The 71,117-nt window shown below is 46.3% G+C and overlaps 2 protein-coding genes and 1 pseudogene across 3 annotated transcripts; 2 read left to right on the plus strand and 1 right to left on the minus strand.

The window, feature by feature from the left end:
• The first annotated feature begins 11,321 nt into the window (after positions 1-11,321).
• Positions 11,322-24,197, plus strand: Prss54 (serine protease 54). 2 transcript variants are annotated; one of them, XM_057754419.1, is made up of 5 exons: positions 11,322-11,382; positions 13,209-13,384; positions 20,075-20,329; positions 21,082-21,210; positions 23,667-24,197. In XM_057754419.1, exons 1-5 carry the CDS (start codon positions 11,322-11,324, stop codon positions 24,195-24,197), a joined length of 1,152 nt encoding a protein of 383 aa, XP_057610402.1. The 2 variants fall into 2 exon arrangements, with proteins under 2 accessions (XP_057610402.1, XP_057610401.1); XM_057754418.1 differs by having other exon boundaries at positions 13,209-13,380; positions 20,071-20,329.
• A 418-nt stretch (positions 24,198-24,615) lies between these two features.
• Ccdc113 (coiled-coil domain containing 113) lies at positions 24,616-48,525 on the minus strand. Its single transcript, XM_057754098.1, has 9 exons — positions 48,380-48,525; positions 45,833-45,959; positions 44,330-44,491; positions 41,301-41,456; positions 39,356-39,436; positions 36,586-36,741; positions 32,186-32,293; positions 26,120-26,275; positions 24,616-24,746 (listed from the first exon to the last, which is right to left on the minus strand). Exons 1-9 carry the CDS (start codon positions 48,478-48,480, stop codon positions 24,660-24,662), a joined length of 1,134 nt encoding a protein of 377 aa, XP_057610081.1. The 5' UTR covers positions 48,481-48,525; the 3' UTR covers positions 24,616-24,659.
• Positions 30,975-31,089, plus strand: LOC130864242 (U6atac minor spliceosomal RNA; annotated as a pseudogene).
• Positions 48,526-71,117: the final 22,592 nt, after the last annotated feature.

Consider the following 71,117-nt stretch of genomic DNA (forward strand, 5'->3'; position numbering starts at 1 on the left):
TACAGCCGAGGCATGCATGCCACTGCTGCACCCTTAGGGTTATCATGCCATGCTGGTTGTTATATGGTTCATAGATGTCATATTTGAATATGACTACTGTTACTTCCTTCCTTTGGAAGCTTGCACAGCACCTTCTAAACAAAACATGTCAGAATCAGAAAGACAGACACCACATGGTTCACTAGTTGTGTGTGTGTGTGTGTGTCTGTCTGTCTGTCAGTCTGTCAGTTACAAAAGTAGAAATGAGTGGGGAGGAAGAGGTCTTTAGGAAGGTGGAAAACAAAGAAGATAATGGAAAATATGCCATAGAAGAGCAGAAACAGGGACTGGCTGGGAAAAGAATGGAAGTGGGAGAATTGGGGGTACAAGAAGGGGAGAATAAATGAGAACAAAATATGACACACATGAATGAGCCATGCTGTAACTATTACTGTGTATGCTAGCCTAAACATTTAATATATTCAATGATATCATCCAAGATCTTAAGTGAAGCACACACACACCCATGCACACACACATGCGCACACACCTAGCATGAGTGTGTTGTGGTGAAGATCCAGTCCAGGAGCCAGGATGAAGCTAAAGTCATTATCTAGTTATCTAGGAAGTTCTTAGAGCCATGATCCAATGTGTATGAAACCCTGCTTTTGTTCTCAACACTTCACAATCCAGACGTGGTAGCACAGCACACACCTGTAATCTCAACACTTGGGAAGTAGAGGCAGAAGGATCAAAGTTCAAGGTCAACCTCAGGTACCTACCAGCAGGCCAGGTTTGGTGTCACAAGGTGAGACAAAAGAAAACAGAATCAGGACAGCTCTGTCTTTGGTATCCTTGGGTCCTTTCTCTTCTGTTTTTCTTTTAGATATATTTCAAAGCCAATTACATCTCCATAAATCCCCCTTTGATAAGTCCCACTTTGACCTCTGCAGTCCGAACTTCTGCCATCATCTGTATTGCTCCAGAGGTTAAGTGATCAGTTTGGGACTGTTCACACAGCTGCTCGCCCTGGCTCACCACGATCTGAAATAGCATGCATGGAGTCCGTTCCTGGTTGGACTTTTCCTTCCTAGCACTTTTCATGGATGCAACCTGTATGTGTGTGGGGTCTCGTTTTTGCTGCACTGGGTACTGAACCTAAGGCCTTGTACTTCCTAGGCAGGTGCTCTCTCATTGAACTGTGTCATCAGCCTCCTATTTATCTTCTATTTATGCAAATGTATGGAACCAAACTGGGTTGTCTTTGAAAAGCAGAAAGCACTCTTAACCATGGAGCCTTCTCTCCAGAACTCTCCTTTTTTAACTTTTAAAAACACTTTTCGTTATTATTAAAAGGGTTTGTTACGTATATGCGTGTTTTGGCTGCATGTCCCACAGACATGAAGTTCCCACAGATGCCAGAAGAGAGTATTGGATCCTCTGGAGCAGGAATTGCAGACCGGTGTTAGTTGCCTGCTGTGAGTACTGGAAACCAGACCCAGGTCCTCCACTAGAGCAACAGGTGCTTTTAATGACTGAGCCATCTCTGCAGCTCCCAAATGGTGTTTTGTGTACATTCATGTGTCTGCTTGAGTTTACACGTACCCTGTATGTACAGAGCCCACCCAAGAGGCTATGTGATCCCTGGAACTGGAGCCACAGGAGGTTGTGAGCCACCATGTAGGTGCTGGCGATGAAACTCCGATCCTCTGCAAGAGCAACAAGTACTCTTAGCCACTGAGCCATCTCTCCAGCCCCAGCTCCAGAGTGACTGGAACTGCAGTACGTCCCCAGGTATAGCACTATTTTCTGAAACTTAAACTAATCTTTGTGACTAATTATACTAGAATCTTCTTAAAATGATCTGAGCTACGTTGGACACCACAGAGAGGCTGGCAGGATGACAACTTGTTGTCCTGTAAATGTCTCTTGCTCTAAAAAAGCCACACAATCTTATTAAAGGAAAAGTACAAAACTGAATAAAGCCAAAAATAAAAGAGCCCTTTCTCCTTCCCACCACCCCCACATCCCTAACTCCCTGCCATGGGAGGTGAGGTGTGGCTATGTATAGCCCGTCAGACATTCTCTGAAGTGATGATCTTTTCATAGTGTGTTTAGAGGGGGAAAAAAATCAGTTCTACTTTCTGTTTCTTAGCTTGCTTGTCTCCACACTGGATGGCCTTTTAGAGGTACAGGCATTGAACTGCACCCTGTTCTATGGGCAGATTTCTTATGCAGTGAGGCTCCTACAGGAACTGTGGTCTTCAGCCCTACTACTTTGAATACAAAAAGCTTAGCCATAAAACCATCCATTTAATTTGCAAAGGATTAATCCGTTATCATCATGGCAGGAAGCATGGCAATAGGCAAGCAGACACAGTGCTGGAGCAGTAGCTGAGAGCTCACACCTGATCCACAAATTGCAAGGAGAGAGAGAGAGAGAGAGAGAGAGAGAGAGAGAGAGAGAGAGAGAGAATATGAAAGTGGGCCTGGTGTGGGCTTTTGAAACCTGAAAGCTCACCTCCTCCAACAAGGCCACACCTCCTAATCCTTCCCAAACAGTTCCACTAACTGGGGACCAAGCACCGAAACAGATGAGCTTCTGGGGGGCCATTCTCACTCAAACTACCACAGTGTGTGCGGTGTCTGTGTGTGTGCAGGTGTGCTCATCTGTGCATGCATCTGTGGAAATCAGAGGTCAACATTGGGTGTCTTCTGCTGTTGCTCTGAACCTTACTATTTGAGACAGCATCTGTCATGGAACCTGAGATCACTGCTTAGCCTAGACTGGTTGGCCAGTGAGCCTCTAGGCTCCCCAGTCTCCACCCTTCGGTACTGGGTTTACAGACACACACTCGAGTCCAGCTTTTTCATGGGTGCTATGCTCTGAACTCAGGTCCTCATGTCTGCCAGCTCAACAGGATATTTTGTTATACATATCTGCTGTAAAACAATGGTCACAAACAAGTTAGTTACCATGTCCATAACTCTACATTGTTATCCTTTATTTTACCTGCTAGAAGACTGCAGATCTGTTCTCATAGCAACGTTCAAGTGCAGGACTCACCGTTGTTAATGACAGCCACCATGTTGTACAATGGGTCTCAGAACTCACTCGTACTGCCCAGCTGAAGCTTTGGTGCCCATGTGCCCCATCCTTTTTCCCCAGCCCCTGGCACCCAACATTCTGTTTCTTTCTTCTTTGGTTTTTCAGGTTTCATACATAAATGTTATAAAAACACTGTCTTTATTCCTCTGAGACAGTGTCCTACAGATTCATGTACAGTCACAAGGGGCAGGATTTCCTTCTTTGAGGCTGAATAGTATTCCAGGGTGCATAAATACCGTGTTCTTATTACCCATCTGGAAATGGGTCCAGGTGGGTTCCACTTTGTAGCTACTCTAGATAACTGTAGGAAGAAGGGGAAGCATTTATCTCTTTGATAGTCAGATTTCATTCTTTTTGGCACAGTTCTATTTTTAAGTCTTTCTTGAGGGACCTACATACTATTTTCCAAAATAGCACCATCATTTTAAACCCTTCCATCTCTGCACATGGGTTTCTGTCTCTTCAATGTTTGTCTTCGATCTCACCAACGCTTGTCTTCTGTCTTTTTGAAACCAGCTGTCCTAACAGATGTTCGGTAATGCTAAGTGTGATTTTTATATACCTGCCAACCACTTGAGTGTCTTCTTTTGAGAAATATCTACCCAGTTCTTTTGAACATTTCAAAAAATTTAAAACTGCAATTATCCCTTTTAAGACAGGGTCTTTCAATATAGCCCAGGCTGAGATCAAGCTTGCAGTCCTGCGTCTGCCTCCTGAGTGCTCGGTGGCATTACAGGCACACATTGTGACCCCAACTCTCAGTCCATTTGTTTTGAATCATGTGATTTTTTTTTTTTTTTTTTTTTTTTTTTGGCTATTGAGTTGACTTCCTTAGGAGTCCTGGATGTTAGCTCCTTGCCAGATACACACCTGCAAACACACGCTCCCATGCTAGAGGCCATTCTTTGTGCTGTTTTCTTCCTTTGCAAGTGTTTTTAGCTTGCTTGCTTTCTGCATAGGCCGGTACTGTACAAAACTCGTGGCCCGTTGATCTAGTTTGGTTTTTGTTGTTTGCTTTGGAGCTGTGTCACAAAAGTCCTAAAATGTCAACTTTCCCCCGTGTTTTCCTCTACGAACTACGGTCTACAGCTTCAGGCTTTTAATCTATTTTGAGCTCCTTTTGAATAGAGTGTGAGAAAAAGGTCTGATTTCTTTCTTCTGCAGGTGGATATCCAGCTTCCCTCACAGTGTCCTGAAGGGACTGTTTCGTCGTTGTGTTCCCTTGGCAGCTCTGCTAAGATCAACTGTCCACAAATACAGGTGGACTCTGTTCTATTCTACTGGCCTGAATACCCAGTCCAATTCCAGCACCACACTGCTTTGATTATCGGAGCTCTGTGGCACACTTAGAAATCAAATAGAGAGAGACCTCTAGCTTTTTTATTTGGGAGCAAAGAAATTTTGCCTTATATAGGATTTCTGTGGTTCCATTTGAATGTTAGGATTTTTTTTGTTTGTTTGTTTCTATGAAAGAATGGTACTGATTTTTTTTTTTTCCTGAGACAGGGTCTCATTCTAAAAACAAGACCAACCTCAAACACAAGAGGTTCATCTGCCTCTGCCTCTGCCTCACAAGTGTTGGGATTAAAGGTGTGTGTTGCCACACCTGCGGCCATTAAATTTTTGATAGGGGTTGCATACAATCTATAGATTGAGAGTTATGAAGATTTTAGCATTTAGTAACATTAATTCTTTTTTGAAGATTTGTTTGATTGTTTGTTTGTCTATTATGTATACAGTGTTCTGTCTGCATGCATCTCCGCCTGCCAGAAGAAAGCACCAGATTTCATCATAGATAGTTGTCAGCCACCATATGGTTGTTGGGAACTAAGCTCAGGACCTCTGCAAGTGCAGTCAGTGCTCTTAACCTCTGAGCCATCTCTCCAGCCCCACAACATTAATTCTTTCAGCCCCAAAACAGAGAACATTTCTCCAGTCATTTGTGTCTTCTTTCATTAGTGCTTTATTGCTTTTAGTTGACAAATGTTTACCCTCTTGATTAAACTTATCCCTGAGTATTTCTGTGCTACAGTTCTGGAATTGTTTTCTTGATTTCCTTGTTCAGTTGTTTGTTGTTACTATATAGAAATGTTGCCAATTCTGTCTCTGTGTGTATGTATGTATTCATGTGAATCAACGTGTGTAGATACATGTGCACGTGTGTGTGTGTGTGTGTGTGTGTGTGTGCATGTGGAGGCCAGAGGTTGGAGGCAGGTATATTCTTCTAATGATCCTCACCTTAAATTTTGGGACAGGGTCTCTCATAGAACCCAGAGCTTACTGATCTGGCTAGGCTGACTAAGCAAGCCCAGGGGATCTTCTTGTCTCTGTCTCCCCAGTGCTGGGATGACAGGCGTGCACCAGTGTACTCAGGTCTTATGTGGTTGTTCAGTATCCACACTCAGGCACCCATGCTTGCATAGCAAGCACTTTACCTACCAAGTCATATCTGCAACCAAAAGTTTTGTATGTTGGGTTTATAGTCTCGCAACTTAACTGAAGTGGCTTATCAGCTTTTGAATCTTAAAAAATTATTATTTATATTTATAATAATTGTGTGTGTGTGTGAATGTGCCAGAGAGCTGGGGGTGTAGCTCTGTTGATAGGTTTCCTGACTAGTGAACACCAACTCCTGTGTCCAACCCCTAGCATAAATATGGTAAGGAGCAGCACTTGGGAGGTGGAAGCAGTGGAATCAAGTGTTCAAGGTCATCCACCACCACATAGCAACCTTCAGGTCATCCTGGGATTTTGAGCTCTGCCCCAAAAGCAAGTTGACAAATAAGATGTAACTGAGTACGTGTCTAAGAAAATTAAATTCCAGAATTTGGAGAGTTACCTACCAGCGTCAAAGGATGGACACGCCCTATTCATCACCCAAGGACGAGCAGATACAAGGTGATGTTTGAAAAGGAGTGGGGCCTCTAGGCTGATGGGTCAGTGAATAAAGCGCAAACTTGAGGTCCAAACCCCACATAATGCCTGTGGCTGTGGTGACCCACATAGAATCCCAAGTCTCAGGAGGCCGAGACTGGAGATCCCTGGAACAAGCTGACTGGATACTAGCCTCATTGGTAGACACTAGATTTGACTGAGAAACTCTGCCTCATAAACACTGGAGAATGACTGAGGGAGACTCCTGATGTCAACTTCAGCTGCCCCACCCGACCAAATACATAAAGAATGGAATTCTGATACATGTCACACACAACTGGACAGTAAAGACAGTGTGTTAAATGAAATGTCAGACACAAAGGGACAAACACTGGGTGGATCTACTATGTGCGGGGTCACAAGTAACCAGAATTTTAAAACAAAATTTCATTTAGTACTTTAAAGTTATTTATTTTTATTTTTATGTGCATTGGATTTTACCTGCATGTATGTCTGTGTGAGGGTGTCAGGTCCCCTAGAACTGGAGCTACAGATAGTAAACCATGATGTGGGTGCTGAGAATTGAACCCAGGTCCTCTGCAAAAGCAATCAGAACTCTTAAAAAACAGAAAACAGAATGGTGCCTGTGGAAAAAGGGGACGGAGGTTACAGTTTGAGAGGTGAAGTTCCATTTAAAAAGATGAAAGACCTCTGGAACCAGGTGTGGTGGTGCACACTTGTAATTTTGGCATATCAGGGACGGGGGCGGGAGGATCACCACAAGTTCGAGGCCAGTCTGGTCAACGTAAGCTCCAGGCCGGCTCTCTGGGACTACTACATAGGGTGCATACATATATCCTGCTTCAGAAAAAGAATGCTCTGGAGAAGAGCCGTGTTGATGGCTGCCCAACACTAATATATTAACACCACTGCATTGCTGTTGAAAAGGTTTAGGTGATGAAGGAGCGTCTATGTGTATTTTATCACCACATAAATGAATGAATGAATAAGGAGAACTCGTAAAAAATGGCAGTGTAAGGAACTTCAGAGTAAGTCTGTCCACACATAGAATGCATTTTAAAAAATTTTAAAGTCTGTCCTTTCATAAAAACCAATGGAAAAATCTAGTAAAAATCATTAGAATTAAGTTTTTCAGAACTCTGGAAACCAAGGTTTTAAAGGAACAAAAAGAATGCCTAGGAAAAAAAAACCAGCCAGCCCACAGGAAGGTTAGTATCACGGCCCCCGCGTCCAGCAAGGAAGATGCGCAACACCGGAGCTCTTCTTGCTAAGCAGTTTATTTCAGGATTTTATTCACAGCAATCTTTTCCCTTCTCTTTCTCTCCCCCTCTCTCCGGGCAAACCTCTCCCAGCACTTAAGTAGGCCTGGGCCGCCAACCCCAGATTGCCAGGTGGCCATTGCCCATAGGTCCACGCATATGCAAGCAGCTGACAATCATTGCGTGATAATAGCATAAGTCAGGCTTTAGCCATAGGAGTTGATTATCACAGAGAGCACTCGCTTTCGGGATCGCGGAGGGCGGGAGCCAGCACCGTCAGGTGTGACTCCACACAGCTCTCTACATTGCCTTCAGGTGTGGCTTCACGCAGCTCGCTACAGGTTAGCTCTGTGGTGTCTTAACTGATCCAAGTGCTCCCCTACTTTCAAAGAATTACGGGAACCAAGAAAGGACAATCTGCACACAGGGGACCTACATGCGGCGCTAGGGATGAACCCAGGCTCAGCCACTGGGCCACACTCCCCAGACCAACTATCTATTTCCAGAATAGTCAAAGAACTAGATATAGAAAAAGAAATGATGGGAACAGTGAGAGAACAGACAGGCAATGTTAATAGTTAAAGAGCTGGAATAGAAAAATGGACCCAGATAGGAATTGGGAGCTGAAAAGCAGAGTCACCATCCTCCCAAAAGATTCCAGAAAACATTTCACAAGCCGGCTAGAAGAGAGGGAACGACTGTTAACCTAAATCAATCAAGATTAGCAGGCCTGAGAAACAAAGACAAATAAACAGGGACTCCAAGAGCACATCAACATACATGTAATGCAGACAGAGAGATAAAGGGGCAGAAATACGGTAACAATGGCCAGAAAAGCCCCAGATATGATGAAAATGTGACTCCATGCGGACAAGGGCCCAAGAAACTTAAGTCAGATAAATATGAATAGTTCCATTATTCCCAGGAGCCCAGAGTAGAAATGTCCTCTTGTAAGAGGAGGTTGAACGGTGGCAATATTACATGCATGTCCATACATGTGTGTCCATACATGTACTATTAGCCAGAGTTATAAAGAAACGAAGCACTGATACACATAGTAACTTGGGCAGCATTGAAATCACCATTCCATATAAAAGACATCAGACACCAAAGGCTGCCAAGCCCACACTCTGGTTCAGATGAGGGTTCAACGGAGAGAAATGCAGAGATGCAGGGTAGCTTGGAGGTTGCCATGTCAGAGAAGTAGTGGGAATGGCATTGCAAATAGCCAGAAGAACCTTGAAATATTTCTGGAAAAAAATTCAAACTGTTGAATTCCAAAGTCAAACTAACAAACTACTACAAACTTGATATTAGTTCAAGTATCCGTGTATTCTCTAATTAATCCAAAAACATAACCATGATTTTTTTCACTTTCTTTGCAAATCATTTACAATGTTTAGTTTGGAAATTGATATTTTTTAAAAGATTTTATTTGTTTATTTATTGTGCATACAACATTCTGCCTTCATGTCTGCTCACATGCCAGAAGAGGGCGCCAGATCTCATTACAGATGGTTGTGAGCCACCATGTTGTTGCTGGGAATTGAACTCACGACCTCTGGAAGAGCAGTCAGTGCTCTTAACTACTAAGCCATCTCTCCAGCCCTAGAAATTGATATTTTGAGTTAGTTGAACTAGTAGGCTGTATATTCTTGTTTTCAGTGCTGGAAGCTGCTGAATAAATCTCTTCTGTGAAGGAGAAAGTGAGTCTTTGATTTTTCTTGTGAAATGACTGATTGATTGGTAATGACTGCCTATTCTGAGAAGTATTCTACAGAGGGAGTTCAGGTTGGGAGAAGGGTGCAGTGTTAGATTAGTCATGTCTGCTGTGAGTATTCTATGGAGGGAGTTCAGGTTGGGGTAGGGGGGCAGTGTTAGATTGGTGATGTCTTCTATGAGTATGGCACTGAAGAGCTGATTATTTGCTAGGTGAGGCAATTATTATTTTCTTTTATCAGACATAGTGGAGAGTAAAGGAAATAACAGACTCCATTTCCCAAGTTCCTCATCTTTGGGGTGATCAGTGGCCTCTTGGCTTCAGAAACATAATCAAAGAGGAATCAATGAGATTTCCCTCAAAAGTATCGGACTTTTCCAAAAAAAGTTCTGCTTTTGATTAAAATTCATGGTTTGACAAGTAACTGCTCTACTCTCCTCCTTTGAGTAACCCCCAAACTCGCTGGCTCACCAGGCTAGAGTTGGATGAAAATCCTTTCTTCTGTCTGCTGCTATGCTCTCTGTTTGGGATGAATAGAAACAGACTCCTCAAAAAAAGGTCACTTACCAGTCGCTGCCCCCTTGAGAGTCCCATTTCCTGTCTCTGCTCCTGCCCCTGATAGAAGCAGTCATAGCCTGGCAGGGAAACTCACGGAGTTGGCTTACCACCTCTGGGCTGGGAGCGTCTGGGTTCACTCTTCCCCTGCCAACCCCCAGGTGGATGACTGGGGAAGTGACCAATCTGGGCCATCGTGTCCTTCTCTGGGGAGCATTTCCTTTGTTCTTCCAGGGAAATGAGAAAATGCCCAGGAAATGTCCCGAGATCTTTCAGCAGCAAACTACGGACAGATCAGTCCTCATGTGCAAACCCACTCCCCAGAGGACATCAGGGACGAGTGGGAGACAGCCACCACTTTCTTAGGATTCCCGTTCCATTCCCCCAAACCTCTCTATGGCCACTGTTGCCCACCAAGCGAATCTCTCCTGAGCCCCCATGCTGGCAGGCCGCCAGCACTCTCTGTTTCTATCTTACCATGACGTTGTCGATTCTCATCCAGGCCTAGCAGTTGTAGGAAACCAAGGCTTCTCTCAGCAACTGGAGAGCAGAACCCACCAGGCTGTGTGGTTTCCTAGGTTTCCAGTAGTTTATCTTGGACCTACAAGCTGAGATCATGGAGGAAGAAAACTAGGCTCCATCTCCAAGAAACCAACCTGGCAGTACGAGGGACTGGAGACACGCTCGGTCTGTAAGGCAACTTGTCTAAGTGGAGGCAGGTGATGGGCGGGAGGTAGCCTGTGGCTACAATCAAGGACCTCGTCATCTTGCACAGGGGAGGCTTTGTAGCCATACCCAGAAGACATCTTCCAGAATAACCTCATCGAGGCCAGGTTTCACCCTGTTTCTCTTAAATCCAAATGTTTGCTGAGAGATGCCGTGGTAACCATGATGCCACAATGGAACATTCTCCCCAAGGCGCAGAAGAAACTCCGTTGCAGAGCTCTCCTGCATAAGGCCACAGTGAGTTCATTTCTTCGTTAGTGGGAACAATTCAGAGAAGGACTCGCAGCACCATGCTAAGAGGAAAAGGAACATGGTGACTTAGAACTGTGCACATGGTTTTCTTAGGTCATGATGCACGGTTTGAGGCCAGGATGTGACGTGAAGCCGCCACTGGCTTAGAGGCTCAGAGAGTTTTGAGCTCACCTTCCAGGTTCACTGCTTAGTTGTTGTGTGACTTTGGACCTGTTCCTCGGAGTCTCTGAGTGTCAGTTTCTGAGTCTGTAAAACGGGGATTATGAGAGTGCCTGTGTTTAGGGTGGCTATATGAACGGACTGAGCTAAATGCTGAGACTGTCACTAGTGAAGACATCCCAGCAAGACTTGGTGTGAGTTCTAATAGGGAGGGTGAGACCCCTGTAAGACACCAGTCCCTAGTGGAGCGCCCAACAAAACCCTGTCTTTTTTTTTTTTTCTAGCAGTGTTTTCTGGCTATACAGTTAAAGCAGGGGTTGAATTCCACAAATCAAAAGCCAACCCTCTTTAGAGAACCAAGTCTCTAGCACAGCCAGACCCCAGACCCCAGGCTGCTCTGCAGAGGAAACTGGAGAAAGCAGACTACCCTTTCTCCTTGGGCCAGCTCACAAACCGCAAGCCAAGCATTGGAGCCAGACAGCCGCTTCCTGCCTTTGTCTGCAGAGAACCCAGAGCTGGGGATGTGACAGGTCAGTCTGCCTCATCTGGGGACCTTTGGTGGCTTCTTCAATGGGAACCGCCCCCTCCGGGTGTGGGAAGGTGATGGAGTCATGAGTCTTCTGTCTTCCCTAGCTGCCCATGGTGCTCGCTGCGTTTCTCTCTGGGGATGGCAGAGATGAGAGGGTTGGTGCTGGTCCTGCTGTACATGGCCCACTCTTCATCTGCCAGTGAGTGTGCAGCTCCCTTCCCAGGGCATTCCGTGGGGTGGGTGGGGTGGGGCGGGGGCACCATCCCGGAAAATGGAGTGGCCCTTGCTTCCTTCCCAAGGCATTCCGCGGGGTGGGTGGGGCGGGGTGGGGGCACCATCCCGGAAAATGGAGTGGCCCTTTATGTCCAGAAAGGGACTCACTTGGCAAGGAAGCCAATTCCCAGAATTTTGTCCTGGGTGGCATGTGTGAATGACAGGATCTAGGTAATACAGGGTCCCAGGGCATGTGTGTACGTCTGATTCTAAGGGTGTGAGACAGGAAAATCAGTTCTAGGGCACAGAATGGCCTATGGGGCAGAGGGGTCAGTATGAGAACTACCTCCCACATTCAGCTCAACCCTGCCCACCCCTGGAGTACAGTGGGCTCTGTAAACTGTGATCCTGATGAGGACCAGCTAGTACCACAGCAGCAGGGTCTCTCGGGCTCTCGGGCAGCAGAAGTGGCTGCTATGGTCCCCTCCTCCCTGACCGGTAGGCTGCTCAGGACTGATACGCCCAGATTGGAAAAAGGCAGGTGAACAGGGGACAGATGACTCAAGTAGGCTCTGTCTACCTTTGGTACCTTTGGTTTGATCGGTGAGCACACACACACACACACACACTATGCAAAGACCCCACACCTTCCTCAGCCTACTCTTACCTGCCAAGGAGACCAAGAGATGCTCAGAAACACAGACATGACATCTCTCCTACTAAGCCATAGCTGAGACCCAGACCAAACACTTGGTCTGGACCACATTTTCTCATCATGGCGTTGGCAGTGGAATTGGGCACAAGGCAGGAACTCTACTACTGAGCTGCTTCCCCAGCTCCCAAATAACATGAATGCTGTCACATACATGGAGGTTCTTGGCTTGGGAAGGATTGGCTAATATTACAAATCATCAATGTCTCCAGCATGGACAAAAGATGTCATTGTTGGCATTTCTGAAGTATCCTTAGTTTTATCCCAGCAGTCTGTGTAATTAAAACATGTTCTCACTCCAACTTTATCTAGATAATTCTTCTCTGAGACTCTCTTCCCGGGGATGGAGAAATGACTCAGTGGTTAAGAGCACTGGTTGTTTTCCCAAAGAACTCGAAGTTCAATTCCCAGCACCCACATGGCAGCTCACAACTGTCTGTATCTCCAGTTCCAGGGGATCCGACACCCTTATGCAGACATACATGCAGACAAAACACCAATGCACATAAAACAAAAATAAATAAATTGCTTTGAAAAACAAACAAACAGAACTCTCTTCCCAAGTGATTTGAAGTTGCATCAAATTGATGATTAGAGCTACCCATCCCGGGCTTTACCTTTCACATCTACTGTAGTGGAAATGAAACTAAAAAAGGTCAAAGGCCAAGAATATACAAATCCGTGCATACATCTGGCCGTCAGGGTGATGCCATCGCAAAGCTGGAAAACTGCACCTCACACTGTGAGAGGAGAGTCGGGAAAGCAAGCAGCAGGGTTTTTTTCCTTAAGGAACGGCCTAGACAAGGATGCCTACAGGTCCCTTTGCCACCCACTTTTGAATGAAAAATGCCAGACAAGGCCTACCAAGAGGTACTGCGCTCGGCCGAAGAGTGCCAGTAGCAGGGTCTAGGAAGACTTTGAAAGGGTTCAGAGGTATTATAATGCAAGCGTATTTTATGTGAATGATCTCCGGGGAGGAACAAAAGCATCAGGGTTGTAGAGTCAGCCACAAGCAAAACATCCACAGAACAGGAGTCCCGAGGGCTGGGGAATGCTGGGCCCCCAGGTGCCACATAGTGAGGCTTTTGCTTCCTCTGCAGTTTGCGGCATCCAGAAAGCCAACATCGAGGACGAGTCCAAGGAGAACCTCGTGAGCAGCACCGAGTTCCCCTGGGTGGTGTCCATACAGGACCAAGAGTACACCCATCTGGCATTTGGCTGCATTCTCAGCGAGTTCTGGATCCTCAGCAGCGCCTCTGCTCTCCAGGACAGGCTAGTGCCTCAGAGGGAGGGCTGGAAGGGTCCGCAGCAGGCCTGGGGACTGGTGGGGCCCAAACACCTCCGGGTGTACTCGCCTGAGTCAAGGTCCTGAGGTCACCACTGGCTCTTGGGACTTTACTGTGAGGACCGAGAAGCGGCACCAGTGAAAAGCAAGATGTCATTTGTTGTATCTAGGAAGTCCACTTGGGATTTTGCCGCAACTACAGAGATGCGGATTCTTTAATTCTATCCACCAGGTGTCCTTCCGGGATAAGTTAAGGAAGTCGGCAGGATTCCTTGGGCCTTGTAATGTTACTGCTACAGACAGAAGGGCACAGAGAAAAGCTGAAGGAAATCAGACATGCCTCTAGATGCTTTTCTCTGGGTGCTCAGAACATGACTCTGTCCTCCAATTGTTCTTGTCTGTGTTCTCCAAATTATATCCTCTAAGCTCAAATTCGTACAGATAAGAAAGAAAACAATCATAAATATGATTAAAAAATTTGGCAAACATTCCAAAATATTTTCATAAACTGTAGAATACTTCACTTCTAGTCCAATAGCCGACCTTAACTTTCAAGGACTGGCAGTAAAGGGGATAATTTTAGCCTCTGGGGAAGAAATTATCTTGCACAAAGTTGTTCACTAATTACACAGAAAATGCTAGAATATAAAAGTAAACATCTAAGGGGGATTTTGGCACAGGTCTGGGAGCCCACCACTTGGAAGGTGGAGGTAGAAGGGTCAAGAATTCAAGTTTTTTCATCCTTAAGCTATATGTTGAGTTTAAAGCCAGCCTGGCTACTTGAGACTCCGCCTCAAAAACAAACACAAACAAAACAAAAAACCAACCAAATGAAAGTGAATTTCCAGTTATCATAGATTAGCATGATAATATAATTTCTTATGCACGCTGTATGTGAAAGAGTATGCTATCCATTGCATAGATGGAGAAAGAATGGAAAGTTTCAGCTTTGTGATGTCATCACCCGGACGGCCAGATGTATGCATGGTCTTGCACATTCTTGTGCTTTAACCTTTTTCTAGCTTAATTTCTCCTATAGTAGATGCGAAAGATAAAGCCTGTGATGGCTTTGCATGTGCATGTGTAATGTGCATGTGCATGCGATGTGTATGTGTGCATGTGTCAGGGTGACATTGAATATCTTCCTCCAATGCTCTCTACTTTACTGGTGCAGGGCCTTTCACCCGAACCGAAGCTCACTGATTTGGCTGGGTTTTGCCCAGAGTTCCCTATCTCTGCCTCCTGGGTGCTAGAATAGCAGGCAGGACACTAGGGATCCAAACCCTGGTCCTCATGCTTGCATAGTGAGTGCTTTATCCACTGAGCTGTCTCCCCAGCCTGAAAGAATAGTTCAATCAGCTAAAGAAATTATAATGTAAACTCCTGATAGAATATTCTTTAGCTGCTGAATTTTTAAGACTTGCTTTGTGTATTTTTTTAATTTATTATTCTTCTAGTATGCATATAAAATAATAGACTTCCAATGACATTTTATTTTTTATTGAATATTTTTCATAAAATATATTTTAATCATGTTTCCCCCTTCCTCCAACTCCTCTCGACCTCTCTACCTACTCAACTTTGTTCTTTCTCTCTTTCAAAAACAAAAATCAAAACAAACAAACAAAAGATCAATAAGATTAAAAAATGCCAACCAAAACAAAATGAAAATGAAACCAAAAGTCCACGAAATTATCACTGAGCTGGTTTTGTGTTGGCCAACTACTCCTGGGCTTGGGGCCTTCCCTGGAGTGTGGTTGATACACTGATTTCCCCTTTGCCAGCAAGTACCAATTGGTTAGGGGTTGGTTAGGGCTGTAAATCCAGAAGGAAACAAGCCCGCTGACACTCTAACCTTGGATTTTCTGTATCCACTCCCCCATCTCTGGGATCTTGTCTGGCTGGAACCTGCACAAGCCTTGTGTATGATGTCACAGTCTCTGTGACTTCGTATGTGCTCCTGTCCTGCTGTATCTGGAAGACATTGGTTCCTTGGAGTCGTCCATTATCTCTGACTCTTACAATCTTGTAGTACAAATAATGAAAACCCAGAGACAGAAATTGGGGTTCAACCCAAAAACCAGAAAAGCAAAGCATCCAAGCCACTAGAGAAGTCTTTCTTCTACCAAAACTAGGCTATCACAGACTAAGCGAACTAAGCCTCTTTCTCTCTCCTCTCATTTTATGTTCCCTCTAGTACTGGGATTAAAGGTGTAGGCCACTACCACCTGGATTTGTTTCTACATTGATCTTGGGTAGCCCAGGTGGCCTTGAATTCACAGAGATCCTTCTGCTTCTGTCTCCCAAATCCTGAGATTAAAGGTGCATGTCACCTCTCCCTGACCTCTAGTGGCTTAATGTTGCCCTTTTGATCTTTAGGTAAGCTTTATTTATTAAAACATAAATAAAATATCACTATTGAATCTTTCTGTTTCCTCTCCCTCTTAGATCCCTGAGCCTTGAGAGGAGGGGGTTAATGAACACATCCCATTTGGGAGTGAGTGTTCCTAAGTCTCTTATTCTCTGCACATCATCCAGTTGTGGGTCTCTGTCTTAACTCCCACCTACTACAAGAAAAAAACTTCTCTGATGTGTTGATCAAGGCACATATCTATGAATATGCCATCAGAGGTTGTTTTATTGCTATGTTCCTTTAGCAGAATAGTTATACTAGGTTTCCCCCAGGTCCATGACTGATCTAGTCTCAGGTTCTTGGCCACTTTGTATGGCATGGGTTCTAGCTCATGGAATGGGCCTTACATTCAGCAACCACCCCCCCCCAAAGTGGTTGGTTACTTCCATGATATCTGTGCCACTATTGCAGCATTATATTTTGCAGGCAGGTTGCTGTTGTTGGTCAGGGTTTAAAGCTGGCGGGTATTGATGGTTACCTTTTCCCTCCGGAGTCTGCAGAGTGCCTTCCAAAGCCATGAACACTAGTCGGTAGGATTGAAGCTTCTAGTCAGGCACCACATCAACTTCTCTGTGTTCAATGACATGTGATGGTTTCAGCAACAGGGCCTTATCATTGTGGAGAGAGAGCAACTGACAGCCTTGGCAAATAGTCTGTGACATCAGGGAGATTCCATGGGAACCCTTTGGCCAGTAGACTCAGTAAGATGTAACCCATTCCTGATACCGGAGTACCATAGACATCTACTTTATGACAGTGTTTTCAAGCATGTGTATCATTGTATTTTGCTCAGTCTGCTCTCATTACCTTCCGTTGTTCATGGTCCACCCTTGACCCTCACAATGGTCAGGATTTGTGTGTGTGTGTGTGTGTGTTGTGTGTACCGAGCCTTGACTTTTATTATGTAAAAAAACCTCAACACTTATTTCACTTTCTGACTCTGTGCTTGGCCTTCAACAGTTTCACAACAACTTTCTGCTCCTCAATGAGGGAGGGAGTGTGCCTGATCTTCCATGGACAAACTCAGTATACATGGAGCCACCATAAGTTCTGCTGGCATGCTTTATTTTAGACTCTCTCATAGGGACTTCAGGTCTTACAGCATGAACACCCCAGAGTCTGACAGGGCACAATACCACATGCAGATTTTGGTGCTTTCCCAACTTTCTTGGTTTAAAAGGAAACAATCCTGCAGCCAGGAGTTCAAGACAGCCTAGTTTTGTAAGAGATTGTATTGTGAGAAAGCCTACAATGGTGCGTTAAACATGGACCATTCTGAGTGTGTCTCAACACTGTCTCTATAAGAGCCAGAATTTACATTTTTTTAAGTAGAAATCCATGTATATTGTTGAATATCCACAAAGAAGCAAAGTCAAGCAGGGAAACCATCCCCTCAGTCACTAGATTCTTCCCTTTGTGCCATGACCTGCCATCACCTTCTTGGATTTTTTAAAATGCATAATGTGTTTGTGGATGTCTATATATCTTTCTATATTAATTCTTATGTCTACTAACACGGAATTCTCTCTCCCCTAGTCAGCTTAGGTTTCCATAACACAATACCATAAACTAGATGATTTAGCCCAGAGAGTCCAAGGTTAGAGGGTCAGCAGGTTTGCTGCTTTCTGGATGTATGGGCAGAAGCCTTCTAGGTGTGTGTTCACATGGCTACTTTCCTCTGAGAGTAAGACAGAAGAGAGACGTGGAAGATTCCTGACATCAACCTCAGTCCTACACACACACACACACACACACACACACACACCACATATACATATACATATGAAAAGAAGAAAAGTTTTTTTTTTTTAAAGGAAGGGGACACTGGTCCTACTGAATCAGGCCCTAGGTACCTCTACCTCCAAATATGAAAATAAAGGCCTTACTACCAATTGTCATCCCATTTTTTGAGATCATGGCAAGATATTTCTGTAGAACCCCCTCACTCCCAATTTTTGTCCTATTTATGACTCACATTTTGTGTCCATGGAAGACTTTTTAGGCATCATCCTGCCCCTCCCACCGCCACCCTGGTATTAAATACGTCTGAGGTGACTCCGATTTTAAGCAGTATGGCTACGAATGCTTATCTGCCCAGGAGATGCCCGGCTCACCCCTGCGATCCCAGCTTCCGCCATTACCCTCATTCATTTTCATGACTTTCATGGGTTAGACAATGAAGTGTTTGCTCAACCTTAGAAAGAGTTCATCTTCATTGGACTGGATGTCCAGCTCTGCCGGATCCTCCCATCTGTGACTAGTGATCCACTCTCTCCTCTCCCCGCTCTGGTGTGGGTGACAGCCGCATTTACCCCTGCATCCTGGCTCCAGCTGGGCTTCATCAGTGCCAGGACTGACAACAGCATGGGGGGGGGGGAGAGTAAGATGAAGCAGCGTCTGTACGCTCCTGAGGCAAAGTGCAGATTGTTCCCTCACCAGCTCCACACAGCTCTGCCTGACCTAACTCTTCTCGCCTAGGGAGACTGTGTGCGGGCTCTGGACTTGAGCCCACGCCTCGATGAAGAAAGTGAAGGACCAGTTGAGGATGCTTCCCAGCATCAACCTCAGGCCTCTGCACATGTGCACACACACGTGCACACACACGCATGCCCCGCACACATACAAAACAAAACAAAAGCAGACACTCGGCTGACTTCTGTTTCATTGGTCACTGTTTCTGGCCCACTTTCTAAGTCTTTCATTGTTTTCTATTCTCCTCCTGCTGGAAGGGGGCTTGCTTTCTTATCTGCCTTTCTGCTGAGTTCAGCGGCGGCAGGTGTCACCTCCCACTCCCGGTTGTCTTTTGCTGGGTGCGCCAGCCCTTGCTCAGATGGCGGAGTGCTGAGTCCTCTTTATGGTTTTAGGGTGTATGCATCTGCCTTACATTCGTATCGTTTCTTGGGTGAGTCCCTAGGGGAGAGGTAGAGAACACCCAACTTAATCCCACCTCTGTAAAGCCATGTCCTCCACAAACGCACTCACAGAGTATGTGAGGCGAGACGCTGCACCAAGAGACTGGGCAGTGGTGGCGGCGACCTTTAATCTCAGCACTGGGGAGGCAGAGGCATGTGGATCTTTGTGAATCTGAGACCAGCCAGGTATACAAAGCGAGTTCCAGGACAGCCAGGACTGTTACACGGGAAACCCCGTCTCGAAAAACAAAAACAAACCAAAACAACAACAACAAAAAATGATGTTAAGTGCTGAGACAGTGAGTGAGAGTCATTAGTACATATTTTGTATTGAAATGAAATGAATGAATGAAATGTCTGCCCTGGCAAGCTGAAGCATGTATGGGAAGTCCGTATATGGCGGTTCTGTTGAACTTGTTCGTATTGGGTTTCATGGTCTAGGTTGATGAGGACGGCTGACCAGGTCTCTTCCTCAAGAGGGCACCAGATCTCATTACAGATGGTTGTGAGCAGCCATGTGGTTGCTGGGAATTGAACTCAGGACCTTTGAAAGAGCAGGCAGTGCTCTTAACCACTGAGCTATGTTTTTAAAAAAAACAACAACAACAAAAAAAAACTATTCATACAGAAAAGTCACCCAAGAATATGTGAACAGATTATCTTTGCATGGTAAGATAAATGGTTATCAGAACAGAAGAATCCCCCAAGAGATCGGGCTCACAAGGGAGAGCACAAATCTAAAAATTCAGAAGAGATTCCCTGGAGACTGAGTTCAAAGGTTTGAGTAAAAACTAAATCGGAGGCTGGAGAGATGGCTCAGCAGTTAGAACGCTTCTTGCTGTTCCAGAGAGTCCAAGTTCAGTTCCCAGCACCATTGAGGAGCTCACAACCATTACTAACTCCAACTCTAAGGAATCCAATACGTTCTGACTCTGGCAGGCACAAGTGGCACACATTCACACACACATACACATGTGTGTTCACGCATGCACACACACACATACACACACACACACACACGTTAAAAACAAAGACAAAATACCCAGGGACTGAGTTGGATGAGAATGCCAGGTTGAAAATGAAAAACACAAAAAATGAGGAATGAGGCTGGAGCGATGGCTCAGTGGTTAAGAGCACTGACTGCTCTTCCAAAGGACCTGAGTTCAATTCCCAGCAACCACATGGTGGCTCACAACTGTCTGTAATGCCAGTTCCGGGGGACTGGACACCCTTGGCAAAAACACCAATGCACATAAAAAGAAAAAAGAAAAGAAAAAATGAGATATGAGGGAAGTGTGAAGCTTCGTCGCTGCCTCGACTTCTCAAAAGCCCTTTGCTGTCTGTCTCTCTAGGAAGAAGGTCGTTGCTGTTGTCGGTATAGCCAACATGGACCACAGAAAGGTTGATCACACAGAGTACTCAGTCAGCACCATCATCCCCCATGAGAACTTCATTAACAGCTCCAGGAGCAATGACATAGCCCTCCTGAGGACAGAATCTGCCATACATTTCGATGACATGGTCCAGGCCATCTGCTTCCTGGACAAAAAGCTACAGAAACCACCAACCTTGAGGAACTGCTGGGTGGCAGGATGGAACCCCACGTCTGCAGTTAATGCATTCTTTCTCCTAGAGGAGGCTGTGTGTGTGCTGGCAGTGGCCGGGGGGGGGGGGGGGGTTGGTTGACTCAGAGGAACTTCTCTAGGGTCTATCCTAATCATTCAGAATGTTTGAGGTTTTATAGTTGATTCCTAGTGGTTGCCTTTCTGGGGTCTTTTCTTGTACCATATTCCACGGGCCTTTTTTTTTTTTAGTTCTATACCCAGGAAGTATACAGGCAACATGCTTTCTAACAAGCACTGGGAGGAGTAAGGGGACTACAGCTGAGCACATTCTTACCTAAGCCACTCATTTCCTGCCATTCTCGGACAAGAATGAAACAAGAGAATGTATTATTATTATTATTGTTATTTTGGTTTTTTGAGACAGGGTTTCTCTGTAGCTTTGGAGCCTGTCCCGGAACTAGCTCTTGTAAACGAGGCTGGCCTTGAACTCACAGAGATCCGCCTGCCTCTGCCTCCCGAGTGCTGGGATTAAAGGTGTGCACCACCACCTCCCGGCGAAAATGTATATTCTTTAAGTGTGAAGGAGGGGTGAATTGTTCTCTGCCTGCTTATAGATTTCAATTCAAAGCAAAGATAGTTTCCAGTAAAAACTCAGACAAGAGTTCTGATTTCTATGGGTAAAAGGGACATATAGGGACATTTTCTGTTGATTCCTGGTTGGATATGCGAGTTGCTGGTGGGTTGACTCAAGACTGCCTTCTTGTTAGTAATTCTTGGGCTCTCTGTTGCATGGTCCAGACAGGAAATCACATGACAATGAGTATCCTGAGGAGAATCTCCGTGGAAGACATTGACCTGTGTCCTTTACAAAGAGACCAGAATACAGAATGTGCCAGTCACGCAAATAAGGAATACAAAGTTTGCCTGGTAAGAAGACACAGTAGAAGCCAGCTCTTGAAAGTGATCATTGATCATTGGTTGCACCCAGGGGTCTTGGGAGCTCTTCCTTACAGAACGGGAGTGAACAGTAGGGCCAGTGCTGTGGGTTCGTGTCTCTGGTAGGAATAACGTTGGCAGAAAGTACTCAAACCCTACAGTGTGGATACTTGATACCGCTAGTCTGGCTGTGTGTCCCCGTCAGCCTCCTGAGCCCACGTGACTCTCAGTATCCAAGCTTTCTCGCCCTCACTCTGGTTCAGCGTGTACTGTATTCCAAGCCATCCTGAGCCACTAACCCTTAGCTTTTGAACTGAATTCTGCTCACAAAATATCTATTGGTGACTTCAGTGTTTGGAAAGCTGTCTCTCGTGGAAATGGGCTCTGGTGTCTGGATCCTGAACACCGCACTTCTCAGGCAGAATCGGACTAACGGGTCCCTCGGGCCCAGCAGAGCTGCTCCTTACCTTTCCCCTTTTAGTTTTTACAACCCTTAGAGGTTCTGTGAGATGTCAAGGGAGAGGACCACTCAGTGAAAGGGGCCCCTCAGTGTGGTAGCTGCCCCTGACACCAGGAGGTAAGACAGAGCTGCCTTGAAGGCCCTGGGTTGGTAGCCTCTGATCCCTTTACTTCAGAGACCAGAAATCACAGCTCTGTCAGGTGGGGAAGAAGTGGGGGCAGGGACAAAAGGAAAAAAAAAAAAACCCGAGCTTATTCTGTGCCTGAGGTTAGTAGCAAAACCATTTGATGGGGGTCATCTGTACCCACAACTGTGTCAGAAACATCAAACTGTGTGTCCTAAATCCCATCCATTTTCCTCCTCGAGCACAAGGATGATCAGCTTAGGGTGGGACCCAGGAAAGGGTGGAGACTATACCCTTCTTCACTATACCCCAAGCAGCCTGAGTGTGTCACGGACAATGGCTGTTCAGCAATCCCAAGTGGCCAGCCAGAACTCTAAACAACATTTCAACCCTCTGCCTGGCAGAGTGAGGTGACATAGCAGACTACAGAAAAAAAGAAAAGAAAAGAAAACACAGCGCTGCTGTGCTGCCCTTTCCCTGCAGTGAGCAGCACAGAGTAACGCACACATTGCGTTGCCCAGGAACCGGCATTGGCCTTCTCACCACCCAGGCATGACAGTGTCTTTGCAGAAAGCGCATGCCTCAGCTCTGCCATGCTTTCAGTCACCCCTTCCTCCCACCCTTCACCTTCACCTCTACTCTACCCACACATCCTGAGCAAGGGGAGGTATCCAGGGAGGGGACACGCCAGGCAGGCCATTTCCCGGGCTGCAGATGAGAAGGGGCTGATAAGGTCAACCCTTGCCCCTCTGCTTCTCATCCTTGAATTTGTGCAAACGGTTTGCTCTTATCACTTGCCACACTGCTCACTGCTCGCTCAGTCCAAACAGCAAGAGCAACGTATCCTTGGCCAGCTTGCCTGGCTTTTCCAGTCGAGGGGGCCATACAATCAAGGAGGGTGAATAGTCCTCCCCTATCTCGGACCCAGATGGACCACGAGGTACGAGTGGAGGTTTGGCGCTTGAAAAGGGGTGGCCTGGGGTGGAATAAATGAAACCTAATTGTTATCTTGGGACTTTCTGCATTCCCTCAACTCCCTACAGAAAAGTTAGTGCCTTTATAAGCCCTCGCGACAGTCATAGCTAATACTTGACTGAGCACAGGCTGCGTGCCCAGCACCAGCGCCACGTGTGTCACAAGCGCTAACGGATCAGGTCACCTGCGCTGGTTCCAAATCCAGCCCGGAGTGCTAAGCCTCTGCCTTCTCACCTTGTGTGAGTTAAGGTGTGTGCAGCAGACCGCCTGAGACCCAGGGGACAGACAACTCAGGAAAAAGGGAAGGCGGCAGGATGGGCGGGGCTGGTGAGCAGGAGTAACTAGCGGCTGGGGCGTGGCTTAGGAAGCTGTAGACCCAGAACAGCCCCAGATCAGAGTGCTAGCAAAAACCAAGACAGTGAAAAAGGAGCCAGGAAGTTACAGGCAATCTGGGTGCCAAGGCCACAAATAATTTGCATAATGCAAAGAAAAATTGGACTGGGGAGGTAGCTCAGCTGGTGGGTGCTTGCCTTGAATAAAGCCCTGGCTTCAGGGATTTGATCCCCAGCTCTGCATTAAAAAAAGCATTTGTAGTAGCAAGTCTGTACTCCCAGCATTTTGAGGAGGTGGAGTGGAGGGAGGGTCAGAGTTCACGGTCATCTGCGAGCAGGTCTCAAACAAGCACACAGGAAAGAGGGAGAGAGAGGGAGAGAGGAGACACTAGTGTCCTCATGGTGTGGTTGGTGGTGGCTGTCTAAATTTGAAATGGTAGCCTATAATTTGCCCGTTTCCAGAGAGAATCAATACAAAAAAAACCTTCTAAAACAGACCTCTGGCATCTACAGAAAAAGGTCTTCTCAAACCTAAGCCCCCTGTCCTTTATTGCAGGGGGAACCAGGAAGCCCTGTGATGTGCCAAGTGAAGAAGCTGAATCTCTGGGTCCTCAAAGGAATCATGACCTATGGAGGCGACTCATGCCCTGGCCTGTTTCTGTATACCAGTGTGGAAGACTACAGTGACTGGATCATGGCCCAGGCGAGGAAGGCTGGCCCTTCCCTGTCCTCGCTCCAGTCCTGGGAGAAGTTGCCCCCTGAGCTCCTTTTTGACGAATCAAATATTGCCCTGACAAAGAATGCGTATTCTGTGCACGGCCATGCTGAACGGCCCCAATCCCACTCCCAAAGACCAAAATCGTCCACTGTGTATGACAAGTCAACAGACAATGGGCAGAACTTCAGGGCAAATGGTCTTCAGGAATCAGGCTGGCCTGCAAAAGTGGCTATTCAACCCATGTACTACGACTACTACGGGGGGGAGGCGGGGGAAGAAGGGGTTGTAGCTGGCCAGAGCAGGTTGTGTTGGCCCCAAGAAAGGATCTTGATGTCCCTCGTGCTTGTTTTCTTGGGCAGCGGTGTCTAGCTAGCAGCTAACCTCCCTGCAGACAAGAAGCTCGGAGTGCACGGGGCTAGGCGTCTACGGTACTGTTCTGAGATCCGCTTTTGATAGGTGCCACCTGGGCGACCACAGGCAGGCCCACAGCATCACTGGGCTGGCTCTCCCTCCTCTGTCCCACTCCCGAATATGTGGGAAGGTCACTTCGTTTACGCTTGTGAACTAAATGTGGGCTAACAAGTATCAAACCGTTAGAGTGCCCTGTGGTTCTTTCAGTGTTATGGCTCCAGAGGCCAGGCTGGGAAGATGTTCCCACGGGTAGATGTGGCCCTGCTGGTGACCATTTAGATGTGGCTTGGTAGTGACAGGGGAGGAGGGCGGGTAAACACTATTTGGGCACAGGGAACAGTGAGAGAACCCCACTACTGAAAAACACTAGAGTACTTTAATAGGTCACTTCTGGGTCCGCAAGCTACAGGCTGCCCCTGGCTATTTCCCTGGGGGCCGGATCGTCTGAAGCTGCTCATCTGGTGTTTTCATTTTGTTCCAGGCTTTTCGGTACCCCTTTAAAGACATCTACAAAACAGAAAAGGGGAGATGGGAGAAGGTTACTTGGGAAAAACGGGGTGTGTGTGCCTGTGCTGTAGGCCACTGCCATCTACAAACTACTACTGGCCATGCAGGTGACCCTGTGAGGGGCCAAGGTCCCATGGTGCACCCTGCAGGCAGACATCATCACAGAACAATGGAGACCCAAAAGACCTTTCTAGGGCTGCGGATGTAGCTCAGTTGCTATAGTGCACGCCCAGCATGCTCAAAGCCCTGCGTCTAATCCACAGAACCCGCTACAAATTGGTATAGTGATGAACTTAGGAGGTGGGAGAGGGGATCAAAGTTCAAGGTTATCCTCATCTACATATTAGGCTGAATTAGGGAAGAATAGACTGGGATACATGGTACACTGTCTCTGAGAGAGAGAGAGAGAGAGAGAGAGAGAGAGAGAGAGAGAGAGGAGAGAATAAAAACAAAAAAAGCAGCAGCAGCAAAAAAAAAAAATCCCAAAAGATTGTTTTAAAGAGTATATTTTTGCCCAAAGCGAGACGATGCAGTCCCCTGTGGGAGTCTCTGCTTACTTTCAGGTATGCTGTATGCTGAGTTAGGGCCCTCGCGTCCTCCCTGTCACCAATGACCACACGAGGGAAATGGAACTGGGGTCTAGATGTAGGAAGATCCCAGTTTCTCCAGCAGCTCACACGGATTTTAATCTATACCCTGAATGTGCAGACCACCATGAGATCTACACACACGCCAACTCATAGAGGCCCATAGCAACTATGTAAACGCATGGACTTGTGTTCTGAAAGCCATTAAAAACCCATTATTTTCTCTCTTTTTCTTCTCCTCTCCTCTCTCTCTAAAACAGGACCTCACTCTGTAGTTTTGAGTACATTGTAGAACTATGTACTCACTATGGAGACCTGGCCTCAAACACAGATCTGCCTGCCTCTGCCTCTAAGTGTGGGACTAAAGGGGCATGCCACCAAGTGTGCGGCCTCTCCTTTGCTTAAAAACTGCCTTCTCCATGTAAGAAGAAGCAGTTACTAAATACCCACAGTATGGAGGCATTCACAAGATTCTAGAATTCATCGCAGAAGCAAGTGACTAAACACACTTGGGTAACAAGAATCTCTTTCTCCCAGACCCTAAAGGACGTTGTTCTTAACCATTAGAAGTGGAAGCTTGGCTGGGGGAGGAACGAACCATTCACTTTGAACAACTGAAACAACTGCCAAGATTTCTCATGCACACAACACATCCAACATCCCTATAAAACCTCAGCCCGATAAACAAATCCTGAAGGAAGATGTTGGTGGTTTGAGATACTTGGCGATCCCCTGTCATCAAGGCCAGGTCAGTGACTTAATCCTGCCTGGGGACAACAGACTCACCTCTGCGATCTCCACCTTCCTCTCCCACATCTTGATGGTCTTCTCCAGGTCCCCATTCAAGATCTTCTCCTTGACGTACATCATCACCTGGGGAGCCCGGAACTCTGCCAGCTGCTTCCGTAACTTAATGTTCAAGGTATGGGCTTTGGCTCTGTCCTGTTGGGAAGGACTCCATTAGTCCATGAAGTTCTGGGGGCTTCAATTTCAATACAGTTCCAAAATTGATAGTGACGGTCCCAGAGCATGGGACCCTCTCAAGAATATGGGTCTTTCTAGCAGATCAGGATGTTTTCATCCAGTTCAGAAATACCAGAGACCGCGCTTTTCATCCTGTTCTTTTCCCTCTCTATTTCGTTTCTCTCCTTTATTAAGGACTATGCTTTCTCTTGTTTAGATTTCTTAAGGTGTTTTCATGCATGAGATTATATAGCTCCAAACACTTTAATTTCACAAGTCTCAATTCATTTCCTATCTTCCTGTATTGTAAAATATACATAATAAAACTTTCTATTTTAGCCATTTTAAGCACACAGTTCAGTGGCATTAAGTACATATATAATCCTAGCACTTGGGAGGTAGACACAGGAGGATTTGGAATTTGAATCCATCCTTGGGAACATACACTTTTGAGGCCAGTACGAAGTACATAATGACCCTCACAACTGGGGGAGGCGAGCTACTCCTTGGTACGTCCAGCTGAGAAGCTATCCTGTCATAATCGCCTCCTTGCTGAGGAGCCTTTAGGCTCCTTCTGTGTCTTGGCACTGGGAACTGGTGGGAAACACAGAGCTGGGTAACCCCAGACCCATCTTGTCAGTCTGAACTCTAACAAGCTCAGGGGATTGGTTTCCAGTTGCCAATTTTGGAAGCACTGTTTTGATTTACTGTGACACAAACTAATAAAAAAATTACTATTAACATGTTTTATGAAGGTGATACTCTAAGATGGTTGGTGGTGGTGCACACCTTTAATCCCAGCATTTGGGAAGCAGAGGCAGGTGGATCTCTGAGACTTTGAAGCCAGTCTGGCCTATAAAGTGAATTCCAAGACAGTCAGCCCTCTTAAACAGATAAATCCTGTCTTGAAAAACAAAACAAAGGGCCAAAACAAAAACAATAAAGAAAAAGGAAGAAAGAAAGTGGTAATCCAACCCGATTCCCACAGGCTGGCTGTTGTGGTCACACCGAAAGCTGTGCCCAGAAGCACAGCACACTTGCTTTCTCAAAAGGGTAATGAGAATACCCAGGATTCTCTCATCATATCTGAGTTTCACCTGGACCCCCCAAAACTCAGCAGGCTGAGGCAGAAGGATTGAGCATTTAAGAATAGCCTAGTCTACGTAGTGAAAGTATCTTGGAAGAGGAGGAGGAGGAGAACGAAGCATCAGAATGTATTATAGCTGCGAGGTCATGCTGTGAAGACCAAGGACCACAGTAACCCCAGAACACCCCACCTGTACATCAGGGATGCCACTACACGAAAGACGGTCTGCTCTTCCCATTTCTATGTCCATTTATCTACTGGTCGGTGGCCTAAGGGACTGACTTTATTTCGGGGAAAGTATGATGGGCTCATGGCTGAGAACTTTGTAGGAAACAGTGGAGATCTTTGGGTTAGCCACGCTAGAGGAGCTCTTCAGTTGGCTTCTGTTGCTGTAATAAACATCATGACCAAAAGCAACGAGGGGAAGAAAGGGTTTATTTCAGCTTCCAGCTTTCTTCTACTTTTTTTATTTTTCTTCTTCTTCTTTTTTTTTTGTGGTTTTTCAAGTCAGAGTTTCTTTGTGTAGCCTTGGTGCCTGTCCTAGAACTCACTCTGTAGACCAGGCTGGCCTCGAACTCAGAGATCTGCCTGCCTCTGCCTCTCGAGTGCTGGGATTAAAGGCATGAGCCATCACCACCTGATTCATTTTACAGTTTTTAATCTGTCATCCTAGAAAGTCAGGGAAGGAACTTAAGCAGAAACAGCTTACTGGGTTGTTTCTAATCTTTCTTCCTTCATTCCTTTTTTCCTTCCTTCTTTCTTTCTTCCTTTCCTTCTCCCTCCCTCCATGTATTTTTTAGATTATATTGTTATATGTATATGTATGGGTATATGCATATGCATACAGTATCCTCAGAGGCATTGACTCTCTTGCAGCTAAAGTTACAGGCAGTTGTGAGTGGCTGGATGTGGATACCAGGAACCAAACTCAGGTCTTCTACAAGAGCAGTGCTTTCTCTTGACCACTGAGCTTCCCAGCCTGCTTTCTTATAGTACCCAGGACCACCAGCTCAGGGGTGTTACTGCGCACGGTGAGTTGGAAACTTCTGTATCAATAATACATCAAGAAAATGCACCACTGCCCAGTACTCATAGGCCAACATGGTAGAGACATTTTCTCAATGAAGGTCCCTTCCAAAATGACTCCAGCTTTGCATCAAGTAGATATAAAACTAGCCAGATTCAATAATACAAGTGGAAACAAACAAAACAGTTGACCAGGCAGATGTTTAACAGAACTAGACAAACAAACCAAGAAGAGCCTTCCTGTGTCTAGAGCAAGCCTCAAAAACTGACAATACCTTGCTGGAAAGAGGCCTGCCATGAGATTGGATCAGTATGTATGACAGTACCTCGAAGTATTGCTGAAAGCAATTGAGAGACTGGGCAGTAGCTAACAGGGACTAGCAGCTGGGTGGAACACCAGCAGAGGAGGTTTTAGCAGGAAGATGAAAGACCAAGGAGAACTCAACTGATACAGCAACCAAGCAGTCTGCTTGTCATACTGGCCACGACAAGGCTGTGCCCACTGGCAACAGAGCAATAGGGGAAGCAGAATCTACTGACTCGGTCCAGCCAAATCACTAGACAACGACAGCACCCTGACAGGAGCTGCTGTAGTACCTAAAATGCACAGTTTTCTGAAAACTATGAGATGGGCAAAGAAACAGGAGAATGCGACCCACACAGAAGGGAAAAAAAGGAAAGAAAACCAGGCAACATGAACTGTCCCTGGAGGAGTCCAGATGGTGGACTAAATGCACAGTTTCAAAGAGGCGATTCAATTATCCAAAGTAAATCACAGAGACTTAATGGAGAGCTGGGTGTGGCTATGCAGCCCTTCCAGTCTCAGCACTCAGAGGCTAACGTGGGGGGGATCAGGAGCTTGAAGCCTCCTTGGGCTACATAGCAAGATTCTGTCTGCCCCCTAATCTTTTTTTTTTTAAAAAAAAGGTTTATATACATGTTTTATACATATGGGTGCTTCGTCAGCATGTACACCAGAAGGAGGCACCTGATACCATCACAGACAGTTGTGAGTTGCCTTGTGAGCGCTGAGAATTAAACTCAGGACCTCTGGAAGAGCAGTCACTGACCTAGACCACTGAGCCATCTCTTCAGACCCTCAAAATCTCTTTGCAAACAGATGTAAGCCAGTAAAATATGTTCACCACATTTTGTTTGTGTTTTAACAAATAAAGCTTGCCTGAAGATCAGAGTGTGGAGCTAGCCACACTAGTTAGTCACAGAGGCCAGGCAGTGGTGATGCAAACCTTTAATCCCAGCACTCACGAGACAGAGGCAGACGGATCTCTGTGAGTTCAAGGGCACCCTGGGCTACAGAAGATTGAACATATAGAAGGGCCAGTGTGATGGTGAGAACGTATAGAAGGCCAGTGTGATGTGAGAACATATAGAAAAGCCAGTGTGATGGTGAGGACATATAGAAGGCCAGTGTGATGGTGAGGACATATAGAAGGGCAGTGTGATGGCGAGAACGTACAGAAGGCCAGTGTGATGGTGAGGACATATAGAAAAGCCAGTGTGATGGTGAGGACATATAGAAAGGCCAGTGTGATGGTGAGAATGTATAGAAGGCCAGTGTGATGGTGAGGACATATAGAAAAGCCAGTGTGATGGCGAGAATGTATAGAAGGCCAGTGTGATGGTGAGGACATATAGAAAAGCCAGTGTGATGGTGAGGACATATAGAAAGGCCAGTGTGATGGTGAGGACATATAGAAAAGCCAGTGTGATGGTGAGGACATATAGAAGGCCAGTGTGATGGTGAGGACATATAGAAAGGCCAGTGTGATGGTGAGGACATATAGAAAGGCCAGTGTGATGGTGAGGACATATAGAAAGGCCAGTGTGATGGTGAGGACATATAGAAAAGCCAGTGTGATGGTGAGGACATATAGAAGGCCAGTGTGATGGTGAGAACGTATAGAAGGCCAGTGTGATGTGAGAACGTATAGAAGGGGCAGTGTGATGGCGAGAACGTATAGAAGGGGCAGTGTGATGGCGAGAACGTATAGAAGGGGCAGTGTGATGTGAGAACGTATAGAAGGGCCAGTGTGGTGACTTAGTGGGCAAAAGGGTTTTCCATGCAAGTCTGAAGACTTGAATCCGATCCTTGGAAGCCACTTAGGAAACCCAGATATAAAGTACAGAAAATAAGGGTTAGTGGAATGCTCAACCAAAGATGGAACCTCTACACCCCTCCACACCCAAGGCTCAGAGACCACTGTGGAAAAGGGGAGGAAAGATTGAGGAGTCAGAGGTTAGGAAGGCCAGGACTGAACAAGGACTGCTGGACACGCTAGGGTACCGCACACATGAATTCCCAGGACCTGTGGTTGCCTGCACAAAACCTACAGAAAGTGAAGCAGTCATTGCTCAAGCCTGGAGGCAGGGGCTCCTGAGCCTCCAACCCTAACAAGAAGCTGTTTATCGCTGATGGCTTCTGGGGAAGTGAGAAGCAGTGTAGCTCCTGGTAGGTTCACCACACTCCAGTGGATGAGCCTACACCTAGGAGCATGTTGGTCAGCACAAACTGGACTCAGTGTACTATTAAAAACAAAAAGAGATGTGTTGTATGAAAGGAGGGAAGGTTAGCACTCCCACTGACAACGATAGAAGAGCCCTTGGGCCTAACAACATGCATACAGTTAAGGCACGGCCACCTACTTCGTGGCATCTAAAGGGGGGGGGGTCACATGCCTTCAATCCCAGAACTCAGGAGGCAGAGGCAGGTGGATCTCTGAGTTCGAGTTCAGCCTGTTCTACAGAATGAGTTCCAGGACAGGCGGTACTGCACGGAGAAACCCTGTGTCAAAAAAACAAAACACAAAACAAGCTAACAAAGGAATGAGGCATGATAGTAACACATCTTTAAACCTAGAACTCAGGACACAGAGGCAGGCACATCTGTGAATTTGAGGCCAGCTGGTCTACATAAGGAATTACAGGCCAACCAGGGCTACACAGTGAGACCCTGTTTCAAAAATAAAATAAAATAAAGGTAAACAAAGGGCCATGTGACGGTTTGACTAAGAATGGCCCCATAGGCTCATATAGTAGAATACCTGGCCTCCAGTTGGGGAAACTGTCTGGAAAAGATTAGGAGGTGTGGCCTTATTGGAGGAGAGACTCTCAGCTGTTCCTGCCGTTGTGCCTGTGCTCCACCATCACAGGCTCTTAGCTCTCTGAAATCACAAGCCCTAAATTAAATGTTTTCTTTTGTAAGAAGCCTTGGTTGTGGTGTTCTATTACAGCAAAAGAAAAGAAGTTAAGACAGGCTATGGGTGTAACCCTTGTATAACACGTGTAAAGCCCTCCTGGGTTCCATCCCCAGCACTAAAAAACAGAAGTTAATGAGAAAACTAAACTGGACTAAATCATGAATGCCAGGACTCCAAAGAGAGGACTTTCAATGGCAATCTAATCCAGTCCCCTAGCATTGGAGTTACAGATAGTTGTGAGCTGCCATGTGGGTGCTGGGAACTAAACCTGGATCCTCTGGAAGAGCAGTCAATGCTCTTAACCCCTGAGCCATCTCTCCAGCCCCTACCTTATGTATTTTATAAGGCCATGTGCTGTGGACTGTTTTCCTTGTGAGCAGACCCTGGAACCTCACCCAGTGGTAAATATAACATCACTGAGCTATAAATCCAGTGACTGTTATCATGGCTCAGAGCTGTTTTGATTTTTGTGGTCTAGATTAACCAAGGATCGAAGGACAGTGACCTTTGTGGACAGAAGAAGGCAAACATCAGAAACAGCACGCTGTGCCCTCCTACCTCCTCTGCCTGTATGGTTTCTTTTTCAATTTTTCCAAGCAGCTCGTTTCTCTGCAAGATCTCCTTGTCCAGACTGTTGTATATCTCCATTGCCCGATGAAGCTTGTTCTGAAACACACCAGAATGGCAGGCGCTAAGAGGAGCCCTCAGAGACGGGATCGAAGCGAGGCCATCATTCCGTCTACATAGATTCCTATCAGCTGGGGACCACCCTTCCCAAACATGTCCAGATCTGGTGTCTCAGAGCTAGCTGGAGAGAGGGAGAGGACCTTGGGATCCTGGCATCTGCTGGAGATGCAGAGTGATCCAACAACAGGACTCAGTTCTTGTCCCACTGGTTCCAAACTTCCCTTACACTGATATGGTCTCCTCGCTAGGCTGTAAGGGGACATCCTGGAAGGGAGCAGAGCATTGTGTCTGACAGGTACCCATCACTCAGCAGCTGCCGTGACTACCTCATGAGGGTGCAGAGAGGAACCCCTGCAAGAGGTGGGTCCAGACCCACTTAAAACTAAAAGAGCCAGGATTTGAATGGCTGTGGTGTGATTCCTCGGCCTCTGAGCTCCACTACACACCCCGCCTAAAGGAGCTGGGCCTGCTGGTGTCAGAGAATCCTCTAGTCACTGCCTCACAGATGCCCACGGCGTTATTGCCCTTCAGCCCCTCAGGCTCCTGATGTTTAAATTGACTTCTTTGGAGCCTTCTTCCTGAGTCTTCTCCTATCCTTATCGGGAAGTCTCCAAAAGCTCTCCCTGAGCCCTACCCTGCTGGGAAGTCTCCAAAAATGCTGGAATGTGCTCTGCCTGGATGAGGGTTAGGCACACCCCAAGAACCGACCCACCCAGCCCCAGGCACTGGTGAGTTAGTAAAACATTCTAGGCCTTGCCTCTGGGAAGCTCATTCTCAACCAATGCCAAGGGAGGTAGGGAGGCTGAAAATCACGGCAAGAAGAATTCCAAGACTGCAGCTGTGCCAATGGGCACACAGTAGACTGTGCCAACCGACATACAGTGAGATGTGTTGGAGTGGGGGTGTCCTGCGACAGCAATGAGGACAGATAACTGACAGATAGAATCACACTTAGCTCTGTGAAGAAGGAAGAGAGGGCAAGGAAAATGTCAGGGGAAGGAGGGTCCCAAAGGGGCTGGGAGAGGAGATCATATTGTTGGATGAGTGGGGGAGGGAACGGAACGGGCTGTGCTCTGCTGGGCCAGGGGATGCAAATCACATGAGTGACATTCAGTGGCAATGTCAGCCACTTGAGGTCACTACAGAAAAGACAGACCCAGCGTTCCAGGACAGCAAAACACTTCAGATTCTGAAACCAACAACCACTCCTTCTCTCTGTTTACCCAGGGGCGTAGTTTGGGCACAATGCAATGCCTTCTCTGCCCATGGGCCCACCAGACTAAAATCTAGGAGCTGGCCAGGTCCTGGGCTTGTGTCTGGGTCTCGAGGAACTCTCTTAAACCCAGTGGTTGTTGGTTATTTCCTTGAGTCACAGCACTGTTTTTTTTTTTTTTTCTCCTGGCTATCAGTAGTTCATTCAATCCTAGAGGCCACTAAGATTCCTTCCATGTAGCCTCTTCTGTCTTCAAAGCAGTGATGGAGAAAATCCGGCCCCCAAATTCCACTTATGCTCCACATCTGGGGCTTCTTTTTGCAAAAAAAATCTGCTTTCGGTGGCTCCTGAGACGAACCAGGCCTCCTGGACACCTCACCTTAGTGTCCTCTGGGCCACATAGGGGCATCACAGAAATGACTTTATGCCCTGAGCCATCCATTCCCAGTCTGGGTTTGCATTACAAAGGATGTGCTCCTGTGCATGGGGCTGGGAACTTCTTAGAATTCTGTCCTCCTCAGGGCACCAGGGCACTTAAGTCAGACAAGGGTGATTCACAGCAGCGGGCCCACCAGCCAGGCCTGAGGGCATGGAGTCAGAGAAAAAACACCAGCACCATTCACACTCTGGCTCACTTAGGAAAGTCACAGAAAACAGCGTGTCTGCCTATATGGTATCAGAGCTGTGTCCTGAGAGATTGGTCCTGCACCTGGCACACATGGCACTGTTACTTTTGTCAACAATGGGGAGTTAATCCGAATGTTTTCAACAAGGTCTCATGCTTGGTTGCTTGAGACGTGTGCCAAATGGCTCCTCCTTTCACCCTCCCATGACCACCAAAACCACATCCAAACTGCTGCCAGTCAGCACTGTTCGCTGGGCACCTGCTCTGGGTAGGTCTTGTTTTCTACTGCCCAGACCACACAAAACTCATCCAGAGGTGAGATGTGGACCTTGCCTCTGGCAGATGGACCTAGACCAGATGACACATCGGCACCATCCAGTCCCAGTGGAGGCAGACTCCCCAAGTGACCATTGTTTCGCCAAGAGCTGAGAACTGGGATATGGGAGAAGCCAACAGAAGAGAAGTAGCTTCTCCCACAGTTCCTTACGTGGGCCCACCCTCAGGCTCCATGGTGCATCTTTTCAACTCCACCTTTGTTCACACCTCATGCGACAGGCTCACTGACTGGCCCGCTGTGCCGCGGCTCTCATTGTCCAGCAGTCTACACTGTGACCTTAGACCCAGCCCGTGGAGACCAGGTTCTGCAACCTGACAGCTTCACCATGGAAACTGCAGCTCCACTGCCCAAATCCCACAAGCTGAGGCAGGCCCTGTGCCACTGAACCGTCTCCAGGGGATAAGGTCGAGGCCCAGGGTGAGCAGCCATCAGAATTCACCCGGACTGGTCTCAGCTTGAAGTAATTGTTCAGATGGCACAAGCTAAATGTGGACAGTCCCACGTGAGTGTCAGGAAGCTGGCTCAGCCACTCTGCATGCTCTGTGCAGGATGAAGGAGGTCGAGCAGGACCCACGCTGGCCTGGCGGGCCCCCTGGTTCTTATTTATGACTTGATGCTTAACAAAACTCAGCACCTTTGCTTTAGGTTTTTGTGACTAGTAAAGAAAAATGTTCAGCAAATGTAAATCTGCCTAATACATTCAAATTCACTTTGCTTTTCCTTTTGGTGGAGGATTCTTGGGAGGTTTTGTTTGTTTGGAGGCAAGGTCTCCCAATGTTGCCCAAGCTGCCCTCCCTACCCCACCCACATGTTACCACGCCTGGCAATAGTCAGGAATTTGAACAGATTCAAATTGCTAATCACATTGTTGTGGGCCAAATGAAGCTAACATGCGAGCTACCTAGGCTACAGTTACCACTGTCCTGGACAAGGCCAAGCGCCAGGAAACCCTTTCTGTGAAGGACCAGATAGTATATGTTCAGCTTCGCAGCGCCAGAGGCAACATTTTGCACACTATATAGTCTCTTCTGCCAACAAGAGAAAAGCCTGCAGAGTCCTACACATGCTTTACTGGTGACAGTATATGCATAATAACCGGGTGTGATACTTTTGCATAGGGCCGGTGAGGTGGCTCTGCAGGGAGACCTGGTTGCCACTGTGCCTGACAAGCTGGGTTTGATCCCTGCAATTCCACATGGCAGGCAAGAGCTGACTCTTGTATGCTGTCCTCTGATCTCCACATGTATGCCACGGCATACTTGCCTGCAAACACACACATGCACATTGAAAATAATAGGATATGATACATATGTATTATTTATATATATATGATATATAACGATCACATCGTTTTACACACACACACACACACACACACACACATTTGGACTTTCTAGAAGACAGCTCAGTTCTCCGGAGCTGGTTTGACAGTATTCTCCATCATTCAGTGCTCTCCTGCACGTGCTCCTCTGCGAAAGCCATTCTTAGCTCGCAGGATGCGGATGAGATGTACTCGCTCATCTCGCTGGCCACTGCAATACTCCATCACTCACTGGGTGACCAGATGGCTTGGTCTGCTGGGGATAGGCCCTATTCATACCCACAGTCCCTGCTTAATTATTAATAGTGCCTCTTCTCTCTCCCCAAAGTGTTGCGTTCAGACGATGAATAATTTAGTAGTTTTCTGATTTATGGCTGAGACTGTTTTAAGGGAAGTGCAGACTGCATCCCTCAATTAAACGGGGCCTGCATGTGGTTCACTTTCAAACACTGCACATAAAAATCGCCCAGGGAATTCAAAACAAAGCCAAATCCATGGCCCTCACCCCCTAATTCAATCAGTCAGGGTGGGACCAGAGCATAGACATATGTTTTCAAAAGGAAAAGGCTCCCAGGTGGGACTAGTGGACAGTTAGGGCTGTGAGAGCATTCTGGGGATTTTACAAGACCCGGCGTTGCCAAATCAAGAGAAGTCAGGGGACAACAGGAAATGCCTATAGTCTCGGCAAACCGCTTGTGTGCACAGGGACCTCCCTGTGGTGGGGCAGGTGGATAAGGAAGCCTGGCAGGGTGCCTGGCCCTGGGGTGGGCCTTACTTTGTAGATGTTGAGGACCTGCAGGGTGTTCCCGGAGGCCAGCTTCAGCTGGATCAATTCCTGATTCCTTGCTTCAATCGTCTCTAAAAACTGAGCATTCTCAATTTTCAGCTGCTGAAAGTCGACGTCGTGCAGGGCCTCGCCCACTTCCTCCTTCTGGAATTCCCAAAGAACAGAGGAAAAGTCAGGTGTGACCCTTAGCTTAAGCTCCTGTCCTGCAGTCTAATGGGATTTCGGAGATCTGCCACCGTCGCTAAAAACATCCTGGGCATTGGCATGGCAGTAGGCACCAGGGCTGGTTATTAAGTTAACACAATGCCTCCAGACTCAAGGGGCCTACATATCACAGAAAAGCCAAAGATGGCGATGTAACAGTTTAGTACCAAAGGGAAGGACACAGCACACAGGGGCCCTGGGGCCAGGCCTGGGAGACTTTGACAATGCTATGAAGGCAAACTAAAAAGCAGGTCATTTGGAAGTGATTTTTAATATGGGCTTGGTGTCATAACCCTGAAATCCCAACACTTAGGAGGCTGAGGAAGAGTGAAGCCATAGTAAGTTTATGTGGTTTTTTTTGTCTCAAAAGCAAATAAATATTGGGAGGCAGAGTCAGGCTTATATCTGTGAGTTCGAGACCAGCCTGGTCTACAAGAGCTAGTTCCAGGACAGGCTCCAAAACCACAGAGAAACCCTGTCTCGAAAAACCAAAAAAAAAAAAAAAAAAAAAAAAAAAAAAAGCAAATAAATAAATTCGACTTCTAAACCTGGAAACCCACAAATGGCTGCCCATAACTTCACCTTGTTTGAGTGAACATTTTTGTAGGTGTGTATATGGGGTCCCTCTCTAAACTGTGCCCCCACTTTCTGTCCAAGCCCATGCCCTTTTGTTTGTGGGGTCAATTTCCTTAAATCCAGATACCATTCACCCAGCAACACTGCATAGCCTGTTTTCTGCACCCGGAGCAAACCTGCTCCCCACTGAGCCTCTGACAGGACAATTCTAGGCCCTTGTACCTCTGTTCCCTTTCTACAGAGCTGTGTTCACCCCACCCCGGCAGGACACTACGCTCCATTAGCCTGAACACTTAGGGATAGGGCTCACATCTCTGTCGTCTCTGTGCAGCAATGGCATACTGGTTAAAGGTCATCCATATACTCCAAGTTTCTCATCATGGTGCCTGAACCCGAAGCCCTGGAGACCAGGAGCTCACTACCTGCAGGCAGCCCCTGGACAGTATTCCTTCTTCTAGCTCTCACTGGCTCTGCCTTTCCACGGCAGCCCTACGCACAAATAGCCACCCTCCCTCCTCTTGCCACAGCCAAACAGGGCTTCTTTCAACTGTGGAGTTCACATCAGCAGTACTGCCCCAGGCAAGGGCAGAGCAGAGCCAATCCCTCCTTGCTCTGGTTCGTATTTCTAGGACAGCTTGCACTCCTGCTGATGGTCACAGAGTCTGCATCTAAGCCTGTGCCCGCGCAGATATTTTAGGAGTCTTGCATTTCTCCTTAGTCACATTAGGGCTGCTTTGGTCTGTCGAGGTCGTTCTGGATCCTGAGTGAACCAAGCAATAGTTGCCTGACATGAACACTGTCCTGCCCAGTCCCACGTCATTGCCCATGGCTACCTCTGATGCATATGTCATCAGTGCCCATATTTGATATAATGATAAAAACACTGGGCAATGAAAGGATGAAGTCACAGACCATGTTCCAGAACCTGTGCGCCACAGTAGCCCTCCTGTCCTTTAACTGGGAGATCTTGATGTCATCTGTTGAAACACTCACCCCTGCTCAGTGAAATGATGCCACCCAGCCACATCCCTCAAAAAGCCACATGTGTCGTTTCTCTACAGAAAGCCTTGAATTTGCCTGCCCACTCGCTATATTGGTTTCTTCTGGTTGCTGCCACAAATTGTTACAAACCTAGTGGCTTAAAAACCATACAGGTGTATTACTTCCCCATTCTGGGGGCTGAAGGTCTGACTAGGTTTGGGGCTAAAATCATAACACTATTAATGCTGCATTCCTTCCGGAGGCTCTTGGTAAGAGCATCTCCTTGTTCTTCCCAGCTTCTAGAAGTTGCCTGCACTCCTTGGCTCATGACTCCTGCTCATTATATTTCCTTTCACCCCTTTCCTTTCTCTCAAGAGGAGGGAGGTGGTGTTGGGTGCAGCCAGATAAGCCAAGATCGCCTACTGCGTGGGTTCGCTTTAAATGTCCAATTAACACCATCTAGTATCACGTGGGAAGAGTGTATCAGCAAGGGTTTGCCTACATTGGGCTGGCCCGTGGGGGAGTCTTAATTAGGCCAATTGACATGGGAAGAGCCAGCCCACTGTGGGTAGCACCATCCCCAAGGAAGGGGTCCCGAACTGTATTAAGAGCACAGAAATCCAGCTGAGCACAAGTAAGCCAACAAGCGTGTACTTCATCTTCCTCTGCTCTCAACTGTGGATGTGGATGTGATGAGCTGTTGGAAGTCCTTGTCACTTCCCCACAATGATGGCCTGTAACCTGGAATTATAAGCTGAAAAAAAATCCTTTCTACACTAAATTTCTTTTTCTTTATTTCAGAAACGAAGCTAGAACATCTCCCCTTCCTTAGACCTCTAAATCAATAACAACTGCCAAGTTCTTCTACTGTGTACAGTAAGCTGTTCAAAGATCCCAGTGACTAGGTCAGGAGTCTCTGTCAGGGGCGGGAGAGCTGCTGAGTGGGAATAGCACTCGGGCTACCTTTTAAAAAGAAAGAAAAAAAAAAAACACATACCTGTCTCAATTGTAAAAGCATCTTTTTCTTCTGAACTTTGAGAGAAATATTTTTCAAACATAATTTATCCTTCATATTATCCTAAAAAAAAGAAAGGAAGGAAGGAAGGAAAGAGAGAGAGAGAGAGAGAGAGAGAGAGAGAGAGAGAGAGGGAGGGAGGGAGGGAGAGAGAGAGAGAGAGAGAGAGAGAGAGAGAGAGAGAGAGAGAAAGAAAGAAAGAAAGAAAGAAAGAAAGAAAGAAAGAAAGAAAGAAAGAAAGAAAGAAAGAACATTTTAGTCAATTACTCATCTTTACCTCTGTTGCTCTGAATAATAGATCTGGGCCTACAAACCAGACCGCGAGCACTAGCCTTTGGTCATTTCTTCTCAGCCCTCTCGACTCTACCCAAACGGTGCTGAGATGCCATTTCACTAGAAGCCAAGATGTAGAGGAAACTGGGTTGGCCCAGTGCCAGTGTCACGGTGCCTCTGCAATTGTCATTATTTGGGTATGGCGCTACCGCAGGGGACTCTACTGGTAAAATAATCTTGGGACTCTTTGATGTTTGTTTATATGGTAGGCTGCAGTTTTATCATTCATAGTGTGTTAGGATTAAGGACCCTTAGCTGACCCCAGGGTCCAAAGCTTAACACACTACCAGCTCTCTGCAATTGAAAGCATTCTCTCCTCAGCCAGTTCCCCTTCCTCCACCTCCTTACCAGAAGGAGATGAAAAGCACTGGAGAGGGACCTGTCTCAGGTATGTAGCAACCTGACTAGCTCACACCTTTCTCAAGGAAACACACTCATCGTGAAACAGATAACAAGGAAGAGGAAACACGAATACTCATCCTGCCCAGTCGGTTGTTGTTTCCTTTAGGTTTTGCTTTATGTAAAATACGCGCTTTGGGGGTAAGAGGTTGAAGAGATGGCTCCGTACTTAAGAGTGCTGGCTGCTCCTCTAGAGGACCCAGGTTTGATTCCCAGCACCCATGAGGAGACCCACAACCATTCATAATTCCAGTTTCAGGAGATCTGATGCCTTCATTTTGCCTACACAAGCACCAGGCCATACACATGGCATGCACAAACATATCTAGGCAAAACAAACAAAAAGAAACTCCATACACATAATTTTTTAAAAAAAATTTAGACACACACACACACACTTGGAGATTAAAAAGTATCTGATATATGTGGAAGTGTTATGGTGGAGTGTAGGAGAAAATGCAGGCATAACCTGGTGGCCAACCTACCTGGCACACTGCTCTCCTAAATATGAAGCATGGCTCACCGTGCTTCTGAAGCCAGAACACCGAATCCTGAAGCAGAGCGGACAGCTGGTAGCTGGCCTGCAGAGGAGTCTTCTTTGGCATAGAGACCCTCCCTGATGTTTAGAGCGCTCGCTATCCAATCCGAGGGAATATACTAACCAATCACGGTCCTTAAACTTCCTATAGGTCACACGGGATTAAGTAGACGATGGTCCCTGAAACTGTCTCTAGAGTGGTTTATTGACCCCACGGGCATTGCTGTCTTGTCAGGGAAGCCGGATAATGACAGCAGTGATTACTAAGGCAGAGGCTGCAGCATGTGGGCCATTTCTATGTCATTGCCATAAGAATTGATTTCTTTCTGTTTTTTTGTTTTGTTTTGTTTTGTTTTGTTTTTAGTAGGGTCTCTCTACATAGTCCTAGCTGTCCTGGAGCTCACTATGTAGACCAAGCTGACCTCAAACTCACAGAGATCAACCTCCTTCTGTCTCCTGAGTACTAGGATTAAAGGTGTGCACAGTCTTTAATCTCAGTACTTGGGATCTCTGTGCGTTCGAGGCCAGTCTGGCCTAAAAAGTGACTTCCAGGATAGCCAGGGCCATTACATAAAGAAATCCTGTTTCAAAAATCAATCAAACAAACAACAACAAAAAGAATGGATTCTTTAATTCTAAGCTCTGCAAGCGGCTCACCCTCCGGCGGTTCATGTCCTCGATGTACTTCATCACTTTCTGAGTGGCCAGAATGCTCCCTTTCTTCTTGGATATGGTTTTTAGAATATCTTTTTCAAATTCATGCACTGCTCTCTGAAGTTCAATCCATCCAATTTCAGCTTCCTCGATGATAGCCTGGAAGGGTCAGCCAAGAGAGAAGGGTTTCCAAAAACTCCCAACAGCACATCCTCTAAGGATACCTAAGTCCCCACTGCCTCTGTCACAGGGCAGGTGTTTCTTCTCAGGCTTAGAAAGGTTTCTTTAAGTACAAAGCTGATTCTATGACAACTATTATTTTAAAGCATGCCTTGGAAGTTGAAGCACCCACAAAATCTGGCAAGCCGACGAAAACAAGACCAATTATCTCTGTCACTATTCACTGGGAGTATTATCCACTAAAGGTCAAGCCATATAAAAGATATGGAAAACCTGGGTGTGGTGTGCACGCTTGTGATCCAAGCAGCTGAGAGCATGAGGCAAGAGGACTGCCGTGAGTTTGAGGCTAGCCTGGGCTACAAAGTGGGACCCTGCCTCAAAATAACAAATACCACCAAAACTCCAGCTGGTACAATGCAAAGCATGAGTCCCATTAAATCCAGAGAGATGGTGAATTAGTGAGGAGGGTGATAAAGTGCCTTTACATGCATGCGTAACCTGAGAAAAAGATGCTACAAAGGAATATATATGCACAGAAGTTCTTCTTTATCTGCATGCTCGGGGTCTGCAGAAGAGCGGTTTGAAGATATTAAATGGAAAATGTAAGAAATAACTAATTCAGGTTTAATTTGTGCATCATCCTGAATAGCATAAACCTTCCATCCTGTGCCACCTGGGGCGCAAAGTCATCTTTCTCCAGGGTATCCTGTTCTATACGCTATGCTCACGTCAGTCAACTAACAGACACTGTTATCCATTGACTGTGGGGAGAAGGCAGATTCCAGTGTTTGTGTTCAAGCAACCCTTATTTAACTTAATGAAGGCCCCCAAAACACAAAAGAAATGATGCTGGCATTTTATTAAAGTTTATTGTTAAAGTTGTCCTATTCTATATTAGTTATTGTTAATCTTGTACTATGCCCAGTGTATAAGTTAAACTTTATTATATGTATATAGGCAAAAATACAGTATATGGTTTGTCATTATCTAAGGTTTTGGGAATCCATGGGACAACTTGGAGCATGTCCTCTGCAGATAAGGAAGAAATGGATAATGACATAGCAAGACAGTGTTAAGCAAAAGGTATACTTCATGAGAGAATTTAACACCTCTTAAAAGGAAATTCATATGTATACAGAAATGTATCTGAACTCTAGGAGATAAATCCAAGTGAGAGTAGTTACTTCTGCTAAGATGGCAGCACTGGGGATAACTGAGCAGGAAAATAACATGCTAAAAGCAGCATGTAAGATATAGAACATTAAAATATAGCACATTTTAAGATGGTCTATAATGGGGCTGGAGAGGTGGGAGAGCAGTTCAGAGCACTGACTGCTCCTTCAGGGAACCCTTGGTATGTTCCCAGCACTCACATGTTGGCTTATAGTTCTCTGTAAATCCAGTTCCAGAGGACCTGACACTCTCTTCTGGCCCCCAGGGGCACCACATATGCATGAAATGCACAGAAATACATACAGGCAATCATTCACACTTAAAAAATAAGAATAAATAAATCTTTTAAAAGTAAAATATTCTATAACAAATATGGTCTTCTTTGAACATCGAAGCATATACACACCTACTTTTAAAGGGTAACACGAGAAAGGTCACACAGAAAATCATTCTGTTCCAGTCTTTCCTGGTTTACTAACAGGAAACAGCATCTTTGGTGATATCCCAAACTCTAGCCTTCCCATGTAGGAGCATCAGGTCCCCTCCATCCATGCTGCTTTTAGCATGTTGCTTTCTTGCTCAGTTATCCCCAGGGGGATCTGGCTTTCTAAGACACAGAAGGTCTGATAAACCCCCTGCCCAGTTCTCAGACCTCATTACCCTACTCGACCTGATTCCCAAACAGGGCTCCATAATATGAGAGTCTGCCAAGCTCGTGCTGACATCACTTCCTTGACTTTCACCTCATCTGTGCTGTTCCTCCTGGCCTGGCCTCAAGCAAAGGGCATCCTTCTTCAAGGCCCTGCCAAGTCCTGTGCTAAAGGCAAGCTAATAACTTGGGAAACCAAATGAACAGAATTATTTCTTCACTGGAGGGATGATTTTATCCGGTTTAATGGGGAGGCTGTGTTGGAGTCCAGAAATCGTGTCCACGACTATGCATGCGATATATGAAGGCTGACTTGGGCATTTGTACACAATTCACTCACTTAAACCTTAAACTCCTCATATTATTAAAGAATTATTGCAAAAACTTGAGGGTCTGAATAGTCATTGTGGTTATGGGTTTTTTTTTTAAAAGATTTATTTATTTTATTATTTTTATGTATATGAGTGCTCTGCTTGCATGTATGTATGTAGACCACATATGCGCCTGGTTCCCTCAAAGATCAGAAGAGGGCATCAGATCTCCAGGGACTGGAATTACAGATGGTTATGAGCCACCATGTGGTGCTGGGAATTGAATTGAATCCTGGTCCTCTCCAAAAGAAACAAATGCTCTTAACCACTGAACCATCTCTCCAGCCCGTGGTATGCCTTTGAAAAAGAATAATATTTTAGAGACAGATGATAAAATACGTACAGTAGACAATACACCTAGAGTTCACTTGCTAGCATCCCAGTGAGGAAAGAGGAACGGGGGTGGTCTTATGCCAATGAGTTTCATAGCTGGGTGTCGCTGGTGATGATAGTTCTCTATGCTGGAGCATTTTCAATATTTTATATTGAAACAAGTTTAAAGACTGTTGTACACACACACACAACTACTGGTAAGTTCGATAGAGGTTAGTCCTTCAGTCCTAATTTGTCTCATTCTCCTTGGGTTTCTTCTCAAGAACCAGCAAGACATGGACACCCCACCCCAGGTGAAGAGCAGCAGCCCAGGGAGGAGGGAGTACCTCATGGTACTGCAGATCCCGCTCTGCATTGGCCCGCATGTGCCGTATTTCCTCTCTTGTGTCCTCTAGCTCCTTCTGTACGAGTTCAAGCTTCTGGTCTACAGAGAGGCCTGATGTACGATCCAGACCTGCGCGGGCCTTGGATTTACGCCTGCTCCGGAACTGTAACCCAAGCAAAACCAAGTAGGGGTCAGAGAGGAACTAGGGAGTCATGAAAATGAGCTCTGAGACCTACAAGAAGCTCTGGATGGAGGCGGGGAGGCAGGGAGAAGACATGGTGCAAGGATGTTGGACATTAGGCCTGAAACGACATTTTTCTGAGTCATCCTAAGGCCCTGCACTATCACAAGGCTTATGGTTGACAGTGAGTTGAAATATATCAGAAATATCTCGAAGGTAGAAATGCTGGGGACCAATATTGTAACGAACTAACCAAACTGTTGCGGTATCCAAGAGAACAGCTGTATGTGCTTTGGAGAGTCCGTCACAATCACGCCTGTGGACGGTTGATAGTCCCTCACAGAAGGAACAGAGAGGGTCGCTGGACCCTCACCTGAGTTTCTGGCCACTTCTCCCAGCCACTTCCAGGCAATTCTGCCTTAATTGCATGAGGTCTCCAGAAGAGGCAAGAGTACCTAGACTGGGGAGGACAGAGCAGGGCTCCACCACTGCAGCTACAGAGAGCATACTGGGTGAAGACTTGGCGGTGCAGCTTCTTTGGGGTCACCCATGCTCGGTAAATAAGTCCAATGGACTCACTGGCTCCCCAGGGCAAACTGTGGTAGATTCATACTGTGGTTTGTGTTGTAACCTTAGGAGGATAGGATAGTTACGGTTCACATCTCCCCAGGAAAGGAATTTTAGAAACACCTCAGCTATCGGCCAGGGAAGGCCTAGAGTTCAGGGCTTCTGCATGAACACAGAAGAGTAATCCATCTAGGCACTGTATTTAGCAAAACAGACAAGAATAATGAATCCTCTAGGCCCTTAAAGTCAGTGATCATAGAAAGTGGTTCAGGTAAGGTGTGAATCTCACAGTAAGGGATTTTTTTTTTCATCCTCAAAAAATAACCCTCCATCGATTGGCCCTTTGAGATAAATCTGGTATGGTAGCACAAACCCGTAATCCCAGCACCTGAAAGGCCAAGAAAGGAAGGCCACAGGGTTTTAGGTCAGCCTAGGTTACATAGTAAGACCAGGTCTCAAACAAAACCCCAAGGACCAGGAACGTAGCAGCTTGGGGGGTAGAGTGCTTGCCTATCATACCAGCCTTCAAGGAATTCTTCCGGATAAACTAGGGTATTCCGGAAGAATCAGCTACCAAGTGGATGGGGTTCCCTCACTTAAAAGGAAACTGCAAGGGAAGGAATGATCCGCGTAGGGCAGGGAGAAAGTCCCTTGACCCCCTGACCCAGGAGGGCACACCAAAGGCAGATACACCAACACTATTTGTATTTACAGAGGCAAACAGGATGAGATAATTTTTCAACTTTCATTGTGTACCTGTAAAAATTCTGCTGCTGAGAATTTAATTTCTGATAACCGTGGCATCCGGTGGTCCCTGGGTTCCAGCTTAGAGTAATATTTCTCAAACATCTCTGTTTCTGTTTTGAGAGCAGAGTTTCCATAGCTGTAAGATACAGGGTACCTAAGTAAATGCTATGAATAACACCCCAAAAATAATCAGTATTTAGTACATTACTGGTCACACACGGCCTTCTGTAAGACATGCAGCTTCTTGGGGGTCTTCCTTTCTTTGCCTATAATGGGTATAATAATAGCACCTTTCTTAAAAGGTAGGGGCAAGGAGCACAATGGCCTGTGGACAGGTTCTGGCCATGCACTGCTGACAGAGTATTGGATCTCTTGGTTATTGTGTCTAACAAGCCACAAAGTTCAGAGTGCTGGTGTCCTATTGATGACTGTTATTGCTGGTCCCTCTTCAGATATCATCTAACTCGCTTGTAAAAGTACTCCTGAATAAACAACTTTCTTTTTTTAAAAAAAAAATATTTATTTATTTATTATGCATACAATATTCTGTCTGTGTGTATGTCTGCAGGCCAGAAGAGGGCATCAGACCTCATTACAGATGGTTGAGAGCCACCATGTGGTTGCTGGGAATTGAACTCAGGACCTTTGGAAGAGGAGGCAATGCTCTTAACCACTGAGCCATCTCTCCAGCCCTAAACAACTTTCTTGAAGCTATCTAGAGCCCCCCTCCCATCTTCAGATGGTGGCTTTGGTTTCTCTGCTCTTTTACTGGCATCACCCAACAGGTTCGAGATTCCATTAGATGGTTATCATAAACGAAGGAGTCTTTGAATTGTGGTTTTCAAACAAGAGATAGCGTATACTTAGCTTGTATACGCCAAGGTACAACTTAGATACAAGGTACTTCTCATATATGAAACTTGCCTTTTATGTTTATTTGTTTAGAGACAATGTATGGTGGTTTGAAGGAGAATGCCCCCCCCCCTTAGGCTCAGGTATTTGAATGGTTAGTCTCTAGCAGGTAGCACTGTCTGGGAAGGATTGGGAGGTGTGACCCTACTGGAGGGGGTGTGTCATTGGGGGTGAGCTTTGTTTGATGTTTCAAAAGCCCATGCCATTCTGAGTTACTGCAAGCTCTCTGCCCTGTGCTTGTGGGTCAGATATAAGCTTTCAGATACTGCTTCAGCACCATGCCTGCCTGCCTGCAGCCATGCTCCTTACCATAAACATCATGAACTCTAAGCCTCTGGAGCCATGAGCCCCTAAAGTAAATGTTTTCTTTTATGAGCTGCTTTGGTTATAGTGTTTTGTCCCAGCAATAGAAAGGAAGCTAAGATCCAGGGCATCATTGTGGAGTCTTGGCTAGCCTGGAACTTGTGTTATGGAAACCAGCCTGACCTTGAAATCACAGAAATTCACCTGCCTCAGCGTGAATATATATATATATATATATATATATATATATATATATATATATTCACCTATAAAGGTGAGAGCCACCATGCCCAACTTTAATTTGTGTGTGTGTGTGTGTATGTGTTGTGTGTGAGAGAGGAGTAGTAGTGGTGGTGGTAGTGGGATTGAACCAATAGGACTCCACCACTGAGAGACTGAACTTTCCCATTCTATCTGTATGCACATACACAAATACACATGTAGAAGAGACAGTGACATTGAGGCCTAGGTGTGCTGTTAAAATAATTCCTGAATTTGAGACTAGTACAGAAGCCTAATAAGAAAGAGGGAAATCAAGGCACCTTGTCTTTTAAGCACACATGTGTTCTCAGTGGAGCAATCCACGGGTTTCTGGATCTGAATCTCTGCTGTAGGACTTTAAGGAAGGAAACTAGAGAGTGTGTACCTCCTAGGATTGTTGTTTCGTACATAAGGCTGTGGCGTATGACAGACACTCAAAATGGTAGCTATTGGTACTAATCTCTAGATTCTGGTGGTAACTATTTATAGATGGATGGAAGCAACGCCTATTCAGGCTGCCAGAAACAGGATACTGTTTCAGATCAATACATTGTACATGGAACCTCAGCTACATCATGGAATCTTTGTATCCAGTTAACTTGCTGCGGCAGGTAGAAAACAGGCTATAGAAAAGACATAGCGCTGGGCCAATGCTTCCTCACAGCCTCTATGCTTAAAGCCTCACTCAGTCCACGAAGCCTCAAGCAAATCATTTCAATAGCTTCGTTTCTACCCAGCTGCCATTTCATTTTGTCATACAAACTTTGGAAAGGGGCTTAGGAGGCCACTTGATGCAGAACGGGGGAGCAGCTGCTCAGCACCAGGGAGACACACACCAGGCCAAAGCCCTACCGTCACCAAATCCTCTCTGGTCTTTGCAAGGCTACCTGACTCCCTTGCCCCTCCACCTTGCCCTGGCTCCATCAGAGGCTTGTCAGCTCAAGATTAGACAAGAAGCAAGGGTAAGCAGGCAAAGAAGTTCCTTCTTCACGTAGTGGGCTGCGCTCCCGTGGGGTTCGGCGTAGGCCTGGGTGGTCTGCGGGCTGCAGCTGAGGCCTCAGAGGCCCACGGTGCCGATACCTGAGCTCCTCCACCAGCCCGCACAGTTGGATGACAGGCAGCTCGCCATCCTCCTCCGTCTGGGAGTCGGTGACCGCGTTGTCGGAGTCCTCCTCAGACATTTCTCAGCCTAGTGTGTGCTCTGGGAGCCTTCAGCAAGACGCCCCGCGTCACTCTAGCAGCGACCCGTCGGCGCGTTGCCCAGACAACTGAACGCCGTTTATAGGGGCGGGGCTTCAGTGGTCCTGCCCCTTCCTTGCGCCTTGCACAACGGAGGTGGAGCAATGTTACCGACAACCCCGTACGTCTGAGCGCGATCTACCTCATTTCTCTAAGAATCACTCCTAAATTGGTAGTCAGAACAACAACTCGAGTTTGCTCAGCACTTCCTTTGTCCTTGGAGTCAATGTTAAGTCTATTTCATGCAAATCTTTGCAAGAACCCTGTAATGAATAATTCTAGTTATCCTTCCAGCCAGAAACTCCAGGCCCAGAAAGCTAGAAGTCTCTGCCCATGGCATAGTCCGTGTTCACTGTCTGCAACCTCATAAACGCTAGCTGCGGTTTTTGTAATATTTGCAATGTCTCTCATTGCTTGAAGAGAAAGAGAAACTGTGTCTGGTTTTTAAATAATTATGAGTTGGAGACAAGTGCGTCTTTAGTTTCCTGGGGTGATGTGTGGTGAAGACCTTTTGCACACTTTAATGGATTGTAGCTAGCGAGATAATGGCGACCCAACAAGTTGCACCTGGTAGGACGACAGCAACAACATTCTCTAATACACTTAAAGGTGGTTAAGATGGTAAGTTTTATGATTTGTAATTGGAAACCACTTTTAAACAATTAAATACATGTAAAGCAGTGTGAGTTTCAAGGTGTGGTTAGTTTGGAAAACATAAACCTTAATTCATACAATTAATATGTCACTAAATTGGCATGATACATTAATACTGAAATTCATTCTTTATGTTGGCTGGGAGTGTAGCGTGCTGTCCCTAAGATGCCCCTATAAAAGGAAAAAAGGAAGGGAGGGAGGAAGGAAAGAAACTTCTTCCGTTAGGATTTAGAAAACGGTGCAGCTAGAGTCAAGAAGGAAAAATTCCAGAGAAAGCCTTGTCCCTGGCAAATTATGTATGAAACGGTGGTAGGGATTTTACCAAGGATTCCACGGGTGGTGTTCTCTTTTAAAGCGTCAAACGTTTTCAAAATTCTCCAGCTGGAGTAAACCCAGAGCAAATGTGGCAACTGTCAAAACCAGAACTCCGCAGTTGGAAGTTGGCATTGAAGTTTGGGGAGGTCTCTCTTGCATGATTGACTATAGTGTGGTCCAAGCCAGAGAGAGGCAGGAAGACCTCCGGTAGGTGCTCTGCCATTGGTACTTTAACAGAGGCCATCCTGACCCACAGCCATAAGTGGGTCCCCTGAGATGTGTGGCCTTCTCCAGAAGCTTTAATGAAGGAGCCCATACCTTGTTGGTTTGTCTCTGCATAGTTTCCCAGTAACCTTCAGGTTGCTGAAGTCCCCTTCCTGGTCTTCTTAAAGCCAGTTATAGTCCATCAACACAATACTTACTCACTACTTGGAGTCTACCAGAAATACCAGTAGGAATTCTTTCCTGAGATTTGTTAGTGGATACACTGCAGTCCAAAGGGTTTCGGAAGACTGAGGTGCAGTCTGTTTAAAACAATAAGAAGGTCAAGAGGGCCATGAGGGACATTTCGATTTTTTTTTTCTCTTTAAGGGGGAAGGGGGAGAGAAAAGATACTGTATATATTCGTACCTAGACTGTATTTGTGATCAACATCAACTTCTAATGCTGCTTAAAGAATATGTAAATACATGGGGTAATCCCAGCCTTGGTAAAGGGGACAGGAGGAGCAGGAGTTCAAGGTCATTCTCAGGCACGTAGTACATTATTGGTTAGCCTAGGCTACCTGAGACCCGTCTCAAAAATAGATAGATAGATACATAGATAGATAGATACATAGATAGGCAGACAGATAGATAGATGGATAGATAGACAGACAGACAGACAGAGATGAACATTGTCTTTTGTTGCTTAGCAATAAAGAAACCCTGGAAAATGGGTTGTTGGGCTATTGCATCATTAGGCAAACACCATAGTGTACTTACACAAACTTAGGCGGCCTGCTGCACTCCCGGGCTAAAGGTTGTAAATATTCATAGTTCAGCCTACCTCACCCATGGCCATGAGCAAAACATCCCCATGTTAAATCAAACACCAGAGAGAGTGATGCAACCCAGCGATGGGGTAAACACAAAGCCCACGAAGCTGCTGCTGGCATAGCACAGCGTGCTGCTTTACACTAAAGTTCTTTATGTGAGCAGAAAGAATATACTCTAACAATGAAAAAAGTCTACTTTTTACTTAAACCAACATAACAGTTATTAAATTAAATCATTATTAAATATGTATAATACGCAGTCATATTGCTATATTGTTATGCATTGGCAGCACACCAAAGTATCACAAACATGCCAATAATGCATTGCACTATGATGTTGGGTGGCTACAATAATGTAGGTCAGCTCATTGCTACCTATGGGACCTCATCATAGATTTGGTCTGTTCTTGACCAACTGCCGCACGGAGCACATAGCTGTGTATGTACGGACCCCCTACAAGGCAGCAGATGTTCAGCATTTCCCTCTTTATGGGAATGCACAGGGAAGCTATAACTTACCAATAAACTAATAGAGTGCACAACACTTCAAAAGCCTGACAGGAGCAAGCAATTGATGAAGATTCCCACTGCTGGTCCAAATGTAGAATGATACAACCCCTTGGAAAGCCATTCCGCAGTTTCTTAAGGATCTAAAATACTTTTTACCATGTGACCCAGACATGCCACCCTGAGATGCTCACCCAAAAGAAGGAACCTAGGTCTGTTAAAGACATCAAGTCCAAACGCAGGAATGTTCACACAGATTTAAAACTTTTCAAGACAGGTGGTGGTGGCGCACGCCTTTAATCCCAGCACTTGCGAGGCAGAGGCAGATGAATCTCTGAGTTCGAGGTCAGCCTGGTCTACAGAGTGAGTTCCAGGACAGCCAGAGGTACACAGAGAAACTGTTTTGGAAGAAAAAAAAAGAATGTGAGTGAGAGTGAGGGAAATCAGACAACAGAAGATTCATGCTGGGTAGACTCCTTCTATGAAATTCTAGAAAACACATACTGTCTATAACAACAGAAACAGATCAGTAGCTGCCTAGGACCTGAGTATACAGTGAGATAGGACTATAGAGAGGACCACACAAGGAACAGGAACATACACCATGGATATAAATAGACTAGAACTTACCAAGTTGGACACTGTGGTAGTTTGAATGTAATTGGCGCCCATAAGCTTATAGGGAGTGGCACTATTAGGAGGTGTGGCTTTGTTGGAGTAGGTGTGGCCTTGTTTAAGTGTGTCACTGTGGGGGCGAACTTTGAGGTTTCCTATGCTCAAGATACTGCCTGAGTCCTGCAAGATGTAGGACTGTCAAAGTCCTGCAAAATGTAGGACTCTCAGCTACTTCTCCAGCACCATGTCTGCCTGCATGCCGCCATGCTCCCCGCCATGATAATAATGGACTGAATCTCTGAAACTGTAAGCCAGCCACCCTGATTAAATGTTTCCTTTATAAAAGTTGCTGTGGTCATGGTGTCTCTTCACAGCAATAGAAACCCAAAGACAGACACCATATAGTTTTTAGTATGTAAGTTTGTGGTATATCAGTTATAAATCAATACAATCATAAGGTAAATGTGCTCTCTTCTCCACTCCAGCCTTGTACACTCAGCCTCCCCTTGCATACTAAACATCTGCTCCTGGCCATGTGACAGGCGTGTCAAACTTCACATGTTCCCACTAAAGCGTGATCTTTTTTTTTTCCCTCTCCCTCCAAACCCACTCTTGGCACATTCTCTCTCATCTTAGCAGACGATGACTTCATCCTCCCATGAGCTCAGTTTAGCAAACCTGGGAGTCATCCTAGAGCAGCCCTTGAATGCCCCTGCCTCAGCACCACGTCTGATCTCTCACCAGATTTCGCTGGTTCTTTGTAACGTCTTCTTGCGGCAGCCACCACAGTCTAAACCCCCATTATCTTTTAGCTAACCGACTGCTGTTGCCCTCACTGTGCACTTGTGATGTGTTGATAAAGCTGTAAGAGAGGAGGAAGGGAGGGACAGGATGGAGAAGGAGGAAGATGAGAAGCAAGAAAAGACTAAGGGAGGGAGGGGAGTGGGGGGAATGTGAGGGAGGGAGGCCGAGAGGAAAGGCTTTTCTTCTTCCTTCATGTCATGCAGTGTATCCACCCCTCAGCAAAGGCTCGGGTTAAATGGTCATACCTCCCTGGCCCAGAACTCCGGGTAACTTCCTGTCTGGCTCAGAGTAGGATCCAGAGTCCCTTCTGAGGGTGCACCTTCTCAGTTGCCCTGCTATTTCTTCTCCTGCCTCTCAGTTGCCCTGCTATTTCTTCTCCTGTCTCAGTTCTTACATAGATCTCCTGGCTTAATTCACTCCTGTCACTGGGTTCCCTGGCAGTTCCCTCAAACCGGCCAGGCAGGTTCCTGCCTCTGGACTTTACCCTGGTGGTTCCCTTGCCAGGACAAAGGACACTCTTTCCTCAAATGACCACATGGCTCATCCCTTGACCTTTTTTTTTTGGATTCAGTTTTCTTTCAAGTCTGTCTCCTCCTTTCTGCTCCCTTCTCAGTCCCAAACGACCTCTCATGCAAGTTCATTAGTGTTAAAGAAGGTCCTGGAATGTAGAGGCGCTCGCACGCATAGCCCATCGTTGCAATAATTCATGGACTGTTGCTTCATCCCCTTGTCCTTCAAATCAGCCTCCAATCATCTTTTTCTACTTTTGTTTTCGTTTTGTTTGTTTGTTGAAGGTAGCGTCTCCTGTAGCCCAGATTGACCTTGAATCACATATATTGCCAAGGATGACCTTGAACTCATGATCCTCCTGTTTCTTCCTGGCAGCAAGTGCCCAGACCTTGCTGATTTTGGGGTAGGCTGCCTGACAAGCAAGCCTCAGCTATTCTTTCACTCTCTCTGCCTCTGCCCTTACCAGCACCTCCTTGTGTCCTTGCCCAGCTTTCATATGCAAATGTTTGGGATCTAAATTCAAAGCTTCACGCTTGTGCGTTGTGCAGCAAGTACTTTAGCCCCCTGAACCTTCTCCCCAGCCCCAGGTGCAGATTGTTTTAATAGGCCAGGGTTTCACCCATGGCTTAGCTGTCTGTCTCAGCTTGGGTAAACCTCCAAATGGTTTTGCCTCTTGGTTTCCACCTGTATAAAATCAGTGACTACTCTATGCATCTTACAAGACTTCTATGATCCATAGGATGGGGTGAGGAAAAGTATGTAGAAAACATGAAACCAGGATGGACGCGCCAGCATCACCTCCACCTGGAAGAGCCGTTGCCAAGGTGGTGGGTGTGGAGGCTGCCCACAGCACAGGTCATTGCATGACTGAGTGATTCAGCTTGCTGGATTTAAATAATAATAGTAGAAATCGCCATTGTTAGCCCTTTGTGTATTTGTTACCCATTAGGTAATATTATTATTGCTCAATGAACGCACGTACACCAATCATTACTGTTTGTTCAATGCTAGCTGTGTGTTCGCTGCTGTGAGGGACACATTCTGTACATCACCTTGTTGCATCAGCACTGATGATTCTGCCAGATACAGGCGCCTCCGTGTGCCCTGTTTCACTCATGAGGACACCAAGGATCAGAGAAGTTAAGCAACTTGCCCAGATCATCACGTAGCCATTCTGGGCGGGGCTGAAATTTAAACCTTGCTCACCTCACTCCCCTCCAGCCTTTAATCCACCTGCCCTCTTGGTCTGAAGTGGGTGAGTAGGTGGGACCTCCACCACCCAGGAGGCTTCTGGAAATATCTGAGCTGGTTTTGTAGTACCTGAGGATACCGCGGTCATCTGAAGGTGGTGCTAGAATTGCTGTCCTTATTAACTCCCTAGAACCCTCATAACAAACGATCCTTTAGACAACAGGGATTGGTTCCCTCATAGTTTTGAAGGTGAGATGTCCCAAAGTAAGGTGTCAATGCTCTTCTCCCTCTGAAGCCTTTAGAGAAGAGTTTTTCCCAATTTTCCTGGCTTGCGGTGGCTCCTTGATCTCTTTGGGGTCTTTGACTTATGGCTCCATCACCCCACATCACACCTCTCCCTCTCTCTTGCCCTATATCTTTGGATCCTCTGCTTTCTTTCATAAGTTTATTTTTTATGTTTATTTTTCCTTTTTAATTTTATTTTTATGCTTCCTTTACGTGATTAATTGTGTTCATGAATGCGTGTGCCACAGTCAGAGGACAACTTACGGGGGTTGGTTTTCTCCTCCCACTGTGTGGGTCCTGAGGATTGGACTCAAGTCATCAGGCTGGAGCAAGAGTCTTTACCCACCAAGCATCTCATCAGCCCTTCATTTCCTTTTTAATCAAAAACTAGAAATATTACACAACATTACATTAAGAGCCAACTCCAAATCCGTGAGTATTTCATGCCCAGACTCTATTCTGATTACACCTGTGAACATCCTTGTCCTAACCAAGGGTCACCTTAGGCGTTCCAAGTGGGTCTGAATTTGAGGGAAGAAACCGTGCAACTCATTCTGTTGCAGAACAATGAGCAAGAGCAGCTCACAGCCAAGACCTGTCTAGCTCCAGATACCAGCAAGGCTAAGGTGGAGGGAGTCTGAGGCGTTTGTGCCCTGGGAAATAAGAAGAATGTACTCTTGCTAATCCTGACAACTGCCTCGAGCAGTGTGACTCCGTGCTCAGAGGTCACTCTGCCTTCCCATTGCCTCTACTTCTGGGACCCCTTCCTTTCCCCTGCCCTCTGCCTGTATTTCTGCAGGAGTCTAGGTTTTGAACCACAGGGTTTGATCTACCCAAGTGTTAAGCTTTAACTATGAATTGGAACTTCCTGGCTTCTTCCTCCCCAAAGGGGAAAATGCTCCATCACAGAGAAGTGAATGTTTGGGACTTGGGAAAACAAGCTGTGTGAGGCAGATCTCATCTAATGACTTCTAGAGCACCTGTCTTCATTCTCTCAGCAAATGCCCATTGAGTACCTACTGTGTGCATGGCCTTGAGCCTACAGCTGGGAGTAGCAAAGATGATAGTGTCTGTGCTCTCCAGAAGCTTCTACTCTGAGGAAACAGCTGCAGTGTGGTAAGACAGGAGATAGAGGGTGCCCCGTCTTTCAAGGCATCAGGACGGTTTCCTGGAGCAAACCTCCAGGAAAGGTCTTAGGTCTTAGTTGAGGTGTGAAAATTGAGACTATGGATCCAGGTCTTAGCGCAATTTTGAACACAATCTTTGACCCCCAAACAAAGGTCAAGAGAAGAGTGGTAACCCAGAATGGAAATGTAATGAAGACTAAGAGACACACTGGGTAGTCAAAGAAGGCAGGCCCGTGTTCCGGCCCTTTAGAACAGAACAGGAGTCCTTCCTAACACGTGACCTCTTCCTCCCAGTCATGATGCTCTCTCCCGGGTCCATTCATTCCCCTCTTCTCAGAATCACACGGACTGGTCCAGGCCTGATCTCTGAAGTCTTTGAACCCATTCAGAAGCACTGGGAGGCATTGGAAATGCCAGACATCTTTGATATCTAGAACTTGCTGTGGAACAATCTTGGTACACTGTGAATATGTATTTTTCTCATTAGTTAATAAAGGGCTGACTAGCCTACAGCTGAGCAGGAAAGGATTGGGCAGGAGAGCTAGACTAGGAGGATGCTGAAAAGAAGGGCGGAGTCTGAGGAGTCTCAAGGAGACACAGAGAAAAGCAAGATGAATGAGCCATGTTGAAAATAGGTACAGCCATGAGGCAGAGGGTAGATAAGAAATATGGGGTTAACTTAAGTTAGAAAAGCTAGTTAGTAACAAGCCTAAGTTAGAGGCTGAGCATTTACATTTAATCAATAAGAAGTTTGGTTATTTAGAAACTGGTTGGCAGGACAGAAAATTCCACCTACAAGAAGTTGCTTTGTTCCAGCCAACAGACAGGCAGAGACAGAAAGTTCCCAGAAAGCATGTGTGTAAGGGCCAGCGGTGAGTCTGCGAGGCAAAGGTGAAAGTCTCATTCACCGAGCCATTGCATCGATGGTGGCAGAACAAAGGGAATTGAAGAACTGTGTGACAGTATTCTCTCTGTACCAGACAGGAACGAAAGCACCATGAGCTTGGGCTCTGGCATCAGTCTGATCCGGGTTCATATCCTGTCTCTACCACTCACTGCTTGCACTTGATGACACTCCTGTCACCTAGGCTGCATGTCCATGTGTGTATTGCGGTCCTCATGACCCTATTCCCACAACGCGCAGCACAGGGCTCGACACACAGACAGAACACAGAGCTTCATGGTCATTTTGTTCCTTGCTTTTGGTCATGAACCTAAGCCCATCTCCCTCCTTCGTCCATTTTTCTAGGGACACTCTCTGGATCGAGATGGGGGAAACAGCAAATGGCAAAAGAAAAAAATGGCCTGTTGGGATATTTCCTTTTTATTACAGACTTATGTACATAAGTCATCTGTTTGTAGCCTGACATAACCTCAGAAATGGAACAGACTCACACAACCAGCATAAGACTGAAGAAATAGGATACAGCTGGGCGGTGGTGGCGCACGCCTTTAATCCCAGCACTCAGGAAGCAGAGGCAGGCGGATCTCTGTGAATTTGAGGCCAGCCTGGTCTACAAGAGCCAGGACTGACACCAAATCTACACAGAGAAACCCTGTCTCAAACAAACAAACAAACAAAAAAGATACTATTTCTTGGTGCTTGTGGGCTACAGACCCCAGCCTTCCAAAGGCCCCTTAAATGTCATCACTACCCCCACGGTTAACCTCTACCTTAAATCCTGAAGCCAGCCACTGACCCATTCTCTTCTGTCTCTGATCAATCAAACCATGCCATCCATGTCTGACTTCTGTCACATAGCATGTTGATAAGTGTCACCCGCCCCCGTGGGGGTGGTTATATGCCACTCGTTCTTACCGCTGCTGCTGCAGCTGCTGCCACTGCTGCCGCCGCTGCCCAGTATTCCACTGTGATTAGCCAGCCATTCCACCACAGATGGTTTCTTGGGGTGTTTGTAGTTTGAGGCTGTCACAGTAAGTGCTGCAATGAAGATTTTAGTGTATGTTTTAGAGAGTACATGTGCACATTTCTGCTAGGTGTTGACCCAAAAGTAGAAATGCTAGGTCATAGTATATTTTAAAGAAACTTGGGTTGGGTCAGGCAGGGTAGAATACGCCTATCATCCCAGTGCTTGGGAGGCTGAGGCAAGGTGATCATAAGTTGGAAGCTAACCTGGGCTTCACACTAAGTGGAAGACCACTTGGGGTTCTGTATTAAGTCTAATTCCAGCTTGGGCTACATGGGGAGGCTTCCTATGAAAACCAGGCGGTGGTGGCGCACGCCTTTAATCCCGGCACTCAGGAGGCAGAGGCAGGTGGATCTCTGTGAGTTCGAGGCCAGCCTGGTCTACAAGAGCCAGTTCCAGGACAGCCAGGGCTACACAGAGAAACCCTGTCTTGAAAAACCAAAAAACAAAAAAAAGAAAACAAACCCCAATTAAAAAAAAAGAAAAAAAAAGATCCAGGCACAAGACACTGCATTCTCCTTCCTCAGCAACCAGTTAAGCATATGGTTTACCTGTCCCTATAGCACCTAGGCAGACTTGCCACATGTTCAAGGCTGCCTGGATCACAGAGCAGGAACTGGTTGTAAACGAAGCAAACAGATGCATTTACGAAGCCTAGATTATGCCAAGGACAACTGAGCTGTTAGGCTGCCAAGGTAAATGGTCACCAACTTCGGCAACCTCTGTGCCCCGAGATCTATTCCTTCATCTTGTGAGGAGGCAGGGATGAAGTAGTTGGTCCAGATCCCTTCAGGCTGTATCTTCTAAGATTCCAGGGGGCAGGAATGGGTGTGCTCTAAGGGTCCTCCTTTCTGTTTGAGTATCACTTGTGTTAATATTTAGACATCTGCCTTTAGGGTCCTGAGAGAATACATCCTCAGCTGCAGCCACTAAAGCACCTTCTGTGCACATTTACTACGTTCCCTTTTAAAAGGTGGGCCTGCCCATCTTCCTTTTCTTTCCCTCCCCCGCTTATCCTCCCTCTCTCTTTCTCGTCCACCATTTTTGTCCCAGAGACCAGTCTCTGCTCCACTTCTCTGTCTCCTTCTCTGCCCCTTTCTTTCTCCTCTTCCAATAAACCTATGTGAGCCTTATTGCATGGTGTGATTTCTCTTCATGGCATCTTTTAAAATTACAGCAACTGTGGCCATGGTTACAACGTCTACAGGGGCTCCCTTGCCTCTCTTACTGGGGAAGATGGTGACTTCTCTGTTCTCCATTATCTACATCCCAACTCCCTTTGTGTGTCCTCTTTAGACACTGTGAAAGGGTTCTCTTTCCCATTGGCACCAAACTGATCCTGATGGGGACCTCCAGGAGCAATGGGGAGATCTCCAGGCAAAATGACAAGTCCCATTCACCATCACCCTGGTGGGGGCAGAAAAGATGCATCATGTTGAGGGGTGGGGGATGACCCTCTAGGTTGCTTGAGGTCTCACCAGGAGGACTGCTGCCTAGTAAAGACAGTGGCACTTCCTAAACCAAGGAACAGTGTGAGAATGCCCATCTTAGGTTCATGTTGGCCCTGGCTTCTCCCTCCTACCTATGAACCCACAGACTAGTCCTTAACATGGCTTACCCACTGTAGCTATACACCTGCCTAGGATGCGCCCTGTCTTCCCGCCTAAGGAGCAGTCCCAGGAGTGGACCTGATGGCATTTCTTGTGCTTTATGCACAATGGGCAATCAGAACTGACAGGTGCGCGTTTTACTATGTGGAGACACGTTGTGTGATATTTTGGTTGCATTCTGACAACAAAGTTTGTTTTGAACCAGAGGGCGGAGCTAGCCGCTAGTTGACCAAAATTAACCAGAGAGGTTTTGGAGGACCAAGGAAGTAATAAGGCAGGACTTAGAAAAGATATCAGACATTTTGAAGGAAGAACAGAAGAGGTAGGAGGTCACTGGTGGCTTCTCTGCTGCTTCTCTGATCATTCAGGTTCTTACCCCGATATCTGACTCCCAATTTTTTATTGATAAAGAACGATTAGATAAACGCTTCAGAGATGCTGCTCCCAGCACTGGAGTCATAAATCTCTAAACATGTCACTGTGATTCATTCTCTGGATGAGATAAGGCTCAGGCAGGTACCCAATCAATGTTTCTTGTTATCAGTAGCATTGATACTCAGTGTAGTAAAGGCTTTGCACATCCTGGTTTTGGAATTAAAAGACCATGGTTTGAAGCTAGAGTCTTGAATTTTGTAAGCATGTGACTTTCCTCGATTTTCTTTGCTGTGAGATGAAAATGAATGACGCCGGCTGGGCTAGGTTCTGGGGAGAATTAGACCATCCGTGAGGCTGAGGTGATGGTAAGTACACACGCATCCACAGGGACGAAACTGGACTTCAGTGCACAGACGTCACGCCAGCTTTCCAATGTACTTATCTAAGATAAGTAACAGGCCGGGTGGCACACACCTATAATCCCAGCACTCCTGGAGGCAGAAGCAGGCAGATCTCTGTGAGTTCAAGACCAGCCTGGTCTATAGAGGAAGTGCTACACAGAAAAACCCTGTCTCAAAAAACAAAACTAAAGATAAGTAACAGATGAAAACAAGTCATGACCTTCAGGATTCAAACAAACAAGCAAGCAAACAAAAAATAACAATAATTAAACTGGGCATGGTGGTGCACACCTGTAATCCGCACCTGGGAGGCAGAGGGCAGTGAATCTCTGAGTTCGAGGTCAGCCTGGTCTACAGAGTGACAGGACAGCCAGGGCTATACAGAGAGACTGTCTCAAAGAAAAAAAAATAAGACTGGTAAATAGCTCAGTGGGTAAAGGGCTTCCTGTGTGAGCTTGAAGATATAAGTTTGAATCCCCAGAACCCAAAGCTGGATGGAGTCTCTAGTATCTGTGATTCTAACCCCTGGCAGGACAAGAGGTGAAGACAGGAGAGTTGTTGGAAGCTAGCAGCCCACATCACCTTGTGTGTGCCTCAACCAAGGTAAAAACCAACACCTAAGTTTGTCCTCTGACCTCCTCGGGGACACTGTGGCATGCACGTGTCTGCACCCCCCCCCACACACACACACCTATTTGTGTATTCACAAGCACATACAAAGGTAAAACAAGCTAAAGATTACTGTATTTTATCAGATAAAATCTTGTACACATGGATGGGCCTATGTTATTCTGGATACCACCCTCAGGTTGTAAGGTGTCCCCTTGGTGACCACATTGAAATCTCAGTATTGTAAGTCTGTTTTTAGTATTGTACTCTTTTAAACATTTCATTGAACAGTATTTTCAGTTGCAAGTTTGAAAATTGACACATACCCTATACCTAGAGTCTCTAAAACTCCTGAATATTAACCATTTACATTGGCTTTATCATTCTCTATATATTCATTTCTCTGAAACACTTAAGAATAATTTGTGGCATCTCTTTGTCCTCAAATACTTCAGTGTTCATTTCCTAGGAACAAGGGCATTTTAGTAAGCTATAAAATAGAACCAATAACTTTCTAATTAAAGTTTAGCTGGGGGGCTGGAGAGATGGCTCAGCGGTTAAGAGCATTGCCTGCTCTTCCCAAGGTCCTGAGTTCAATTCCCAGCAACCACATGGTGGCTCACAACCATCTGGAATGAGATCTGATGCCCTCTTCTGGCCTACAGGCAGACACACAGACAGAATATTGTATACATAATAAATAAATATTTTAAAACAAAATAAAGTTTAGCTGGGGTCTGGAGAGATGGTTCGGTGGTTAAGAATACTTGCTGCTCTTGCAGAGGACCTGGGTTTGATTCTCAGACCCTCCCAAGTAAATAAATAGTTTAATAAATTATAAATTATAATAAGGTTACTGTGATTTGTTATCCAATTTATGTTCCTTGTGTAAATTTTGTCTGTTGTTCTGCTAGTACCCTATATAGTACAATAAAGAAATACATTGATGTTTTCAGGTTTCTTTGTCCTCAAATTGTACCTCAACCTTTCTTTTCTGTGACCTTAACATTATTATGTAAAAGACTTATTTATTTCATGTGTGTGTTTTGTTTGCATCTATGTGCTCTGTATGCATGCCTGGTGCCCCTGGAGGCCAGAAGATGGCAGTAGATCCCCTGGAAGTGAAGTTATAGATGTGAGGGGCCATGTGGATGCTGGGAACCAAACCCCAAGTCCTCTGTGAGAGCAGCAAGCATTTTTAACCTCGGAACCATCTCTCCAGGCCCAACCTTGACATTCTTTTTTTTCCCCTTCGTGTGTGTCATTTGTTTTTTCTCCCTTCGTGTGTGTATGTGTCTGTCTGTCTGTTTATGTCTACGTGTATGTCTCTGTATGTATTCCTTTGTGTGTCTGTGTATATGTGTATGCATGTGTGTGTATGTATATGCCTGTATGTGTGTCTGTCTCTGTGTGTGTATGTATATATGTGTATGTCCCTGTGTATATGTGTATGCCTGTATATGTGTGTGTGTATGTGTGTGCGCGCGTGTGTCTTTAAAAACAGAGTCTCCATATGTAATCCTGAAACACTCACTGTTTATAACAGGCTGTCTTCAAACACAAAGATTTATCTGTCTCTGCCTCTCCACACGACGGAGCCCGTCCCAGCCTTGGTATTCTTATAGAGAAAACATCAGTTATTTTATGTGCAGTGTTCCTCAGTTTGAGCTTGTCTGGTGTATTCTTGTGATTCAGCTTAGGCTCTGCATGCTGTAGAGCAATATCAGAGAACCAGTGTCATCCTGAGGTCAACATGAGAATCTGGAAATGGGCTGGCCCCCTGGTTAAGATGGCGTCTGCTGCCGGGCGGTAGTGGCGCACGCCTTTAATCCCAGCACTCGGGAGGCAGAGGCAGGTGGATCTCTGGGAGTTCGAGGCCAGCCTGGTCTACAATAGCTAGTTCCAGGACGGGCACCAAAGCTACAGAGAAACCCTGTCTCGAAAAACCAAAAAAAAAAAAAAAAAAAAAAGATGGCTTCTGCCTGGTTTGTTTGTCCCTTGATGGTTAACCAGTCTATTGTTGGAAGATACTGTGAGTCTATTTAAATACCTTGTTTCTCACTCTCCTCCACCTACCAGTATTGTGCTCCTCAGTGATTCTTGCCCAAATTCATTACTATAACAGCTGCCAAGTGATGTATTTTCTTTTCTTTTTCTTTCTTTCTTTGTTTCTTTCTTTGTTTCTTTTTTTCGGTTTTTTAGACAGAGTTTCTCTGTAACTTTGGAGCCTGCCCTGGAACTCATTCTATAGACCAAGCTGGCCTTGAACTCACAGAGAACCACCTGCCTCTGCCTCCTGAGTGCTGGGATTAAAGATGTGTATGCCACCACCGCTCAGCCAAAGGGTGCATTTTCTAATCCTATCATTCCTTTTATGTTTGTCTAAAATTCTACTTTGTTTACTTATATCAGGGTGAACTGATAAGTTCTTTTTGGGTTCGTATTTATTTTTATTTTATGTATGTCGTTATTTTGGCTGCCTGCATGTCTGGGCACCGTGTGTATGCTTGTGTGCTTAGCACCTACAGAGGCCAGAGGAGGGTATCAGATCCCCTGAACCTGGAGTTGTAAAACATTGCCAACTGTTATCCGGGTGCTGGGAATCCAGCCTGGGTCCTCTAGGAGATCAAGGGCTCTTAACCACTGAACCATCTCTCCAGCCCACCTGGTAGATTTAGACTCTTACTTTATTGAGTCAATTCCTTGCTACTGCTAGATTAGTTGGCACCTGATTCCCCTCAGATTTGACCAGTAGAAGCCTCTTTGAGCTGGTGCCTGTGTCCTTTTGATATGTCCTCTTCCCTTTTTGTGTATCTGTTTGCTTCTTGGCAGCCCAGATGTCCATCTGTCTATGTTTCCCTTATCCAAGTCTGGACTCAGCTGTTATCCCAGAGAGTTTTGGTTCCTTTTGTGCAGAATGTGTATAATAAAGGCGGAAACCGGAAGGACGGCAACTAACAAGGATGTGTGCATTCAAGTGCTTTGTAAATGTTCGCTGTTTTCTATCCCCCACCAGCTGGGAGACCTAAGCAAACCGCTCGGGTTCTCAGCCCTCTTTGCACGAAGAACATTGCCTACCTTCCCCCAGTGAAGACAAACTGATAGCTGCATGTCACAATCTCTGTTCCCCAGCGGTAGAGGTTGGAGGACAGCAAGTTCGAGACCAAACAAGGCGCTGCACAGTGAGACCCTGACTTGAGGGAAAAAGTAAAACATGAGGAGGGGTTGCTGACATCCAGAGTATTCTTTTTTTTGGTTTTTCGAGACAGGGTTTCTCTGTGGCTTTGGAGCCTGTCCTGGAACTAGCTCTGTAGACCAAGCTAGTCTCAAACTCACAGAGATCCGCCTGCCTCTGCCTCCCGAGTGCTGGGATTAAAGGCGTGCGCCACCATCGCCCGGCTCATCCAGAGTATTCATTGTGTATTGAAGCCTCAAGGTGTTGGGTCACCCCCAGGCACCCCTCCCTTCTTGTTGTGGTTCTAGTTTGTTTCCAGTCAACTACAAAAGAACCTCATCCTAATCAGTTATTTTGTATGGGACTCAGTGATAATTAAAACTGACATCACGAAATGAAGATCAACAGTGACCCCTGCTCCCTCCTGAGCCGCAGGACCAGGGGATCCACTCCTTGTCCTCTGTCTTTCCCTGTTCTGGGGAGCAGGACAGATCAGACGCTGAAAGAGCAGATACGGAATGAGAGAGGCAGAGGGAGCCAAGAAGTACCTGGCTCATTGTAAAAAGCAGAGATAAATGGGTGTGGTGGTACAGACTGATCCATCCACCAGAGCTGCGATGGGCAGAATAGGGTTCAAGGTCATATGAAGGGAGCTTCAACAGTCCCTAGGATCCTATTTTTTTTAAATATTTATTTATTATGTATACAATATTCTGTCTGTGTGCATGCCTGAAGGCCAGAAGAAGGCACCAGACCCCATTACAGATGGTTGTGAGCCACCATGTGGTTGCTGGGAATTGAACTCAGGACCTTTGGAAGAGCAGGCAATGCTCTTAACCTCTGACCATCTCTCCAGCCCTCCTATTTTAAGATGTATTTATTTATTTTAATTGTGTGTGTTTGCATAAGTATGCATTGCATGAACCTGTGGAGGACAGAAGAGGGCACTGGATTTCCTGGAACTGGAGTATCAGCAGGTTTTAAGCTACCCAAGGGAGGTGTTGGGAACCAAGCACAGGTTGTCTCTGTATCAAGCGCTCTTAAGTGCTGAGCCATCTTTGTCTCTAGCCCTAGACCCTAAATAAATAAATAAGCCAAGCACGTTACAACAGGCCAGTGCTGGGAAGGCAGAAACAAGAGGGTCATTATTTGGAGGTTAGCCTGAGTTAAATAGTTAAAGACCTGTTTCAAAGAACTAAGCTAGGAATGAAGTTCTGTGGCAGAGAACTTGACTGGGGTGCACAATGCTCCAATCAGACGCCCAGAACCACACAGACAAACAAAGAAGCAGAAAAAAAAAGGATGGAGAAATGTAGAATCAGGGTTCCAGAGTCACTTGGACAGCCAGCCTAACTGTCGGTGAGACTAGATCATCTTCAGCGAAGGCTCATTTAAAAACTGCACCAAGGTCTGGTTAGCAGGCATTCCACGCAGGGCCCACGGATGTCCTCCTGCCTCAGTGAGGGTAGAGTGATGACAAATGGCCCACTGGAAACCACCAGTGTTTGGCTGTTGAGGAGGATGGAGGTGGCTCGCTCCTCCCTGCCCACTTAGCCACCAGGCAGCTGGAGCTTACACAGCACATGAGCTGGCCCTCAGCGTTGGCCAGCCTGGCACCCGTGTGAGTTAATACTGGATGACAAAGTGGGGGAGTGTCGCTGGAGGTAATGGGGCCTCTCTCCTCAAGGTTGGCCCCACGGCTGGTGAAAAGGCAGGGTTTCCCGGGGAAGGTGGTGCATGCCTGTCATCATAGCCCTAGAGAGACTGAGGCAGGAGGATCTTGGAGTTGGAAGGCAGCCTGCACTACATGGTAGAGAAGACTGGGCTGGTAAGACACTGCACTTAGCCACTGGCAGGTCCCAAAGAAACTGAGGACAAATGACTAACCCTGGTGCCTCTTAGCACACCACAGCACATGCTGGCCTCCGGGCTATCTCAGCAGTGCCAGTACCTGTCACAGAGCCTGTGCTGCCATCCTGGCTGTTCTCAGCTCTTCTCACCTGGCCCCACCCTAGCTCATGGGCTTCCCTTCCCCCAGCTTCTCATTCCTATGTAAGGTTGCCATTTTGGCCGGCTTTCTCTTGGTCCTCCACCTCCGCCCCTCTCCCCCTCTCATCTGGCCCCCTCTCTCTTGGCCACCCCCCACTTATGGCCTAGTTCATCCATCCTATTAGCCATGTTTAGTCTACGACTTTCCCTGCTCTGGAGTCTTCCAGGTGTCTCTAGATGTACTCTCCCTCGTATTTACAAGAAAACTTTCCCCTCAACCATACATTGGAAGGTCGTTTCTTGCTTTCTACATCTGGTGTTGAAACCCCCACTTTATACAGCCACTAATCTGTCAGATAAAATCAGCTATGTAATCCTGTCTGTAATCCCAACACTTGGGAGGTTGAAGAAGGATGGTTGTCATAGACTTGAATGTGGACTAGAGAGTGAGTCCCAAACAATCTTGGGCCAGAGTCTGACCATATGTGAAAACAAAAACAAAAAAATAAATAAATAATCTAAAACTTTGGGGATCTTTATATGCATTTCTGTAAGCTTCTCCAGTGGTCCCTGAGGGTCACGTAGAAAATGCATAGAGGCCGGGCAGTGGTGGCTCACGCCTTTAATCCCAGCACTCAGGAGGCAGAGGCAGGTGGATCTCTGTGAGTTCGAGGCCAGCCTGGTCTACAAAGGGAGTTCCAAGACAGGCTCCAAAGCTACAGAGAAAGCCTGTCTCAAAAAACCAAAAAAAGAGCCGGGCGGTGGTGGCGCACGCCTTTAATCCTAGCACTCGGGAGGCAGAGGCAGGCGGATCGCTGTGAGTTCGAGACCAGCCTGGTCTACAAGAGCTAGTTCCAGGACAGGCTCCAAAACCACAGAGAAACCCTGTCTCGAAAAACCAAAAAAAAAAAACAAAAAAAAAAAAAAAAAACAAAAAAAAAAAAAACCAAAAAAAGAAAGAAAGAAAGAGAGAGAGAGAGAGAGAGAGAGAGAGAGAGAAGGAAAGAAAGAAAAAAAGAAAGAAAGAAAGAAAGAAAGAAAGAAAGAAAGAAAGAAAGAAAGAAAAGAAAATGCATAGAGGTCGGAGCTCTTGGAATGTGGAGGGTAATCAAGGAAGCTCCGTTGGTGATTAAGACCATGCCCTTGCCCCAAACACACAGGCCCAAGGGTCCTGGATTTCATGATTCTTGTGTTTAGTCAATCAATGAACCTGGCTGGCTCTACTTGCCCAGGCCGACTCCAAGAAACCCTCATATATGGCTTACGTCAAACGGCCCCTTGTTTGTCTGGGTTTGGAAAGGGTTCCTACTTTGGGATTGTAGAGACTGGGTGCTGTGCAAGCTCCAGCTACCCAGCTGCCTGGTGGCTAAGCGGGAAGGGGAGGGGCGAGCCTTCTCCACCCTCCTCAATAGTGAGTCACACCATCCACACACCCTTTCCACAGCTCAACTCGCAGCTGGTTTTACCAGATCCCCTGACGGCGTAGCCTGCCCTTGCCCCTGCCAAGCCAGAACCTTCACCCTTTGTCCTCCTCCCAAGTCAGAAGCAGGACACATGCCAGGCCAGAACTGCCTCAATTCCCAGATCCCATCTCCGTCAAAAGTCTCCCCGAGGTCTCTGTAAAGAAAAACGATTATTACTGTACGGCTAGAAAGCAGAAACCTTCCTCTCTAGCCAAGCCCACACTCAGAGGAGACTGTTATTAATGCCTGGTGTGGGGTAGTCTAGACTTCATCTATATGTATTCATTTTTAATTAATTTTGAATTTTACAAGAAGTAGAAAAGAGCTGAGAATGTAGCTCAGTGGTAGAGCATTGCCTAGCATGCACAAGGCCCTAGGTTTGATTCCCAACATGCAAACACACACACACACACCACCACCACTAACAACAACAACAACAACAACAACTATTCAGAAATTTATTTTATTAGGGAAATAAAAAGAAACAAAATGAAATCCTCCATGACTTTCACTGCCATCTGAGTCCATTGCCCTCTCACTACAACCAGGTGCCTCTTCCCCACTTCCCTATTTGGATTTGCCTGAGAGATACACAGCCGTCCTCTATGCCTGTGGATTGTACAGATCTTAATGGATCGTGACTTTTGTTCACAGTCCCTCCTTCTAAGGGACTGTGTCCTCGGAAATGAATACAACTTACTTATCTTTTCCTTTTCATGGACAGTTGGGTTGTTCCCATTTTATTTCTTTTTTCTTTTTTACATTTTATTTACTTTCTGTGTTTGAATATTTTGTCTGCATGTATGTCTGTGCACCACATTCAAGAGAGGTGCTCAGGGAGGCGAGAAGAGGGCCTCAGAGCCCCTAGGACTGGAGTAGCTAGTTGTGGGTCTCTATGAGGGTGGTGGGAATCAAACCCAGGTCCTCTGGGAAAGCAGCCTGGGAACTTGACTGTTGAGCCATCTCGCTAGTCTCCCAATGTTTCTTTTGTTCTTTATCAAGATAATTTCTTTTTTATTTTCCTTCCTTCCTCCCTTCCTTCGGTCAAATGCATGCAGACTGGTGGTATTAGTAAGTCAAATACTATTTCTAGACAAAGTCAGCAAAGTCCTCATTTCCTGCCTACACACACAGTTCCCATCTGTGAGTTCTGATTCTCTAAGAAAAGGCCACTCTTGCATCTGTCTCTCCTGGCATCTGCCTCCTTATTTCTGAATAAGATGCTCCCTTGTGAAGCCTTGATCTCTTGACTCTAGGCATGACTGACTGCTCTGCCCACCCACACGCCTCCTCTCTCCCTTCTCCCCGTAGAATTGAATGACAATTTTCTGTTTGAATCCTATTCCGTTTTTACATTATTGTGATCAGCGAAGAATTTTTCCTGCCAAGATAAGGCCAACTTTAACTGCACACTTTAATCACAAAGTCCAGGTTGTGCTGAAATCTCTTTTATCAGGCTATCTGAGAGCGGGGACCAGCCGTCGGTACTTTCTGATGCTTCCCAAGTGCTTCTGATATTGGCCAAGAACCACTACTCTCAAGCCAAGTACAGTGCATGCATTATTTTCCCTGTTCAGTGTTTCCCACGGGGAAAATTTTCACTCCCCCTTTTCCTTCCTTCCTTTCTCTCTAACAGAACTGTAAAACCCTTCCAAAAGCAATTGTCTACAGTACCAACCACAATAGATAACCTGTAAGTCCCGTTCCCAACCAGAACCTTCTAGAGGTCTCCCTGCCCTGCCCGACTCCACTCAGTGTGCCTGTGTGGCCCTTCACACACTCTCTGCATGTCCGCGCCACATTTCATGCATCCTGGATCCCGAGTCGTTCTTGAAGGGCTTGTTTTCCTTTGATGGATCAACACTCTAGTGGTTTCCAAGACAGGGTCCATGGGAATATAAGAATATTTTTATTCTGTCTTCAAATCTGGCGGATTGAATTTCTGCTTGGTTTAGAATCTTTAATTTCAAGAATAGTTTTCTAAATTATTTCCAAATTATCTTCCTAAAGTATCATGTAAAAGAACCGTTGGCTGTAAATGTCTATGACTCTTCCCAAGGGTTATTCTCTTCCCAGGTCCTGTGTTCATTCTGAGTACAGGAAAAGCTGCAAGAAACAATGCTCCGCTCATTCGGAAGCAGCTGACAGATCCTTGCCCACTGGATGGACATTTCTGAGGCATGTTTTTTCTGCACACTCTCCCAGAGGCCCCAGTGTGATCTTGCTCCAATTGTTCACTCTGTGCACGGGCTTAAACACACTCTTTGGCTTCCTTCCTTCCCAGTCTTCCTTACCCAAACCCCAGCTGGTACTTTCTGGGATTGTCTGCCTTTATTTTTTTGTGGTGCCAGGTCTGGGGCTGCTCTGGGCAAATGCTCTACCATGGAACTGCACCCCAACCTTAGCATTAACAAACTTTTTACATCACTCTTGTGTTTATTTAGTCTGGGGAGAGTGCTCACACACAGGCCACATGGTATGCGTGGGAGGTCAGAGGACAGCTTGTGAATTGGGTCTCCTTCCACCACGTGGATCCTGGAGGTGAACTCAGGTCGCCAGGCTTCGGAGCAAGTGGCTTTGACGGCTAGACTACCTCTCCAGCTCCCTGACATTTTGCTGAAGGACTCGCTCTTGCTGCTGTGTGAAGTCTTAACCTCGCTCACCGCATCTACATGCTAGTTTCCTGAATTTCTCCAATGGTGACTGTCCAGTGTCCTGCTGCGGAAGATGTGCCTGAGTAACAGAATCCTCGGAGCCAAGTGACCAGAAGGGTGGGGGTCACATGGGCTTTCACACGTTACCTCTGGTTTTAGAATCACGTTTCTTCAAACCTTTGGCCCTGCCCTGTCTTTAGGTTGGGAGATTCCCCGGTTTGTAGAGTAAACCTGCACCAGGGTCCAAAGGAGTAGATGTTGGCCAAGCCACATTTGAAAGAGCCTTTGAGAGGTTACTCCAAGGACAACTGACTTGAGAAGTATCACCCCAAGGTAATGAAAACAACATTACAACATTATCATTTTACAGTCTTTGTCTGTGGGAGGACTCAGCGAGGGGTTCTGGCTTGGGAACTCCCCTGCAGCCCCAGCCAGCTAGATGACAGGGAGCTGGCCAGACCTCTTGTCTTTCTCTCTCTCTCTAGTCTCGGGCTTCTCCCTGTGTTTCCCCACATAGGCTACTTTGAGGTTTGGTGGTCTCAGGTCAAACTGCTGACATGGAGGTTTAAGCTTCCAATGTGAGAGCTCCGGCCTGTGAAGTGGCACTTCTGGAGAATTCTGTGAGTGAGTCATGGATTGAGTGTCACCCCCATTGAAGGGAACACAGACTCCATCTCTCAGTAGGGAGATCTCAGTAAGGCTGTGGGGCGGCGCATGAGATAGGAAAGAGGCTCTTTCGGGAAAGGGGAATCCCGGCTGTGGTCTCAATGCTTTCCGTACGGGACTCCTCAGCACACTTCTGTGTGCGATCCTGCTCCAGCTCGGATGTATCGTGCTGACCCAATTCCAAGCATTTTGGGGCCATGGCTCTTGAACCCTCTTGCTTCTCGGGAAGGCTTGCCGTGTAAGTGTATGCAAGCCAAGAGTGCACAGCAAACCCGCATTTTAAGGGGCAATTTACCAGGTTAGGTATTGCCAACTTAGACCATTGATGGTGGTCTTTTCTCAGTAGACATTAGTACAATGGCCGGGACACCAAGTGTTGTCAGTTCTCTACCTATGGAAGTCAGGCCCCTGCAGGAGCAATAGCCACTACCTCTTCACACGATGACTATACACTGGCATGCTCAAGCCTTGGTCATGGCCATGTGATGTCATCTACCACAAACATATTTGGCTACACTTGTAGCTGACCTGGGAGGCATGTGGCCTGTGAGGGGTAGCCTGGACACACCTGATGTAGACCAGCAGAGCAGGCTGCTTGTTGGCACTTCTAAATTTCAGCTCTTGTCAGTTCAGCTGCTTCCCACTGTCAGAAACCTCCAGTAGCA

This window comes from Chionomys nivalis, chromosome 21, assembly GCF_950005125.1.
Source record: "Chionomys nivalis chromosome 21, mChiNiv1.1, whole genome shotgun sequence".
NCBI lineage: Eukaryota > Metazoa > Chordata > Mammalia > Rodentia > Cricetidae > Chionomys > Chionomys nivalis.

Excerpts from the sequence above, each read along its gene's own strand:
- Ccdc113 (XM_057754098.1), bottom strand. The coding sequence starts at position 48,480 with ATGTCTGAGGAGGACTCCGACAACGCGGTCACCGACTCCCAGACGGAG. Across the intron at positions 44,492-45,832 it reads CAGCAGCAGAATTTTTACAG|TTCCGGAGCAGGCGTAAATC; the intron begins GTACACAATGAA and ends CTTGGGTTACAG. Across the intron at positions 24,747-26,119 it reads GGAAGGTGGAGATCGCAGAG|ATGTCTTTAAAGGGGTACCG; the intron begins GTGAGTCTGTTG and ends TCTGTTTTGTAG.
- Prss54 (XM_057754419.1), top strand. The coding sequence starts at position 11,322 with ATGGCAGAGATGAGAGGGTTGGTGCTGGTCCTGCTGTACATGGCCCAC. Across the intron at positions 13,385-20,074 it reads CTGCTCTCCAGGACAGGCTA|AAGGTCGTTGCTGTTGTCGG; the intron begins GTGCCTCAGAGG and ends CTCTCTAGGAAG. Across the intron at positions 20,330-21,081 it reads GATGGAACCCCACGTCTGCA|ACAGGAAATCACATGACAAT; the intron begins GTTAATGCATTC and ends TGCATGGTCCAG.